Here is a 72,089-nt window from a genome sequence, read left to right as displayed (position 1 = left end):
GGGAGTCAGTGAACGGTCATGAGTCGAGTCAGCGATGGAGGTTGAGAGGTGAAGGATGGAACTGTACAAGATTCTGTGACTTCTCTTTTTCCCCCGTGAGATAGGGAACCGAGAGACTACTCTGGGCCCCATTAGGGAGTAACACACAGCTGCACCAAGTTTAAAGTCACAGCTAGAAACATCTGGAGGGCAATTTGTTCCCATAGAAAGTACCAAGATGCAGACCCATAGAGAGAGGAAGAGGAAGAAGTCCAGGAATTCTTTGATCAACAGACTGAGGAGCTGTGAGACACTTGGCTGCCCATCAGTGTCATGAAGCAGCAGGAAAGGCATGTTCTCAGAGGGTTGACAACAGCACCTAGGTGGTCTCACATGAGACCCTATGCTCTAAGCCACTGTGCAGATTATCTCATTGGGACAGAATCAGGCCCCACAATGAGGTTTGCTACTCTGGCTCTCTGTCTCAGTGACTACATTATGGCTAACCCAAGGAGACTTTCTTGAGGCCAATAAAATCTTATGAAATACCACAGAGGAAGCTGTTCAAAGCCTGAGGTCTGAAGCTGCTCTGGACTCGATCTGTTGGACAGAATGACAGTCCCGATGATAACCCTTCACCGAATGGTGAGTTTTTATGATTGCTGTCCTCCCTGCAAGGTGGAGGACTCCACTACTGTTCTTGCTAAGAGATCCTGTACCAGCAGCTGTGCTGATTTAGGGCCATTAGATGCCCAGGATAAAGACAGCAGTCCATAAACCAGGCAAAGTCTCTGCAATCCAAAACAAAACAAGGCCCAGGATGGGAAAAACTAATCCCCTCCAAAGGGACCCAATCATGAAGCAAAGTGAATATGTCTATTAAACACGGATTTGCAAAGAAGAGATGGACGGGATGATTACTGAAGAAACTCAGTGCCGATATCGGGCTATGGTGTGCCCTACAAATGAAGTCAGTTGTTCACACGGATGAAACTCTATATGCCTCTGTGGGACCAGATTCCTTCATGGAGATCAATCTCCCTCTAACAGAGGATCTAGAAGGTCAGGTGGCTGCCTCAGAGTAAATTGCGCCCTCAGAACCTCTATTGCCTGACCCTGCACTTCTGTATTCTGATTTGAAATCCTTTAAAGAGAAGGGGCACTGGGGAGGAGTGAGGTTTCTTAATTCCCAGGATGAGTCAAAGGCCTTATACCCTATATAAGAACCACACATTTAATTAACCAGATTTGAAGCAAAGTAAAATGGGAAATGTAAGCACTGGGCAGGGTGGTTTGGACCCCTGCTACACCACTATTTTGCTGCTCCCCAGGCTGAATGTGCCATTGGCATTGACATTTACGTGCTTGTTCTGTGAATGCTGATGATGGCCAAGGGAGATTTTCCTGGCCTGGAAGAGCTGCTTGTGGAGAGGTGATGGGGGAGGCAAGCACAACAGGTCTCCACGTGGCTTTTGGTTCTCTGGCATGTTTAAAAAATTACAGTTTAGAATTCCAGGAAAAGAAAAAGAAACCACAGCCCGAATCAAGGATTTAAATGCAACAGGACTAATGAAAAATGCAACATCTCCATATAAAAGCCCTGTGTGGCCAGGGAAAAAAGCCAGTGGGATCTGGAGGCTTATGATTGCTGATTGAATTCAGTTGGGACTGCAGTCCTGGTTGTTCCAGCCAATAGGACTGTAAATGAATCAGCTGCCCATGATGACACCTGGTATGCCATCTTTGCACTTTGGTCATGTCTTTTTCTCAATCTCTTTTGCACCTGAAGATCAAGACCCCTCCTCTGGCTGAACCTCCAAAACATGTTTACTGTGCCTGCTGTAGTACTACTTGAATTCTCCTGCTAGATACCAGAATCTCATCAGAATGAGGGACCAGCCACCCAAGCCAAAATCTTGGAAGTAATGTGAGCTAAAACTCAAAAGTGGATCCCAGAGACAGTAAAGAAAACATTTTTTTGTCCTATGGCTCCCCATTATCAGAAGGGGAGCCTGGCACTTAATTGGAATGTTTAGGTATTAGAGACAATAGGTACCTTATCTATTTATGCATTTTGTTGAGTCGTATGTACAAGTTAGTTAGAAAATCTGCCAAATTAGGCTGGAGACCTAAGCTCTTATCAATTCATATGCTTCTCCTGACACCGGAGTGCCTTGGGTTATGCCACGTGTGGCTGTCAAGGCTAAAACTGCTTGGTGAATCCTTCCCATTGCTTAACCCAACCAATGGAATGGTTTTCCAAATCAAGTTTATTAATGAATGATGAATTGGACTAACCTATCCCTTTTAGCTATATGTTTACATGTACAAGTGGGCCACAGGATATCTCCACAGGATATCTGCTATTTGGTTCATCTTTGAACCCCTGCGATGATTGGCAATGACACACTCCTTGGATCACATTCTCTTTGTTGGGCCCCCAGGTAAAGAGGGTATTCTACCTGAGACATACACGGTTTCCTGTTTTCATACATCAGTGTGAGTACTGTTCCCTGGCACCAAAGTCCACATTCTAGAGATAGGTCAGGAACCTATCCTTAAATTTAGCAATCATAATCAATGGAATGGAACAAACCATAGATGATCAGAAGGTCAGTCTGAACTCCCTGATGGTTCATGGATCATTCATTGGCCTTAGACTGCATTCTGGCTGCACAGGGATGGTTTGTATGTTTGTTAGCTGCTCTTGTTATGTTTGGATTAATTCCAACAGTATGGTGGCACAATCCATGCATATCATAAGAAAGGAAGCTAGATGGTTTTTGGAATAAGAACTATTAGTGCTCTCTGGCATCAAGCTGAATAGCATCAACTATTCAGTTGATGCTGGGACCCTGGAAAGAGTGCATGGTTCAGGTCAATACTACAGATTGACCTCATCCTGTGGATGGGATTCTGTTGCTAATAACTGTAATCCAGTATTGATTAAAATAAATGGAACAGATATGGTTCTAGCCCTCGTCAGTATCTAATCCACATTGCTGATTGTCTGATCATATGAAAATTAAAGTTCAGCTAAGAATATGCTGGGATGACAGGTAGTTTATTGAGAGAGGCAGGTCACTGAGCATCCCTGTCCACTGTGGCTGACTGAGATGATCTGCAAAAACTACCTTCTGATCCTGAGTTCTTTCTAGAGCTAGTTATGAACCAGTTAAGAACCTTTACTGACTGACCACATGAGGACCACAGCATGACCCCTTTGTCAGTCTCACTCCTGAGGGAGGGGGATTGGTTTGTTTGCTGCTTTCTACAAAAGATGCTGAGCCCTTAGCTCTGAGCCCCTCAGATGCAGTGCAACCCACTCTATGTGCAGCAACAATCTGGATCCCTTGTGTCACTCCATGAGACTTGGGCACAGGAGAACTGGTGTTCCCATGCTGATGCTCCTGCTGCTTGCTGTGCTGTCAGTAATAAACTGTTTTCTCCAGTGCATTGAGTCACATTGTCTATTTTTAGCACCCATAGAGTTATGACAAGCTGACCTGCTTGCTTGCTGAGATATCTCCTTTGAAGTCTTGGAACTCCCTGCCATTTTCTAAGGCTGGGCTTCTTTCCTGGCAATAAGCACAATACAGTTAAGCATTTTAGTGGATTTGACATTTGACATTAGACACCACACTTAGATACATACATCAGACACACGGATATAATACAATTCTCTACCATCAGTTTTCTATTTTTGCCAATAATTTTTTAAACTATTTTTTCCAGGAAGTCAACTAGCATATCCCCTTGGGCTACTTTTTGGCCTATTTTAAAAAATAAAATTTTGAAAAGCTTTTAAGGTTCAAACTGAAGCTATTTAAGGCACTTTTAATCTCTATCCATACAAAGATTGGTGTATGTTTCCTGCAGTTTTGGAACTGGAGGGAATTTAAGAGATTATCCTTTTCAACTCGATAAATCTATGGAAGGAAACGGAAGCCCTGAGAGATGGAGTGAAATGCCTAAGTGTCCTGGACGTGGAAAACTGGTCTGTTATTTTTATTTTGCAGCCACTTTCCTCCACTTCCATCTTCTCTCTTCTATTTGTGATGCCATGCAAGTTGCAATTGGGCAGTAACAGACTTGGGTTCTTTTGAAGCTGATCAGGGTTTCAGCCAGTAATAGGCTTCAAAATCTCATTCACTACAGAAACCATAAAATTAGAGCCACACAAAAAGCCTTTGGAGTTGATGACTCATAGGCAAAGGTCTCCATGTACCTAAGTAATTGGAAATTCATATCTTCTTGCAAGCGCCACTGCCTGAATCAGTCCTATTGGGCTCTAGAGTATAATGGTTCCAACACCCGTAAAGGACAGGAGGAATAATCTGGCAGTTCAAAGGATGCAGACTTCATCTGCCTTGTGCTTCCTCCTGCTTCTAATATGGACTTATTTTGTTCAGCATAATGAATCTTTTCTCCCATAAAAGATAGCAATGGTGGTTACTTTTGTTTTTGACTAAGTGAAGCCAACCGCCAGAGTCTGAATGGAGTAATCTACCCAGAAATGAGTTCTAATTCTTGGGCCGCCAAAAGAGGCTGGGAGAATCCTGCTTGTGAAGAGACCCATTAAGCAGCTACTGGCATGGGATGTCCAGCTCACACAGATGGTCACCAGCAGGGCTGGCACCAGAACCCAGCCTCTCTGGCTTCAAAGCTTTCTTTCCTTCACGAGAAAATCTTATAAAACAAACCTTTGGTATTTTCTCGTAGCTGAGCATAGATAACTTTTAAAAGAAATCTATATTCTGCAAAGGTATTTCATTCAGAACAAAACACGTGTCAATCTGTCAATTATAATGCTTATTCTTAGCAATGTATAGTTGAGTTCAATGAGAACATATCCCAAAGCTACACAGACTTTTTTTCTGCAATTATAACCAGAAAGCAGAAAGCTTCAAAACAAATCAAAGCAAAAATGAAAACCCAAACAAAACACAATCTGCTCTATTTTCAGAGATATGACGTTTTAATATTTTGTTTGTATTCTGAAGTATTTAGACCACATTTTTTAAATGAGTGATAATAAGACTTTAGTGATCAATTTTAGGATTTTGGTTAATTCCTGGAATTATGAGACACTGCTGTTTATTCCAGTGAAAAATTGAATTTTGAATGAATTCATGGCTAACTGGGACTAATGATCTACAGTGGGCGTTCCAAAACTGTTTAGTGAAACCTTCATTCTGCAAGATGGTATTAGCAGTCCTTTGAAAACTCGAGCCTGTCCTCAGATAAATTTAAGAACTTTGGCTTAAAAAATGAAATTTATATGTATGCAGCACACACACACACACACACACACACACACACACACACACACACACACACACACACACACACCACACACACACACAGGCTTTTCAGGGACTTTAAAAAATGCTAATACACAGTATCAATCCCCATTACAAAAATAAGATAGGCAACATTTTCTAACATTTGTCTATAGGGCTTTTTTTTTCATGGACCAAACTACTACTATTACTAACATTTCATTGTAGTAATGTTCTGCAAGAACCTGGTAGAACTGAAAACCATATTCAGAGAGTCATTTCCTTTGATTCCCTAATCATCAAATCTTAACACCTGTATTCTCTCAACATCCCATCTACATAGGCAAAATGCTGATGTCTGAACATCAAAGATTTCCAGTAACAAGGAAATCTGAGTCTAAAAGCTTAGAAAATTCTTTCTAAACTGAAGTTGTATACATTAAATAGGTCCATCTTTTTGTATGTCAATTATACCTCAATAAAGTGTTTTTTTTTTTTTAGAGAAAATTCTTCCTTTGGTTGTACTGAAATTCTCCTTTCCCTGTAATTTCTACCCATTAGCTTTAATTAGTGAGGTTATGTTGAATAAGTTCAATTACCTATTCACATTCCTTTAAGTATGTGAAGACAACCTCTCTGAGTCTTCTATTTAAATTTCCCAGGGTAATTCTGCAGTTACTTCAAATTCCTTCACCGTCTTGGTTGCTCATCTGTGAACACAATCTAATGTACTTATTTCATTCTTGAAGTGTGTTGTTTATTAGATTGAGGTAACATTTTTTTGGTTCTAGACTCCAGAATTCTGTTGACGTGATCTGTAATTGTAACAATTTAGATGGCCTATATCGTACAGTTGTTTTGTGAAATAAAATCTCCATGGCTTTTTTTCATGTGTTATCATGCACATTCTGTTTCTATAGTTGAATTTTTGGACTAAATTTTTTTTCTCTTGTAACTGCTATATTTTTAGTTTTGGCTTATTCTTGTAGCACGTTTGGTTTCTTACCCTGTTGTCCAGGTTATTCAGCATTTCTTCATTGATTGGGGGACTCTTAAGAGTGGAGTCAGTTACACGTTTTTAAACCTACCTTACCATTATATCCAGATCATAGTTTAAAATAGTATACTATTACAGAAATTAACAAGAGCTCATCAAACCTATTATTACAACGCTATTGATATTGGATTTCCCTGATTTCCCTGTCTAGTACTTCTCTAAGAAAGTAAAATTTGCTTTTTCATAGCTAATCTTATCCTGCCTTTTCAAGGTTGCGTGCTTACTTTCTAAGTGCTCTCAAAATACATTTTAATAATCTGATGCAGGTTCTGAAAACAATCTGTACCAAGCTAAATATTCTGTGGTTTTTAGTTCTACGATGTTTCCATTAAACGTGGGACTCTGTTTCTTTATCCTGTTTTCCCAGGACTCTTCCTATTCTTTCTTGCTTCAGAAAATGTGATTTGTTTTTCATTAATTATGTTTCACCCACAGTTCTCTAATGTTTTACAGTTGCCAGGAGATGTGACCTCATTTAGAGCCTCCCAGAGTTCTCTAACAATATCTTCACCGTTATTGACCTTTAATTCTTTCTTAATAATGCTTCGGGCTGAAGATCATTTTCTCTGAAAGAGAAGCTTGAAATAACATAAGAGTTGAGGGACTGCACTTTCCCCTAGTCTTCCATTAATATTAAGTCTTTTTCTTTGCAACTGGTTAGCAGTGCAGAAGAAAGCTTTCATTTGAGAAATCAGTGTGATGTTTTAGAGAAGGATTAGACCTAAAGTCAGGACACCTGGTGCCTAGTTCCAACTCTCTTTGGCACTACTTTAAGGACATCACAGGTAATTTGGACCTTTATGTTTCTTCATTTACTAAACACAGTTGATCTGGTTAGATCAGTAGTTCTCAACAATTGGCAATGTCTGGGGACATTTTGGCTGTCACAACTGGAGATGGATGGGGGCTACTGGCATTTAGTGGGTAGAAGAGAAGAGGCCAGGGGTGTTAGTAACCATCCTATAGTGCATATTTCCCCACAACAAAGAATTATTTGGTGCTAGTGTCAAGGCTGAGAAGTCTTGGGTTAGACCACCTTATGATTTCTTTTGGCACATTATTTTATCCCTTTTATATTTTCTTGGCAAGACATTTAATTCAGTTTTGGGGGAAAATGAAAGGGAGGAAATGAAAACAGTAAAGCCTCAAGGAGTGTTCAGAGTAATAATATTAGCCAGTTGCCTGACACTCTGCATGCATAATCATACGTCATGCTTACATCAAACCTAAGCAGTAGCTACTGTCGATATCACCATTCTTCCAGATGAGGAAATTGAAACCCGGAAAGTTTCAGACACTTTCCCAAGGACATTCATCTGGTCACTGGAAGGATCTAGGTAAATAGTTGAGCCACTTAAATTCTTAGGATTTTATGTTATACCTGCTATTCTTATATAACTATAAAAGTTCCTGCTGAACTTTTAAATTAAATTTACATATACTAGAGTTTCTACAAAAATATAATTTTGTGATTTTTTTCTTTAGTTACAAAAATTTTCTTAAACTCTATTTGAAAACTAGGTATGTAGAAAGACTTCACTAGCCTCTTTTAAATTTAGAGAAAAAGGCTCCAATTAAAAAAATATACCTTGGGCCGAGCCCGTGGCACCCTTGGGAGAATGCAGCGCTGGGAGCGCAGCGATGCTCCCGCCGCGGATTCGGATCCTATATAGGAATGGCCGGTGCGCTCACTGGCTGAGTGCCGGTCACGAAAAAGACAAAAAAAAAAAAAAAAATACCTTCTTGGCCTATAATTTCTCCATTTATGGGAAGGGGAGGTTTGGACAAGATGATCTGCAATGCACTTTTTCAGTTCCAATATTCTAACAATTGTGAATATTTTGCATCTGCTTGATAAATCCAGTTGTATCATTGAGATTTATATGTTGACGTTTACTTATAATATAACTATTTGAAAGTCTATTTGTTCCATTGAATTTCTAAAGCAACCAGAAAATTTTTCACTTGTTAAAGTATATGCTAGCCATACTACAAGTCCCATTTACGGCATTTTAAAATCCTATGGAAGAGTGACTTGTTTCCCTTACATTTCCAAAGAGTTGATCAAAGAGAGCATTTTTTTTGAAAGTTAATACTTTGAAAAGAAGTGCCCATTTCATCACAATATGAAAACGTTTGTTTCTTGTGCTTTAAGGGGCATAAATAGATCATCAGGGGCTACCCACTTTATATATATAATCTCCTAAATATATCTTTTTCTTAATTTTTATGAAGATTCAATAAAAAGTAGAAATAACCTAGGTAGAGCTTGATGGATTTTGTGGATTTCCAATATTCTTGAGATTTTTGGTGTCTGTATGGAAAATAGGGTAGTAGGAAGAAGAGAGCTGATTTCAGACACAAAATATGCTTTGCCTGTGACCTCTTTTCCTTCCTTCCTTCCCCATAAATACTATGCTTCACATAGACAAATGACCCCAATTATTTTTCTCCATATTCATCTTTGGACTGAGAGCACCATTGTTTCAAATTGTGATGAAACTTTCAGCTTATGTTTGTTTGATATCTGACAATTATATGGAGTCAATATATCAGGCCAATTATTTATCTGCATGTGTTCCTAATAAGTTCAGGTGTTGTGGAAAGAAGAATTGGTTCATTTCCTTTGATTCATAAATAGTACAGCAACAAGCACTACATTAAATTCATACTTATCTCCCACGCAGGGAGGGTTAATAATTGTGGGTATTTATTCCTCTAGCAATACCACTGGCAGTGAGGAGGACCAGTGCACATGGGGTCTTGAGACCTGGCCTGATGACTTTTTGACATATATCATGAAAACTATTTACAACTTGAGAGAGTACTATTTGAATTATTCAGCACTTGGAATGAATCCTGTTTTCTGACCTCCCCTACTCAGCCATGTATATATTTATAAGATTTTATTGCAGTAAAAAGCAGAAGTCATAGACAATATGGCTCTAATATTTATTTTCATCATGAAAAGTTTTATTCATTTTAAAGCCAGGAACTCTACTATAAACAAACAAACAAAAAATTTCTGAGTGTGAAGGGAGAAATCAGACAAAAGTTGTGGCTCTAGGTTCTTGATTTCCGGGGTAATAATAATTAGAGAGGGAAAAGTATTGGTAAGACATATATTATTCTAAAAATTTGTAGTTCTCACAATGTCTTCCTTGAAATAATTTTTATCAAATTGTAGCAATTTGAAAATATTTATAGCAACCCACCCAAAGGTACAGTGGTCAAAATGACATTGAAAAGTTAATGGCTGGTTTGTAATAGGCTATATTTATTCAAATGGTCATTTTGTTTAGTATGAGGGAAAAGCATGTAAAAGCAAAAAAAAAAAAATGCTATGAAACTGCATTTCTAATAAAGGTAGAATTAAAAAGAAATGTATTGTAGAAAGTTTAAAGAGAAAAATATCCACCTTATATATTTAGCCCCCAAAGCAAAGTGAGATAGAAGATAAAGACTGACATGCTCCAAAACACTAAATCTCAGTAAGTGAGAATATTTTTATAATAGATAGCTATAAAATAGCAACTCACCACTTAAGCTTTGCCAAATAAGGTGACAACTCATTTTAGTTTAGTTTTTTAAAGAAAAATATGTTGCTGTATTTTATCAGTTAGTTACATTAATTGGAATAATAAGCAGAAGAGAATGCTTGCGTGGATTATATTGGTTAATCCAATCTTTAAAATTAAATGTCCCTAAAACATCAGAGATCAGAGATCACTCTGAGAAGAGTAGAAAATGGATTTAGGAATAGTAGGACACATAGATTAAGAGCCTGGGTTATAAGATTAGGTTTAACTGGAGTCAGTCATCAGCCATTACTTTTTAACTATGACCTTGGGCAATTTACTTCCTTAATCATTATTTTCCTCAACTCTAGAGATTATAATTTATACCTTATAAAATTAAATAAGATATTAAATAAGATATCCTGCCTCAAATACAAATTGATAAATAAATGTTATTATTAGTATTCTTAAGGCTAACTATTTTCTGGGAATAAACATATTCCCAATTAAACAATACTTTCCCCTCCCAGATTATAGCTAATTTATAAAAACATAACAAATTCTTCTGCTTTTTATGAGATATTATTCATTTCAAACTTAGATATATTATAATTCCAGAATCCGTAAAGAGGCACACGTATGTCATGTACACACACACACACATGCACACGCGTGCACACACACACACACACACACAAAACTGGAACCATTTTCTTTTTAAACCTTAGAAGTGAAAAAATAGCCATTTTGATTTAATTCACAAAATATGCATTAGTGTGGTCCAGTGCTATCATTTTGTGAGCTGTTCTCATTTGCGGCTTTTGTCGTGGCATTTAAATCATTTCCTTCCCAAATGAGCTCTCTGCAGATGTCCTGTAAAAAACTGAGGTCCAGTTTTTGTGAGTGATGTAGTTGATTTAAAAAAAAAAAATTAGGCTTCTGCTTTTAGTTTAGCATGGGATAATATAGTTTTATAGTTGATTAAAATGCAAAGCATCTCCTAAGTTTTTGACCTGCTACTTTGATTAAAATGTCAAGAATGTGCTTTAAAATGTAATCAGAGGGTTTAGAAATGAACTTGCCATACTAATGAAAAGGAATTAGCGGGACATACTGTAATGTTAGCTTTATCGCTGTAATATTACTTTGTCTTGTAAGACTCATTGGTAGATATATTAGAAAGCTAAAGCTTTTTTATTACTGTTATTTACACATATTTATGTTGACTGTCAGTATTTGTGTACAGTACGTGATGATCAAATCAATGTTATTAGCATGCTCGTTATTACAAATAGTAGTTACATTTTGTCCCTTATCCAATTACTCCTTATCCCCCCTCCCCCTCCCCCTTTCTCACCTCTAGTAACTATAGGTCTGTTCTCTCCTTCTGAAAGTTCAACGTTTTATTATGGTCTTTCTTTGTTTTAATTATATTAGTAAAACATATGGTTCATCTGGTGAAAAAATTCATATTAATCAGCTTGACTGAAATGGTAGTGTTTGGAGATGAATTTATAGTTTAAATCAGTTTTTAGTTCAGTGTTTTGTTCCAAATGCAGATTCCTGGACCCTGTCCTCATACAACGAATCATAATTTCTTAAGAGGAGTTTATAAGAACTTACATTTTCTGGAACTCATAATAAAGTTTGAGAATCTCTGACTGAGACCATATAATAATAATTAAATGCAAAGTAACATTGCATGGGGAGGCAGAGGAAAGTTTTTGATATTAGAAGCCCAGGGAACTTGTCTAGATTCTGCCTCTGACTGGTTTTTTGATCTTGTATAATCATTTAACCCTCCTGAGCATTTATTTTCTCATGTTGACCCATCAGGGTTGTTACAGAAAGCAGACATGAGTGTACATGAAAGCATTTTAAAATCTGTAATCTGTCATACAAATGTAAGATAGCATTATTATTATGGTTGTAGTTAGTACCAACCATTTAAATAGTAATCTAACTGCTCTAATAGAGTTGTTTCTTTTCCCATATGATATTAAACATTTTAAAAATCACCTAGGTGTCAAAATTGAAAATGCATTGTAGAAAATGACTGAGGTGAAAACCAGCCAGGAAAGGCAGTTTAGCAATGGCTAACATTTCAGGTCTGTGTTGGACCCAAATTAATCTGAGTAATGGGGAAGCGTTCTGAAGCAAGTGGGAGTTCAGTAAGACAATAGCGGGGTAGTACATGTGCAGAGAAATGAAATTGTACTGATAGCAGATGGAAAATGAATTTCTATGCCTGAGTCTACCTAATAAAGATCTAGAAGCTGTAAAGACAACAAGCTGAACATAAATCAGGTGTGAATGTTACAGCTGGAGCAGTAGGCTGAGCCCTGGAATGCACAAAAGAGCCCAGAGATCATCCTTTTTTTTTTCTCTTTTTCATGCTCAGCTAGGGCAAGACCTCTTTAGGGCACCAAATCCAGCTCCTGGTCTCCTCATCAAAAGTGCTCATTAAAAATAAAATTAGAAGACAAGCACAAATCTAACCAATTTTTTGAAAAGCGTTAACTTTTTGATCAGTAGCCTAAAGGCTGGGCAAGAGAAAATAAAGAAGCCCTACTGTGACTATTTTCCAGTTATTGAAAGGTGACCCTGAAGTAATGTCAGAGAATTATGTAATCATTTAGGTCGTCAGTTGGTTGCATAAGAAAAGAGTTGTTCCCAACACCCTCCACACCTCCTGAAATATAATGAGCCCTCCCATCACTCAGTCATCCAACAGATATTTTTGGGGTCCTTTTAAATGTGCTGGTTGCTGTGCTATGTAGATTCTGGAGGTATAAGAAGGAGCAGGATGGATGTGGTTCCTGCCCCTGGGAACTGATGGCCTTCCTGTCCCACACAGCATGTGCCTGCTATAGATTGTCAGCAAAATGGCCACAGATATTTCCCTTCCTGTATCCACATTCCTTTGCATTGTGACTGCAGATCAACAGGAGACAGAGTCTATTTCCCCATCCCTTGAGTCTAGGTTGACATGGTGACTTTATTTGACCTATAAAAGCATGGAAGTGACTTTGTGCCAGTTCCAACCCTCAGCCTCAAGAAGCTTTGCTGTCTTTTCCCTCTGTCAGCATCTGGGACCTCTGTGAGAGCAAGCCTGGGCTAAGGCTCTGGAGGATACAGCCCTGTGGAGCAAGCCATCCTCTTCAGGCCGTCCCCCGTCAGCCGGCTACGCTGGTGGCAGACCAGAGAGTGAGCCCAGCTGGGACCATAAGAACAGCATAGTCGAACCCAGCCCAAATTACTGATCCAAAGAATTGCAAACCACATGAATGGTTGCTGCAAGCCACTAAATTTTTGAATGATCTGTTATGCAGCAAACGCAGACTGAGCAGCCCTTAACTATGTAGGTATGACTCAAAGTTTATTTCGGGCATAGAATTTTCTCATATGGCTGATCAAATTACCTTGAAAACTGCCAAATCTCCACTTCATTTTACGCTGTCTGGACATGGACTCTGACTGTTGTCAGAATACGGACACCCTGGGACGGTTTGATATTGGATCTCTGATCTTCAGAATATGAAGTTGACTAATGTGCTTGAAATGTGACATATATAGTATAATATGTTTCTTGGAGAACATATAAATATGTAGGCAAAACATACACATTTACAACCAGTGCAAACTTCAAAGAAGCAATTGAAAAGTTAATGCAAATCCAATCAGCTTTGTTTTCTAACATGATGGCTGATGATATAAAGAACAAAAACAAAACAAAATGAAAAACAACCACCAAACCAAACAGGTTCTGATTTTGTACAACTAATCAAATATATCCTATAGACACAGCCATAAATTCTCTAATTTCTCCTCAAATCATTTTTTCATTATGATATATTTCTGAAAATATCACCAGAGGTTTATATATTCTTCCAGTTGTCTGTGTGTAATTGCCTCAATTCTAATGATGACCCATCAGTAGAGATTAGTGAATCTTTGATTTATCTTATGTCAGAGTGGTGTCTTTCCTCTTTTCCTGGCAGCCTCTCTTTGCTGTCCAGTTCTCCTTGCTGGGCACTTTGGGAAAGCAGCCAATTCCAGGGCTAATGTGTTTCTGCTGTTATCTGACACTCACGCTGCTTTATAGAGGCAGCAATGAAGATAAGTCCTAAGTGATGTATTTTTACAGCAAACCTTTTAGTTACTTAGAACAGAACTCCTCCAATTCGCTTCCTTCCCCTCTATTTGCTGTGCAAGAACCATACTAATGTGAAAATGCTGGATTTGGAAACGCTCCCAGCAGACAGACTCGTGTTTCCATGAAGTGGGGTGAGTGCAGGATGGCTGAGAGGGTCAGACGTGATAAGAGACCCCAGCAGTGGTCCAGGGTATGCTGTCAAACAGCTATGCCCTAAAGAGCCTGGAAGGAGAGGAAAGGGGCAGGTAAGCACAGAAGGAGAAAGAGTCAATACGTTATAATGGACATCGTTTTGCTCCAGTGGAAATATTTCACCCCAGTGCAATGTTAACCTTGGCTCAGTTGCATTCTTTAATATGTTCTCCTCAGGTTGATGAGAATCTATTTCATTCCTTTCCCTCTTTAAATTACTCCCAAGATTTTGATAGCCACTGAAAAGGAGAGCTGCTTAGTAAAAGGAGGAGGTTTAGAGGTCTTGATGTGGAAAATAAATTAGAGAAAAGAAGAAGAGTAGAAAACCATTTCTTCCTGGCTTTCATTTCTAAAATGGAATTAGAAGTGAGACATAATAAGTTTATAATTTCCCTTTGGCTGGAAGTGGGTCTGCCGTCATTACCTCATGCTCTCTCGGGGGTGTGAGTGCCTGTGTTCATTTCAGCATTATTTAATGCCAGGGCTATGAATGTCCCCTATGAGAAATCCATCTGGGCCATACTACATTAGTCCTGTGGTCAATTAGAAAGGGTGAGGCTGGGCTGGGCTGGGTGGCAGTCGTGGGATGAGGAGGGGACAGAGAGAGATGGAGCATGGTGAAGGGACAGCAAGAGGAAGCAGCTGCACTCTGTGGTTGGCCAGGGCTTCCCTCTGACTCCTCCTGTTCATCTTTATGGAGACACCTGTCCCCACAGTCCTGCCGCCCTGACTCTAGGAACTTTATCCAAGTGCTGACCCAAGAATTTACTTCACAGCAAGTTTGAATTTGAGTTCTGTGTTGTAAAACAATACAGACTATGATTTTTTGATGTTGGTACTATTATTTGAAAATTCACTTGCTTAAATTAATATTAATAATTAAGTCTTATGTTTGACTGCTTTTATAGGTCAGATGTCAAATTTTGCAAAGCAGTGGCTTAACAAGGTCATACTAACTCGGAGACAGAGTTCGCTCTTTCCCTCTTATTGATTTCTCATGTGATTTTAATATTGTGTGTAAATCTTGAATCTTTTGCATAGGTCCCCATCTGTATTCTTCTGGGCATAGGAACAGATCTAAAAGACAATCACTCTTCATGATATTATCCCCAATTGGTATAATGACCATTATGAGATTATTCAATTCTAATAATTAGTTAAACCATTTGATATTTGCTCTAGAGTTTGGTTATCAAAGTTTATAAACCAGAGGCTTAGCAAAGGTAAGAAATTGACATTTAAAAAAATCTTTTCTCCTTGGCTGTGACATCGATTTGCTGGGAATAACTTATACCCATGACCACAGTGGGCCAGGTGCTGACACTTTATCTTTAACCACAGAGTCAGAGCAGGATTGGCTTTTGAGAAGTGATAGAGATTTTGGTGTGATATTCATAAAGTACCTAACATTTCCTAGATCAAGATCTTTCCATAATATGCTGAAGTCATTAATTTTGTATAGAAGAAAAGGCCCTGAAGACAGTGATTTTTAACAGCTTTACAGGTTTCGGGTTGGCATATCTTTTTACCTAAATGGTCGTGTAGTCATATGTAGACAGCTCCGTTTATATAACAAAGTTCTTCTCTGTGACCGCAATTTGCTCCCCTAGACCCTCCATTATAATGAACCTCAATCCCCTGCTTACTGATCCCCTTCTAATGGGTTAAAATCCTAGATTGGTATAAAACTCTATGATTTTTATGTCAGGCCAAGTCGGCACACCTAATTCGAGAAATTGCATACCTGATGGTTAGTTCTATCCACTGTGTTGGCCGTGGAGGGGTGGTCTCTAGTGTTCTGACGAATTCGAGTGGAGTTCTGCTGCTCAATGGTGGAGGAAGTTGGAATACAGAACTCTCTGAAACATCGTTTGAAGTTCTCATCCAGAAAGGCATAAAGGACTGGATTCAGGCAGCTGTTTGTGTAACCTAGAGCAATGCAGAAGTGCCAGGACACAGTCTGGAAAGTAGTTTCTGGGATCGTGATCAAGGCTTTAATGATGACATAAATGTGAATGGGGGTCCAGCAGACAATGAACACAGCCACAACCACCAGCACCATCCTGGTGATTCTTCGCAAGTTCCTGTCCTTTTCTTTGGAGCCGGAGAGCATGCGGACACTCTTGAGGCGTAAGATCATCAGTCCATAGCATACTGTAATGATGAGGACAGGCATGACAAAGGCAAAGATGAAAACACAGATCTTCAGCAGGTTTTCCCAATACCATGCTGGGTGAGAGAATGTTAATGTACAATCTATGGAACCTAGAAGAAAAGAAGTTTAGGGAAAAGTTTGCAGCAACATTTAATTATATCATCAGGTATTATTATTGCCTATTTGCTTGCTAACTTAGAGCCTGGACCAGAGCTAACTTAAGACTATTACTACACAAGCCAATAAGACAAAATTTAAATAAATTGTGAAGAAATGCACCTCCCTACTGATTTTCAGAGAAAGTTACTTTTTATTTAATTTTTTCTAACTTTCCTGTTTTGCAGTACATTTTGATCAAATTAAGCTTTTGTTCAATGAACAATTATGGACTTCTCGCCTTGAGCTGGACCCTCTAGGGGTCTATGTTGATATAAAAAATACAATCATTGTTCGAAGGAGGTTCCAAATAATGGGTATTTTCATATCACTTTTTGATGGGTAGTTCATTATTCTGATATTAGATCTAGAAAGATAAATGTGTCATGAAGGCTGCCATGTGAAATTTAAAACAAACCTTAAAGTAATACTGTTTGGGTTTAGGCTCTAATTACTCTTGGGAGAGCTATGTCCTTATTTACACACCATTTTGATGAAGGAAGTACAGAGAAATCAGGAGCAAATAGATATAGTCTCTTTAAAATGTTTAGTGGGCTTAAAATAACAGAAAAAAATTCCTATTTCAAAATATTCAAAGGTATTTTTCTAGAAAGAATAACTAAAATTGCAATTTGACTAAGACATTGGACCCTCCATAAATTCTACTTGGCTCATGACATCACCAACATATTGAACTATAAGCCCTCCATCCCTCAGGCCTGTAAGATCACTCACCATGCCTGTATTTTGTTGTTGCCATGAACATTACAGGCAAACCAATGGCTGAAGAGAGGATCCAATTGCAGACATTGACAATTTTGGCATTTCGGGGAGTACGGAAATCCAGGGCCTTGACGGGATGGCAGACTGCAATGTAGCGATCAACACTCATGGTGCAGAGGGTGAAAATGCTGGTGAACATGTTATAGTAATCTATGGAGATCACGATTTTGCAAAGGATGGTTCCAAACGGCCATGTTCCCATTAGGTAATTGACACTCTGGAAGGGCAGGGTACTGGTTGCTAAGGCATCTGCCAGAGCAAGGTTGAAAATATAGATGTTAGTGGCAGTCTTCATTTTGGTGTATCTAGGAAATAAAGGAAGAGCAGTGAGAGAGTCAGTAAAAGACACCAAGATGAAATACAAGTAAGCTTCCATTAATAAAATTATGTAGACTAGTGGAAAGCATTTGAGATGAGATACAGAACTCTTTTCCAGTACTAGCTTGGCTATTTACAATGATGTGCCTATGGGCTAAATTCATAATTTCTGTATCTATCAGTTTTCTTACCTGTAAAGTGATTATAAGAGCAACCATGCTGATTTTGAGGGTTTTTTTTTTTTTTTTTTTTTTTTTTTTTATGTGCCAGTCACCGTGATAGGTGTAATAGATACAGGGAGATATCAGTCAAATAGCAGATGCAGAGACTGGATAATAATTATAAATATATAAAATAAAATTTTAGCTATATACATATAGTTTAAATTATCAAACACTATAATAGTGCAAGAGTAAATATATATGCATGTCTACATATGCACATGCATGTACGAACACATAGACTATTATGGGGGCATAGAGATGAGGTGTCTAACAGAGCATAAGGCAAAGGAAGTAGGGGGACAAAGATATGGAGGGCATCCTAGAAATGCAGATGCCCAAGTTTAATCTAAAAGTATATGTGAAAGTATGAGTTAGGCAGTTGGTAGGATTAAGTCATTTCAGGCAGAGAGAGAACAGAAAGAAACCCAACAAGGGCGTAGAGTCGAAATGGCACAAAGTGTGTGCTTGGCACTGCTAAAGGGTAAAATTCTACCAGGGAATGGCAATGGTTATAATAGGGGAGAAAACGAGAGGCCAGTACACGGAGGAACTTGTACGCCATGGTGAGAAGATCAGACTTTATTCAATCCATGATGGGGAATCTAAGAGTTTAGTTTTAAAAAACTTCTAATAGTTTTATTGAGGTATGTATGATGAATGACACATAATTAAGGTGTACAATTTGATAAGTCTAGACATATGCATATACCTGTAAAACCATCACCATAATCAAGATCAGCGATTGGCAAATTCTGGCCTGTAGACCCATTTGGGCCACTGCCTATTTTTGTGAAGTTTTATTGGAGCACAGCCACATCTTTTCATTTACATCTTATCTGTAGGTGTTTTGATGCTATAATGGTAGAGTTGTGTAGTTGCAACAGAGATCCTATGGCCTGCAAAGCCTAAAATATTTGCTATCTTGCCGTTCACAGAAAAAAAACACCAACTTAGATGAAGATAGTTAACATATCAGTTACCCCCAAAAGTTTCCTTGTGCAGGTCTATAATCTTTCCCTCTTGCCCTTCCTTACTTCAACCCCCACACCCCCACTGTTCCCCAGGCAATCACTAATTTGATTTACTTTCTGTCCTTATAGATTGGTTTGTATTTTCTAAAATTTTATACAAATAGGATAAGTCAGTATATGTATTCTTTTTTTGTAAACTTCTTTCACTCAGAGTAATTATTTTGAGATTCATCCATATGGTTGCATGTGTCGAAAATTCATTCCTTTTTGTTGCCAAGTAGTATTGCATTGTATAGTTATGGCCACTCTTTGTTTATGTGTTCACCTATTAATGGAAATTGAGTTGCATACAGTTTTTGACTACTACAAATTGACTGTTATGAACATTTATGTGTAAGTCTTTTTATGAACATATCCTTTTCTTTCTCCTGGGTAAGCATCTAGGAGTGTTATATGTCTTCAGCATCTGCAAAAATTAGAATTAACAAGTAGAAGAGATAAGCAGGTACACTTACAGTAATACATTACATCTGATACTGGAAGTATATCTTGCAAATATTGAACATCTATTGTCTTTCTGTTTCTCATATATTTACCCTAATTTAGTAATAGTACCTCATTTTCATTCTGGGGAACCTCTCATTTCCCATTCGCAGTCCATGTGCTTTGCAAAGGGTTTGATTACTAGTTGAGGGCATAAAGATGTTAACTGATTGGGGCCACAGTGAATGGCCAGGTATGGTGTCATGTTTCAACTAGAGCCAATGAGATTTTTTTAGGGACTTCTGGAGAAATGATTTATTTGATTTCCCACAGGACCCAAACCTGAGAGGATGTGTGGTATGTAGTTGCTGGGAGAGCCTGTCTCAAAATGGAGCCAAACCAGAAGGTGTGGATTTCTAAGAGTGAGAGAGAATCCATAACTGAATCCAAGTCTCCTTTCAACATTTTATCTACATGGTGCAATCAATCTCTTAAACTTCAGCTTGTGTTTACTGTTTTTCAATCACATGAGGTTAAGAGTCGAACTCATTCAGTCCAAAATGGTTGTTGGTTGGAGGAAATGGTATTATAGACCCATTTATGTAGGGCCTTAATTCAGTGTTGCAGGAAAGTGTTTTGGTTTTAGTAAACACCAGGAAGCTAATTTCATGAATTTCCTTCGGGACAACAGGTTGGAATTGTCTAGTGAGTGCTAAAATTCTGATTCCTGATTCTAGTATGCAATCCTTGCAAAGGTTGCATTACAGCCAGAAAGGCTCCCCATTTTCATATTTTGGGGCTTTTTTGACCTGCTTTAGAAGGTTTACTTTTTAAAAGGATTTTAAAAGGAAAAGATAGAGAAAACCATTTAATCTGAAGAGATAAACCACTGTGATTTCAGCGAGGACTCTAAACATGGCAAACCTAAAAAGATAATTTAGGCAAAGTACAAGAAACAAGCACAAACCAAAATTAAAACCGAGTTAAAGCTTTTTGAATAACTAACCTAGATACTCAAGAAGTTTTAAATTGTTGATGTTGTTTATAAGCAGAAGTTTCTCCCTTAAAGCAGAAAAACAGCTTTTGCTAGGTACACCACTGATTACAGTTATGCATGGTCTGAAAGGCGCATTTGATAGCATTAGTCACTCTCCTACCCAGCAGACCTCACATTTCACCTCTTATCTTTAATAGAGTGTTTTATGTTAAATAATTGGGTTCTTTACAGTCAGTTTTCTGACTCATACTTCTAACCTTTTCTTCAGGCTTATCTTAGCACTAAATATTTATAATCATTTTCTCCCCTGGAATGCAGTGTTTATGAAAAAAAATTAGGTTAGTGTCATACATCACAAAAAGAAAAGTGAGGTAATACATGTGTTAACTAGCTTGATTTATTTATTCCATAATGCATATATATTACAAAATATAATGTCATGTACACAATAACTATATAATTTTACCTGTCAACTTAAAAAAAAACAAAAATAATTTAAAAAGTGAGTATCTATCAAAACTATTTCAATGGGCATTTTACAGGAATAGTATTGTTTAATTTTTCTCAGTTTGTCCAAAGAGTCTTCCTCTAAAGATAGCCAGCATTCTTATCCCAATTACTCATGCTTTGAATACCAGCAACATATCATAAGACATTCAGCAATTTCCTAAATATGTGAAAGAGACTTATTCAAGACTAATGATTTGGGAATTCTAATTGCCTCCAGCACATACCCAGAGGCTTTAATCTGAAGAGGTAATCTGATGAGAAAAAGGGAAATGTAACCCAGCAAGCACAAGCTTTCATTCTGATGTGGTGGTATGAATGTTGCCCCAGCAAAGTCAAATGAATGATTAGGGTTGCACGGTAAGCCATGCACAGGTGTGTACAAACCAGAGTTACCAAAGGAGCCAAGTTGCTGAGCTAGAGGATTGTCTTAGTTGTTCAGACCCCATCTGAGTGGGTCTGAGTAGAACTCCTGGGTATTAAATCACAACCCTTTCTTATCCTTTGTGCCTATTGCTTATTACTGTGCCATAAATGTGTTTAGAGGCAAAGTGGGCCAAGTGAGCTGGGGGAGAAAGTGAACTGACATGTCCTTAGGGTGTCTCATCTGGACTCACAGGCCCTCCTGACATTGACTGTCACTGAATTGGGTCTTCTGTATGCAGTGCCTAAGCTATTTTTTCTAATTTTCCCATTGAAATTTTTGTAGTTGGTATTTCTTTAAATTTGTTCCAGGAAATTAAGTAGCATGAATCTGAATGAATTACCACGCAGTTCTTTTTTTTTTTTTTTTTTTAATTGTGTCAGTCTCAGAACCTTCAATGTTTGAGCCAGTATAGTGATTTTACAGAGCTTCTGGAAGAGGCATCATGAAGGCCATTTTGTTGGTGGCTCTCCTATTTTCCTATGTTGTATACATATCTTTTGTTTGCAATTGTCCTTCCTTTTGTATGGTTGTAAAATAATTCCTCATTATCTTTAGACCCATGCTTCATGTCATTTCCCCAACTATTACTGCTAACCAAAACTTCATTGGTTTTGACCAACTTGTGCTAAATGAAGCCATGCTGAATAAATTACTCATGTACACCTGTAAATGCTTTACAGATTTGTTTCGTTTTGTTTTTAAGTTAATTATTTGAATTGTGATGACCCTATCTCAATCCAGAAATAAAACTGACAAAGAGAGCCTAAAAAGAGGAAGACCACATTTTAGAATCCATCTTGTTAGTTTTATACTATGTTATTCCCTTCACATTGTTCAACGATCTTTTTTAGGAGTTCACAAATAGCACAACAGCATCCCTATGGGGATGTGCAGTCTTCCTCCTCATTTTGGGCTTTTTCTGCCTTTTCATGTTTCTACCAAATGGAGTGAAGAGGAAAGATATCTAATTCAGTGAAGAGTCAATGAGCCACTTTTGTATGTTCAGTACTGTGCTTGGAAAAGTACATGTCTTGCATTTGTTGTGACATAGAAATCCACATTTTAATGGAGAAAAGAAAAAAAAAAAAAACAACCTCCCTAGAGTGTTATCTTCTGTTTTTCGTGATTAATTGGATAAATCCAATGAAATAAAGGCACATGTCCTATATCTTATGCTATTTAGGCAAGGATAGCGTTCAAGTGAGTACCTACCAGAATTTTTCCATTATTATCCATTCTATTCTTATATACCAGGTGTGTGTGCAAGTGTGTGTGCACGTGTGTGTGTGTGTGCACGTTTGTCTGTGGGGGGGAGGTGTTCTTAAATAACAAACAGAACCAAAACTAGAGATTATGCTCTCTCTCATTTGTTATTAACATAGAAAGAGACCATATATTAGTATTTTACATTCTGTTATGTTCCCCCTTAGCTCACTAAAGGAGGAAACAGGGGATTTTTCACTTTGCTATATAATGTTCTAGAACATTTCATTACATTTTTGTCAAAGTGATGTTATGTGACTAAATTTCCAATGAGCTAATACTAGAGAAGAGAGAGACCTCAGACCTCTGAGCCCCGCAGACAGGACAGTGACAGGTGCTTGCTAGCCTGCCTCAAAAGAGAAGACAGAGTGAGGCTTCCAGGAAATTAAACAAAGAGGCACCTCCTTGCAGAGGTCGACTGCCTGCTTCCATCTCTGTGTCACTGGAGTGGGGTGATCATCAGAGTCTTTCTGGTTGAGTGTCACTCTGTCTTTATCCACATCCCCTTTCCTTTTTTGTTCTATCCTTAACTTCTCTCTTTTCTTCCTCCTCTGTGTCCCCTTAATGAGAAAAATATATTCCAGACAGAGCAAGGGGAAGTTTTGTTTCCTTGGCACAATGATGAGCTTTATACACAGAAAATGTGAAATTAATAACTAATTATATTTTTAGTTTTGCATTTGGGGCTAGGAAAAATCAGAGTAAAATTTGTATCTCTTAATAATTGTATGGAATCTAAGGGCTTATATGTCTGTAACACTAACTCTCCTGCTAATCTCATCATTTCATTCTCTTTGGGTTTCTATTTGCCCATTTTTTCCATTATTTCTCTTATTTTATTGTATGCATTTTTGCAAGGCTCTTCTGATCTTCTTTTTGAAATTGGAGGCTGGAGTGAAGGATGGAAAGAGAACATGGCCACATGTCAATGCACAACCCCTCTGGGCATAGGAAAGGAAATGAAAGGAAAGACACTTCCGTTATGGCCAAGAGACCCATTGTTTTTGGATTATGCTTTTTGGAAGGGCCTATTTCCTGCTTTATTTGATTTCTAAAAGTTTTACTTTAGGGCATGAATAGCACATACCTCATAAGAGGTTTATATGAAAAATCACATTTTGCTTCTTTAGTTTCTGTATTCTGTGATAAATAACATTTATGTGTTATAGAAAAATATGACTATGCTATATTTTCTGATATATAAACCATTATAATTGGATAAAATATTCTTATCTGTGACTTAAGGTTTTCAAATATACAGAATATTTATTTTTTTGGATCAAATGACTTTGAAAACAGCATTGGCACATCCATCTCAGGAACTAGAGCTTTATGGTTCATAGACAACAATGTTTTGCTTTTATTCTAAAGACCTGGTTTTTAGAACATAGAAATAACTCAGCTTTCAAATTTGGGACTTCTAAGAGCAAAGGAAATTTTTTATATTTTAGGATCTGAAAGTTTTGTACATAAAAAAATAATCAAGTATGCATTACCAGCAACTTCAAATAATGGTATATTTTTCGATACTTCTTTATTATTGAAGAAACAATAAAAAGACAACTTTGAAATATAATAAGGCAATTATACCAATATCAATCTTAGAAAACACTTTTTGTAATTTGTATAAATATTTAGAGGGCACAGACTATCAGTACAATTTTTTCTATCGCACTTAGTACAACAAATATAAGGCTTCATATACACTTCTGGTGATGATGTTGTACATATAAACACTCATATTACATGTAAAATATGAATGGTAACATGAATTGAAAAGTAAAGAGAAATAACAGAGAAAAATTACCCATTTTGCACAGAACCCAGCACAAGATGGGACCAGCAAATGCTTGTTAAATGGAATTGAATAAACGAATAGAGCTTGGGTTATTTTATTATGGTAAGGTAAAACAAATCTTACATGGGGAATCAGCAGTAAACTTTGAGTAGAAATGAAGAAGGAACATTCCTTTTTGCCTTGCCAATTCATTGTCAAGTTAAAAATAACTTTGGTCATAGAAGGTCATAGAATGATGGAAAGATTCGAAAGAGACTTTTGAGACCACATTTTCTAAATCACCTTGCTTTATGGTGAAGAACCAGAGGCACAGAGAGGTACAAGATTAAGCCTTTCCCTCCCTGTTCCCCAGGCTTCATCTAAAACAAAAATGTGCCTTCTATTCTGTCCTGTGAGCCACGTATATTTCTGCAACTGCACTGCTCATAATGTTGCAGACAGTTTGCCCCAGCACCACTCTGCTGCTATCTAGCTAAATCAAGGTAGGCACGCAAAACTTTGTTATCTTCTTTTCAAAGATAGTTGTGGTGAGAGTATCTTGGAAATTTTGAGACATGACACTGAGTGCTGTAACAGAATCACAGTTGCTAAGTTTTTTCCATATCTTTTGCTTTGTTCTCTTACAATCCACTGTTTGAACCTATCAGTTCTCTTTGGTTGACTCACAACCTCTCTCTCTCCAGTTTTGTGATGACATTTCTATTCTCTTTTGAACATTTGCACCTGCTTGTCCTCTTGGCTTCTCGAAGGCAGTGCTTCTCAAAGTGCACTTGTTCCTTCTCTTAACCACCACCATCACCACAATCGGGAGCAGCAAAGTAGTCAGTAACATAATTTAAGAAGATACAGTAAATGGAGAATTAAGAGAATTAGGAAGATGGATCTACAAGACTTAACTACTTTTTAGAAGTAGGGAGAACAGGAGGAAGGGTGTAATATGACTCCAAAATTTCTAGCATGGAAGAATGGACAGATAGTAATATCATTATCTGACAGAGAAGGAAGAGAGAAAAGGCAGATTTGGTGTTGATAGAAAAGTTCAGTTTTGAATGTATTTTGTTGTGGGTCAAAGGAGACATGTCCATTAAGCAGTTGGATATATGTCTGCAGTTTAGTTGGAACAATTCATTTATAGATCATTAGACTCTAGGTGGTAATTCTAATCATGCAAATGGGTGAGACTGTTTGTGCTATCATGCAGAATGCGAAGAAGATAAAGACACAGAAGAACAAAGTTCCAGAAAAAGACAGAGAGGGAGAGAGATATTGAGAGAGAGAGAGAGAGACAGAGAAAGGTGTTATTTTATTTTATTATAGTCAGATAAAACAGTAAAACAGGCTGCATCAGAAACATGGGAGTGGGAGAGAAACCAGATTTGAAATGCCAGAGCTAGGAGCTAGTCTGTGGAAGCGTTTTCTGATCATTAGACATACATTTTTGTAGCTGGAGGATTTGTTTTTTTATCAATACCCTATCAAAACAGTTCTTTTCTATCATGACTACATTTGGTTATACTAAATAGCGTAAAATGTAGCTATTCATGGAGTATAACTTTTGATGGCAATTGTTTGAAATAGAACTTAAAATTTTTGCATTTGAAAGCATAAGTCTGTTGCAGTGCTATAGCCATGAGTATTTCTATGTGTAAAATCACATATTTTATGCATCCTAATGTATTGGATCACATTTTATGATACACATTTTCCTGATCAATCTCACAGCTCATATAAAAAAGAAATGATAGAAATGTTTCCAAATTTGATATCATAAAAATGAACATGACAATTTCAGAATCAATTTGTAAAACTGAAAGAATTTTTCTAAAATATCAGTAAAATTAAATAAATTTTGATCAATTATACTAGAGAAAAAAACTAATTATTTTTCTCTTTTCCTATAGAAAATGATAATCCACAATTGCTATTAAAAGATGAGGCATTTAAAATTCAAAATGAGGCAGCCTAGAATTTAGGATAGTATTATAGAGATATGGCAGGGAATTAACTAACAAAATATTATTTTTTTCTGGATTTTATGATGTTTGTGGTATTCATCAGCTTTTAAAACTTTTTGAAAATGTTTTTCAATCTAATTATTTTCTTCAATTTCTTATTTTTATTTGTAATTTTGTATCTTTTTTCAAAAGAGTGCTCCACTGTTCATGAGTCTTGAGCCCTGCCCCACATACTCTGAGCCCACCGCTGCCCACATCTCAGCTCTGGCTTGCAGGACTGTTTTTGGATTTATTTATTTATTTATTTATTTTTTTAATTTTATTTTGTCGATATACATTGTAGCTGATTATTGCTCCCCATCACCAAAACCTCCCTCCCTTCTCCCTCCCCCCCTCCCCCCCAACAATGTCCTTTCTGTTTGCTTGTTGTATCAACTTCAAATAGTTGTGGTTGTTATATCTTCTTCCCCCCCCCCCGGTTTGTGTGTGTGTGTGTGTATGTGTGTGTGTGAATTTATATATTAATTTTTAGCTCCTTCCAATAAGTGAGAACATGTGGTATTTCTCTTTCTGTGCCTGACTTGTTTCACTTAATATAATTCTCTCAAGGTCCATCCATGTTGTTGCAAATGGCAGTATTTCATTCGTTTTTATAGCTGAGTAGTATTCCATTATGTAGATGTACCACATTTTCCGTATCCACTCATCTGATGATGGGCATTTGGGCTGGTTCCAACTCTTGGCTATTGTAAAGAGTGCTGCGATGAACATTGGGGAACAGGTATACCTTCGACTTGATGATTTCCATTCCTCTGGGTATATTCCCAACAGTGGGATGGCTGGGTCGTATGGTAGATCTATTTGCAATTGTTTAAGGAACCTCCATACCATTTTCCATAGAGGCTGCACCATTTTGCAGTCCCACCAACAATGTATGAGAGTTCCTTTTTCTCCGCAGCCTCGCCAGCATTTATCGTTCATAGTCTTTTGGATTTTAGCCATCCTAACTGGGGTTAGATGGTATCTCAATGTGGTTTTGATTTGCATTTCCCGGATGCTGAGTGATGTTGAGCATTTTTTCATATGTCTGTTGGCCATTTGGATATCTTCCTTAGAGAAATGCCTACTTAGCTCTTTTGCCCATTTTTTAATTGGGTTGCTTGTTTTCTTCTTGTAAAGTTGTTTGAGTTCCTTATATATTCTGGATATTAATCCTTTGTCAGATGTATATTTTGCAAATATTTTCTCCCACTCTGTTGGTTGTCTTTTAACTCTTTTAATTGTTTCTTTTGCTGTGCAGAAGCTTTTTAGTTTGATATAATCCCATTTGTTTATTTTTCCTTTGGTTGCCCGTGCTTTTGGGGTCGTATTCATGAAGTCTGTGCCCAGTCCTTTTTCCTGAAGTGTTTCTCCTATGTTTTCTTTAAGAAGTTTTCTTGTCTCAGGGTGTATATTTAAATCCTTAATCCATTTTGAGTTGATTTTAGTATACGGTGAGAGGTATGGATCTAGTTTCATTCTCCTGCATATCGATATCCAGTTATCCCAGCACCACTTGCTGAAGAGGCAGTCCCTTCCCCAGTGAATAGGCTTGGTGCCTTTGTCAAAGATCAGATGGCAGTAAGTGTGTGGGTTGATTTCTGGATTCTCTATTCTATTCCATTGGTCAGTGTGTCTGTTTTTATGCCAGTACCATACTGTCTTGGTTATTATAGCTTTGTAGTATAGCTTAAAGTCAGGTAGTGTTATGCCTCCAGCTTTATTTTTTTTGCTGAGCATTGCTTTGGCTATGCATGGTCTTTTATTGTTCCATATAAATGTCTGAATAGTTTTTTCCATTTCTGAGAAAAATGTCTTTGGAATTTTGATGGGGATTGCATTCAACTTGTATATCACTTTGGGTAGTATGGACATTTTCACTATGTTGATTCTTCCAATCCAAGAGCATGGAATATCTTTCCATCTTCTTGTATCCTCTCTAATTTCTCTCAGCAGTGGTTTGTAGTTCTCATTATAGAGATTTTTCACCTCCTTGGTTAACTCAATTCCTAAGTATTTTATTTTTTTGGTGGCTATTGTAAATGGGCAGGCTTTCTTGATTTCTCCTTCTGCATGTTCACTATTGGAGAAAAGAAATGCTACTGATTTTTGTGTGTTGATTTTGTATCCTGCTACTGTGCTGAAATCATTTATCAATTCCAACAGTTTTTTTGTAGAGGTTTTAGGCTGTTCGATGTATAGGATCATGTCATCTGCAAACAGGGACAGTTTGACTTCATCTTTTCCAATCTGGATGCCCTTTATTTCCTTCTCTTCTCTGATTGCTCTGGCTAGTACTTCCAACACTATGTTGAATAGGAGTGGTGAGAGTGGGCATCCTTGTCTAGTGCCTGTTCTTAAAGGAAAAGCTTTCAGCTTTTCCCCATTCAGGATGATATTGGCAGTGGGTTTGGCATATATGGCTTTAATTATGTTGAGATACTTTCCCTCTATACCTAACTTATAGAGGGTCTTTGTCATGAATGAGTGCTGAACTTTATCAAATGCTTTTTCAGCATCTATAGAGATGATCATATGGTCCTTGTGTTTGAGTTTATTAATATGGTGTATCACATTTATTGATTTGCGTATGTTGAACCAACCTTGCATCCCTGGGATGAATCCCACTTGATCGTGATGAATAATTTTTCATATGTGTTGCTGTATTCTGTTTGCTAGTATTTTAGTGAGGATTTTTGCATCTATATTCATCAAGGATATCGGCCTGTAGTTTTCTTTTTTGGTTATATCTTTACCTGGTTTTGGTATCAGGATGATGTTTGCTTCATAGAATGAGTTTGGGAGATTTGCGTCTGTTTCAATCTTTTGGAATAGTTTGTAAAGAATCGGTGTCAATTCCTGTTTGAATGTTTGGTAAAATTCTGCTGTGAATCCATCTGGTCCTGGGCTTTTCTTTGTTGGGAGCCTTCTGATAACAGCTTCAATCTCCTTTATTGTTATTGGTCTGTTCAAATTTTCTACGTCTTCACGGTTCAGTTTTGGGAGCTTGTGTGTGTCCAGAAATTTATCCATTTTCTCCAGATTTTCAAATTTGTTGGCATATAGTTGTTTATAGTAGTCTCGAATGATTCCTTGTATTTCAGATGAATCAGTTGTAATATCGCCTTTTTCATTTCTAATTTTTGTTATTTGAGTCTTCTCTCTTCTTTTTTTTGTTAGCCATGCTAATGGTTTGTCAATTTTATTTATCTTTTCAAAAAACCAACTTTTTGATTCGTTGATCTTTTGAATTGTTTTTTGGTTTTCAATTTCATTCAGTTCTGCTCTGATCTTAATGATTTCTTTCCGTCTGCTAACTTTAGGATTGGATTGTTCTTGTTTTTCTAGTTCTTTAAGGTGAACTGTTAGGTTGTTCACTTGCCATCTTTCCATTCTTCTGAAGTGAGCATTTAATGCAATAAATTTTCCCCTCAATACTGCTTTTGCAGTATCCCACAGGTTTTGGTATGATGTATCATTGTTTTCATTAGTTTCAATAAACTTTTTGATTTCCTGCTTGATTTCTTCTTGGACCCATATGTCATTAAGTAGAATGCTGTTTAATTTCCATGTGTTTGTATAGTTTCCAGAGTTTTGTTTGTTATTAATTTCTAGTTTTAATCCATTGTGGTCTGAGAAGATACATGGGATAATTCCAATTTTTTTGAATTTATTGAGACTTGATTTGTGACCTAATATGTGATCTATCCTGGAGAATGATCCATGTGCTGATGAGAAGAATGAATATTCTGAGGTTGTTGGGTGGAATGTTCTGTAGATATCTGCCAATTCCAATTGGTCTAGAGTCTTGTTTAGATCTTGTGTTTCTCTACTGATTCTTTGTCTAGATGATCTGTCTAATATTGACAGTGGAGTGTTCAGGTCCCCTGCTATTATGGTATTAGTGTCTATTTCCTTCTTTAGGTCTAATAGAGTTTGTTTTATAAATCTGGCTGCTCCAACATTGGGTGCGTACATATTTATGATTGTTATGTCTTCTTGATGGATCAGTCCTTTTATCATTAAGTAGTGTCCCTCATTGTCTCTTTTTATGGTTTTTAGTTTAAAGTCTATTTTGTCAGATATAAGAATAGCCACTCCAGCTCGTTTTTCTTTTCTGTTTGCATGGTAAATCTTTTTCCATCCTTTCACTCTTAGTCTGTGTGAATCTTTATGGGTGAGGTGGGTCTCTTGTAGGCAGCATATAGTTGGGTCCTGCTTTTTGATCCAGTCAGCCAGTCTGTGTCTTTTAATTGGGGAATTTAAGCCTTTAACATTAAGAGTTGTTATTGAAAGGTGTTGATTTATTCCTAGCATTTTATTGGTTGTTTGGTTGTCTTAGGTGTCTTTTGTTCCTTGCTTTCTGATTTACTGTTTGGTTTCTTTGTTTGTTGGTTCCTTAGGTTGTAGATAGTGTTTTTGTTAGCTTGTTTTCTCTTCATGAATGCCATTTTCATTGTACTAGCGGGTTTAGATTTTTCTTGGGTTTTTATGGCAGTGGTAGTTATTTTTCAGGAACCAAACCCAGTACTCCCTTGAGGATTTCTTGTAAGGGTGGTCTTGTGGTAGTGAACTCCCGCAGTTTTTGTTTGTCTGAGAAATATACTATTTGCCCCTCATTTCGGAAGGATAGCCTTGCAGGGTAGAGTATTCTTGGCTGGCAACCTTTGTCTTTTAGTATTTTGAAAATATCATCCCATTCCTTTCTAGCTTTTAGGGTTTGTGATGAAAAGTCTGATGTTAACCTGATTGGGGCTCCCTTATAGGTGATTTGACGCTTCTCTCTTGCAGCTTTTAAGATTCTCTCTTTGTCTCTGAGTTTTGCCAATTTGACTATGACATGTCTTGGAGAAGGCCTTTTTGGGTTGAATACGTTTGGAGATCGTTGAGCTTCCTGGATCTGAAGATCTGTGATTTTTCCTATACCTGGGAAGTTTTCTGCCACTATTTTGTTGAATATGTTTTCAATGGAATCTCCATTTTCCTCCCCTTCTGGAATACCCATGACTCGGATATTTGAGCGCTTGAGGTTGTCTGATATCTCTCTCAGATTTTCTTCCATGTCCTTGATTCTTTTTTCTTTCTTTTTGTCTGCTTGTGTTATTTCAAACAGCCCATCTTCAAGTTCAGAGGTTCTCTCTTCAACTTCGACAAGCCTGCTGGTTAAACTCTCCGTTGTGTTTTTTATTTCGCTGAATAACTTCTTCAGTTCAGCAAGTTCTGCTACATTTTTTTTCAGGACATTGATTTCCTTGTATATTTCCTCTTTCAGATCCTGTATATTTTTCCTCATTTCATCATGATGTCTAGCTGAGTTTTCTTGTATCTCATTCAGTTTCCTTAGAATTATCACTCGAAATTTCTTGTCAGTTATTTCAAGGGCTTCTTGTTCTATAGTATCTAGAGTATGAGATTTATTAACTTTTGGTGGTGTACTTTCTTGATTTTTTGTATTTCTGGTGTCTTTTTTTTGGTGTTTATTCATTGTGGCAGGGGGTTTCACAGTCCACCGGTTTGAGACTAATGACTAACTAGGATGTTGCTGTGGTTGCCAATTTGGTATGGCTCCCGCCGTGACTGCTCAGTTGGCCTCTAGTGTCTTATGTGTGTGGTTGCCTCGGGTCTTGGGCTTCTCCGGGGATCCACCTTTCTGGTCAGCTTGTACTCTGCTGGGCTGGTGGATCACGTACCACAGGGTGTGTGATCTCTGTTGAGCTTTCACTTTCTGTACAGGACTTCTCCCCGTTCCGTGAGCTCTGGCCGAGGCTGTTGGATCATGTAGTGGCGACCCCACCGGGTGTGTGGTTTCTGTCGAGTCTCCGCCTCCCTGGCCGCACGTCTCCCCCCTCTGTGCACACTGTGCTGGGCTGGGGTGTGTCTTCTGCACCCCTCGTCTATCAGCTGGGCCTTCAAGACCCTGCTCAGCACTGCCTCGCCCACGAAGTCTACCAGGTTTCTGCTAGGCACAGATGACCGGTTTCTCTGGGTGCCTTTGTAGCACTGTGTAGACCTTTCTCGGGTCTTGTTCACCTTTGTATCCCCCCGGTATAAACCGAGTCTAGTGCCCGCCTGCAGCCTGCTCTCCGGCAGGTTCAAGCAGACCTGGGAACTCTCCTACCACACTATTCCCAACCAGAAATTCGTTAGGCTTTTTTCCAAACTGGTGGTCGCAGAGATGGTATCTGCCTCCCAGTAACAGGAAGTTTACCGGGCCGGAGTCCAGGGTGTGGTGGAGTGACAGTCGGCCCGCCCGTACTTCCTAGCCCTCCCAACACTGGTCGGGACGCCCCACACCCCCAGCCCCACCAGAGAACCGCGGAGGGAGTGGGAGAGAAGGCCGGCCCGCAGGGTCCGGAAAGCCCCGCGCCAGGCCAAGCAAATGGGCTCAGTGATGGCCGAGCAGGGCGGAGCTGCCCGCTCCTGGGAAAATGGAGGCAGCACCGGGGCAGTGAGTGGCCTGGTGGTGCAGGCGGGAGCCGCGTGGGCATCCACCCCCCGAACAGAGCTGTGCCAGGGATCACTCACAGTGCTGTGCCAGGTCGGGCGCTCGCTCTGTCTCTGGTTTGTTGCCTTCCGTGTTCTCGGCGCTGCCGCCTCGGGCTGTTCAGTCGCGGCGTCGCTCGGGTGCTCCCAGGAATCTTCTTTAATGCCGGCCTGAAACCTTGAATCCTGAATAGGGCAGCTGGCCGCCTTCAGTGCGGCCCCAGCCTCCGGGATCCTGGCTGCATCCACAGCAGCCCTGGCGCCGTGTTCCCTGTTTCGAGACTCGCTTTTGCAGCTAAGAATCAGTTCTTTTCCTGCTCCACACTTCAAAGCTGTTGCCTGTAAATGAGGCAGCCTCTCCTGCCGGGGGCAAAGTGGCGTTGAGCCCCCACGACCGGCCAGCAGCAGCAGTCCTCCCTTAAGAGATGGCCAGAGGAAGGTCCACAAGTTTCCCGGCTGCCTGAGGCCCAGTGGCCACCTTTTCCACCTCAGCTACTCCGCGCCAGCCGCCGCAGCCGCCGCCATCTTGAAACTCTGTTTTTGGATTTAATCACATTTATCTCTTTGGCCTTTCCCTGGATTCCTGCCACAGGTCACACTAATGAGCTCACTTCCCGCCTGTAGCAGGGGTGTCTCTGGATGGCACAAATGTTCTCCACTGCATTACCCTCCCGCATATCATTTCTGGGTCTCCTCCATATATTGCAAGCCTATCTTTGTTCCCTTCTTTGCCTAGCTCCGTCTTGCCACCATTTCTACTCCACTGAAACTACTTAATCAATGCTCTCTGGGGTTCTCTGTGAGGCATCTCATTCCAGAATTCCAGCCAGGTGAGAGGGCACGTCTCTTGCTGTTTTGGATTCACGATTATGTTTTTTATTTATACCCCCATAAAGTGTTTTTCCCTGGAGTAAGGGAGTTAGACAGGCAAATGGTAAGGCGAGGCTCCACACCAAGAGGTGGACCCTTGTTCTGTTTTCCTGTTCCTTCAAACAGTCTTCCTCCAGCCAGAATGTTCTCTTCTCGCCTCTCTGTATGGCAGGAAAATCACAGTTATCACCAGCTTTTGGTATATGGTATAAACTGTATTCTTTCTCTCAGTCTTTTAGGCTGAGATTTTCATTATCAAGTCCAAACTTTTAGAATTCATTCAAAACATTTTCCTTTTTTACCTTCCTAGTTTTGCATTTTAAATATAAAGCCTTAAAAACCCTATAATGGAAACTCATAGTCAAAAATTTGGGTTTCTTTTGTTCTTCTTGGGTTCTTTTGCAGCTTTCTCTTCCTTGGGAATATAAGGCTTAGACTCATAGTCCAGTCTTAAGGGTAAAATAGCTATGGGCTAAAAAGGAATTACTGAAAAGGAATATGTGCATTGGAAATAGTATTGTAGTTTATTATTTTTGCTAAGTGCCTATTAGATATCTGGTGAGGAAATTTAATAGGCAGTTGGAATATGGAGTTTAGGAGGGAGGACAAAGATGGAGGTGTGCTTTTTGGGGCAATTAACATGTGAGTAGTACATAATACACGGGACAGTGGGAGAGCACTTGAAAAAGTATGTATAGGGAAGGGAAGAGGGCCCAGGTTTAAGCTTTAATAAAGGTAGATGAACCAAGAAATAGCCAGAGAATTAAGCAAAAAACCCAGAGTTGGGGTTAAGGAAGCCAAAATAGGAAAGAGTATCATGAAGTCTGTAGTGGCCAAATTTTCTGAATGTTTCAGAGACTGAGCAAAACAATTACAGATAGAAGCCCATTGGCGTTAGCAAGATACATATCATTAATGACCTTGGCAAGTTCCATGGAGTGGTAGGGTTGGATGACAAATAGATATGAGTTAAAAAGTAAATAAGGAGTGAGGATCTGGAGGGAGATCATGTAGAAAACTCTTTTGAGATATTTTGGTACGAAGAGGGACAGAGAAATGCGAGTTTGAGAAAGTTGTTTTTTAAACATAATTTGACATACTAGAGAATATATGTGTGCTATTGAATCATGTTGAAGCAATGAAAAATTGGTGAAATCTTTCCATTGTGAAAAATTTCCCAGGGGAAATAGAGGATAGTAGTCTGAGCAATGTCCTTGAGAAACTGTTTCAGAGCCCATGTGGAATCGTTGGTCACTTCTTCATTATTACTGGCAATAAGATTAAAAATATAGGTACAGACACAGAGTTTGTAGATTTGTTGAGGACTTTTTGCCTGCTTATTTTTTAATTAAAAGTCCTCTCGACCTCATTTTATATCTTGTGGTTTCTATTTCTGCTTTTATTTTCAGCAAAGCTTCTAGAAGGAATCCAGATTCACTGTCTTGCATGCTCTTGGTAGGACTGGAACATGTGGTTAGTATATGGGTTGGAGAGCTGCTGGGTTTTGAGGGAGGTATGAGATTCAGGGCTTAGAGGAGAGGAGCTGGTCTAAAAGGGGGTGATTCTTACAGAGGAGATTTTGGAATCATTGATGATGACTAATTCTACGGTGTGACTATGGAAGGTTGGGCCAAAATTTAGCTAGAATAAAACATCACTAGGGAGCCTAATTCCAATACTCTCTCTCTCACGATGTCTCTTTATCCTTCCACTGGTGTCATCTCTCTAGACTGTGCGGTCTCTTGTGACTACTGCTGCCGTTGCTGCTCCTAATACTCCTTATTATTTTTGTCCTTTGTCTGTGATTGCTTTTCTTTTTTCTTTTCCTTTTCCTCTTCTTTTTCCCTTTCCTGCTTCTCCTCCTCCAGTTAATCCGTTTTGCATTTTAGCTATGTATTTATGGTCTATCCTTTATCAAGTGGTTCTTCAAAAACAAGTATTGTGTCACACTTGGCTTTTTTCTATTGAATTTACAGGTTAATTTTAACTAATTTACAGCACAAGTTATACACTGATTTCAAATAAAACTAAAGACACCTTGAAGCCCCAACTCCAATATCATATGCCCCTCTTCCCCATGCCACTTTTGTGAGTTTGTTTGTTACATTGCCATTATAATTATTATATGAATAAATATGTACTCTTAGAAAATACTACACTTTATTTTCTTGACTCAAATAGTACCATCCTGTGCATATCCATTTTAATACCTGTGGACCTAATGCATTCTTTTTTAACAGCTGTGTAGTAGTATTTTACATGAATATGCCTCATTTTATGTATCCTTTTTGCTGATTGACATTTATGTTGTTCATTTTTTCAATATTGTTAATGCTGCAATGGATGCTGTCCCCCATGCTTATGTGCCAGGCTTTCTCTGGGATGGCATTCGTAGATCATAGGAGATGAACACTTTCTGTTTAGAGAGGGTCGCCCAAATTACCCTGCAAGGTATCTGTACTCCCACTTGGAGCATATGACAGTTTCTGGTTCCTACAACCTCTCAATATTTGATGTTAAAAAACTTTAAGTATTTACCAATCTTATGAGTGATATGTACCATGCCATTATTGTTTTAATTAACAGTCTGATTACTCTAGAGACTAAAAATATTTTCATGTATTTCTTGGCCAAGTGTACTGCTTTTTTCTATTCATTTTCATGTTTTGATCTTTTTTGTTGGATTATCTTTCTCTTATTGATTTGTAAGAGATTAAAATATATACCGCAAACATTTCCTCTAAGACTGCTACAGTTTATTTAACTTTAATTGTGGTAGGTTTTTACCCCTTAGAAGTATTAAATTAAACTTCCTATGGTGTGCGTGTGTGTGTGTGTGTGTGCATGTTTTTCACAAAGGCCTTCCTTATTCTGAGGTTATTAAAAATATTACTGAAATTTTCTTTTAACAATTTAAAAATACGGATTTTTTTTACAGTATATTTTTAAACTTGATTTTGTAAAAATGGTACGTGTTTACTGTAAAAATAAATCAGACAATACAGAAAAGTCCAAAGAACAAAATAAAAATAAACTGAAATCCTACCACCTGGAGATAGCATTTCAGCCAACATCCTTGCAAACATCTCCTTATATATGAGAAGAAGAAAAATTATCATGAATACTTTCTACACACCTGGTATCGCACTAAGTAATTTATAAAGGCTGGGAGGGTCACTTTATTATCCCCATTTTACAGATGAGAAAAGGAAGGCTCAGAGAGAACAGCTCCCTTTCCCCAAATTGTAAAGCCAGTGAGTGACAGGCTGGGATTGCCCAAGGTCTGCTCACTGTTCTACACTGCCTCCCTCTACCAGACATGGAATTCCTCAGAGGCTGGGTTGAGTCTTATGACTCTTTCAAGCTCAGTGCAGAGTAGGCACCCCAAAATGTTAAAAAAAAATTTATTGTGCTTTGTACTCAGAGAACTTCTCCAGTTCAAAGTCTCATCACTTTCTTTAGTTATGGCGAATTTGGGGCTATTATTTTTTCAAATATTGCCTCTTTTCCATTCCTCTTTTCTTTATTTTAATAGATACATGTTAGCTTTTCTGTGTCTCTCCTTCCAGTATCTTATTTGTTTCTTCATACTCTTCATTTTATCTCATTTACTACATTCTTCCAGCTCATTAATATGCTCTTTTCCTTCCCTTCTTCTGTTTTTCAGCTCACCCATAGAATTTTGAGTGCCAAAAATTATGGTTGTTATTTTCAGGATTTCCAATTTGTTTAATTAACAAACACTTATGTGTCAGATATTGTTCAGAATGCTTTACAAATGTTACATCATTTAATCCTCATACCAATACGAGGTAGGTACCATGACTATCTCCATTTTACAGATGGGTTAAGTAATTTGCCCTAGAGGCATCCAACAAGCAATTGCTGAGGCCAGGATTGATTAGATCTAGGATGTTTGGGCCCTTAGCTGCTATGCTTTGCTTGTTAATAACAACATCTTCTTATTTTCTAATTGCTTCTTCCTATTATCTCTTTAAAGACATTAAATATGACTAATTTTAAAGACCTCGTGTGATTGCTTTTTAATTCTGTTTCTTTAAGTGTAAATTCTTCTGTTTGTTGTGCTCTGACCTCTACCCCCCTGTCTCTTTCATGGTAGTTACTTATCGAACATAGAATGATTATTGATTTTGAGATAAGCCTTCCAGTTAATATTCCTTGGTAGACTATTCACTGCCCCTGCATGTGCAGTGTGACTGGGGCAGGGGTTGGGATCAGCTCCTAAGCCTCTTGCACCATACAGTTTTCAATAGGAATGGAGGATAAGATGGGCTTAGGTAGACATAATACCCTGGTGGCTAGTCATCTGATTTTGACTGCCCTCTAATCTTCCAGAGAATTGCTAGTCTCCTGGATACAGCCTGTTGTCTCTGCCCTAAGCACTGCACCAGTTTTACAATGGACACTGTTGCTTTTGTTTATCCTATAGACTGGAAGATGCATAAAATTCAACTAACATGACTGCTACCACTGTGGAAATTCATCTTATTATGGAATAATGTTAGGGTCGCCTTTACAACCTGAGTCTTATATTGTGTGTTGTCATCCCAGGTGTTCTCTCTAGGTTTTAGTTCATCTGGATTGGGAGAACCTCTTTTCTTCTCAATTCATGTTTTATGAATAAAGTCATCTATGACTCTAACAGTCTAGATCTCAGTTCCATCATTCACTCCTTTCAAAAGAAAGAGGAGTGACTTATCTAGTTTATATGTTTATGGTAAAGAATTACTTTGTATAGCTTTGCTCCTTCGCCTTTCTCTTTTTGAGATTCAGCTACCTGAATGAAGCACATGTTCTGTCTTATTACTCTACATTCTAAATTTTAAAGGGTTTGGCATCTATGTGGGGAGGTCACCAGCGATCCAGGCTTGCAACTAGATGGGTTAGTGTGTTTCATTTTGGCCTTAGAATTAGAAAGCCATTGTTACTTCAGAACTGTCACACCCACCAGAAAAATATTTATTGGTAGTAAAGCTGATACTTCTCCATCTGCTAATTCATTTTGCCTTATCTCTCAATTGGTCAGACACTGTCAGGGAAAACAAAGGTAACTTTAATAGGTCCTTTTGAACTTCCACATTGTCTAGTAAAATTTTTTCTATCACATTTTAAAAAAAATTTAGGTATGGCTGTCCATTAATTTAATGCTTTAATTCATGTTTTTTAAATAATTTGTAAGTTGTTCTGGAATTTGGGGGCCAGGCATGGAGTCTTGTGCTTGTTCTCAATCGACTGTCTTGGAAATGAAGGATTGTATTCACTTTAAACAATGTTTGGTTTGAGTATTGAATGCACAAGGCAAATCTTGTGTATTAGTGATTTTGAGAATAAATTTTAACCTTTTCATGCTTGTGCATGAAATCTTAGTGCTATGTAGAATATATGATGATTATAGAAGTGTTATCTGTTTTGTCTATTAGTCTATAAGCTTCTGGAGTACAGGGACCACTTTCAATTTGCCCTCTACTGCCTGCATTGCTGTGCCTGAGAAACATGATGAATTCTGACCCTACTGCCCACACTCATATCTCTCTCTAATTAGGACTGCACTGATCATCTCGTATTCTTAAGAGATTTTCCTCCCATAGGAATAAACCATACCTTCCCATCCCAGGTTATCTTACTACTCCCTCACCGATTCTCATTTTTTATCCCTTCTTTATTGCCAGAGGAGAAGGTATGGTATATAGTAGTAGTGAGGTTGAGGAATAGAGAGAAAGCCCCAGACAGCTTTCAGGGAGCGAGCCTAGTTGTTAACAATCAGCCTGTGGTTTTCTTTTGTGGAACAAAATGCCATCAATATCAACATCCGATGAGGACTTTCCTCAACCATGATGCAACAAGATAAAACCAAATTGACTTCATAACCAAGTCTACAACAGAGATAAAATCAAATTCATCAGCAACCATAAAAATGCCAAACATCTCCCTCTCTGGGTTAACCCTAAGTACTCACTGCTTCAATTTATCCAATTACCTTTCAAGTTATCAAATTATCAAACTTATCAAATTACCCTTGCTTTGGGACAGCACCTTGTCTAGGTAGATCTTTGCTTCCTTGAATCCTCTCCCAAATCACCAGACATGAACTAAAATCTCTGTGGTGTTCTGTCTCCCTTGCTGCAGCAAACTCTAAACCTAATTTTTTTTTTTTGACTAGAGGCACATTCCTGGTGGTTTTTGGCTGGTGAGCATTGATTGTAGAGTGTACCTGAAGATAGCAATGAGGTTCAGAAGGTAGTGTCAGAGCCAGCAGCCTAAGAAAAATCAGTAATCAAAGGGAAACAGGAATTTTCCAGTGATGTCCACAGTGGTGTACAGGCCCCTCAAGAGGCATTGTAGCTGTAGCAGCTGCTGCACCACAGGAATCTTGTTATATGTACTCACCCAATGTCTGTCTGTAGTGGGGAAAACCCATTCCAGCTGGACCTGGGGGGTTATAACAGCTCGTATTGAATACCATCTCACATCTTTTCAGAGATGCTCTTGTCTTTCAGAGTCCATGACCATGACTGTGCCCTTAGCGAATTCCTCACCTTGCTCTAGATTAATTCTCTTCCCCTCTTATGCATTCTATCCCATCAAGTACTAGTTACCCATGGTCTTTAGGTCTAGAAGTCATCAAAGTGAAGACCTGCTTGCTCAATTGTAATAAACTTGTTTATATTTATAGTGTGTTTTCAATACCTTCTAGAGATATTTTGCATTTTATAATGATTATCCAATGTTACCTTAATTAAAATCTTAAGTATTAGGAGATTAAGTAAGAAAAACCTGCCATTTAAGGTAGAAACATTCATAGAGATTCCTGAATCATAATAATTGTTTACTGTACTATAAGAGTGAAGGCATATCCATTAAAATGCTGTGAATCCAGTGAGTAATTAAAACTACCATGATTTTAAAAATTTCCCCCAACTTAGCTTTTGAATCAAGGTAGATGTACAACACTCCAGAATAGTCTAATAGGAAGAACATTGGGTTTAAGAATTAGGATGTAAAGGTCTGGGTACTGTGTGACTTTAGCCAAGTTACTGAGCCTCAGTTTTCGTAACTATAAAGAGGTGTTTATATTACCACTAACAATGGCCCTTAAAACAAATTAAATGATAACAAAGATAGATGCTGTTATTTGAGCATTATGATTATAGCCAACATTTATTGAGTACTTACTTTGTGCTAGGCATTGTTCTAAGGAGTTTACTTGGATTTTCTTAGTTAAACTTCTTAACAGATTTATGAGATGCATTTTATCACTTCTTTTGTATATGAACAAACTAACATTTGTGGAGGCTAGGTAACTTGCTCGAGAATAACAGTGGCAAAGATTCTGGACAGATGGATGAGTAGGAAGCACGAAGAATCTGTCTCTCCACCTGGATAACAATTACACTACCATAATCTGTTTGATGTAAATATTTTGGAGCTTTGGTATATATTGAAGGCTTGCAACTTTCAGGGGAATATTCGGGCAGTAAACTGGTTAACTGGTCAATTTCAGTTCTTAGCTGGCTAGCAGATACCTATCTCCCACCCCCTGCCCAGTGGCAGACAGTGCCTGATCTCCGGGAAGAGCTTGAATGCAGCTTGTGGGAGCCAGAGTATCAATAAAAACCATGTCCTCCAAATGCCAGGCTTTGAGTTCTGATGGCTAACTGCTGATTCTGATCATGGAGGTGTAGACACAGAGGCATAGACATCCATCATTTCATCCCCCTCATCTTGCAATGTTGAGAACAACTTCTATAGCTGAAGCAATTTCCAGGGTATTTAAAGGGCTAGGTCCTTATTTTTTCCCCCCACTTAATTAATTTTTCTGTTTTGCTCCTTCCAGCCCCACTTTGGGAGCCAGACATTAAAGATTAGGACATTGAAAAGGAACTGCATATACCGGGAATATTAGAAAATCATGACACATGCCCAGGGAAAGGAATAAACTCAGAAAAAGCCTGAGAAGACCTTAAGTTTACACCTCAGTCTAATCCTTGGCACAGAGACAAACTACAACAATCAAAACCAAGCCAAAACAAAAACAAATGACAGCAAACCCTGGGGGAAAGGGAGAATCTGATTTCCAGAGTTACTACAATATCAAATTTAAATGTCCAGTTTTCAACAACAAAAAAAACCACAAGTCATGCAAAAAAACAGGAAATTATGGCTCACTCAGAGAAAAAAAAAAAAAAAAACCCAACAGAAACTTTTGCTAAGAGAGACCAGTTGACAGACATATTAGAAAGGACTTTAAAGCAATTGTGTTAAAGAGGCTCAAAGAACCTCTTTAAAGGAAGATGTAGAGAAGGTCAAGAAAACAATGTGTGAACAAAATGAAAATATCAATAAAGAGACATATGTCCCCCATATGGGACAAAAGACCCCAAATAACCAAAGCAATCCTGAGCAAAAAAAATTACGCTGGAGGCATAACACTACCTGACTTCAAATTATACCCCAAAGCTATTGTAACCAAAACAGCATGGTAGTGGCATAAAAATATACACTCAGACTAGTGGAGCAGAATAGAGAACTAAGACATCACCCCTCAGGCTTACAGTCATCTGATATTGGACAAAGACAACAAAAATCTACATTGAGGAAAAGATTGCCTCTTCAACAAGTGGTGCTAGAAAGCTGGATATCCATATGCAGATGAATGAAACTAGATATGCACCTCTCACCACATACTAAAATCAACTCAAAATGGAATAAAGACTTAAGTATAAGACCTGAAACTGTAAAATTACTAAGAGAAAATATATGTGAAACACTTCAGGAACTAGATTTGGGCTCAGACTTTATGGACATGAGCCTGAAAGCACAAGCAGCAAAAGAAAAAATAAACAACTGGGACTATATCAACCTAAAAAGCTTCTTCACAGCAAAGGAAACAATCAACAGAGTAAAATGACGGCCTACAGAGTGGGAGAAAATTTTTGCTAACTATGCATCTGACAAGGGATTAATATCCAGAATGTACAAGGAACTCAAGCAATTACACAGTCAAAAAACAAATAATCCAATTAAAAAATGGGCAAAGGAGCTGAATAGACATTCTTCAAAGGAAGACATGCAAATGGCCAACAGGCTCATGAGAAAATGCTCAGTATCATTAGTCATCAGGGAAATGCAAATTAAAATTACATTGAGATATCACCTCATCCCAGTTAGACTGGCTATAATCAAAAAGATGGTGAATAACAAATGCTGGCAAGGGTATGGAGAGAAGGGAATGCTCCTGCATTGTTGGTGGGACCATAAATTAGTACAATCACTATGGAAAACAGTATGGAGGTTTCTCAAACAACTACAGATAGATCTTCCATATGATCCAGCAATTCCACTTCTGGGTATATACCCAAAGGAATGGAAATCCTCATGTCAAAGGCATACCTGCAGTCCCATGTTCATGGCAGCTCTGTTTACACTAGCCAAGACATGGAACTAACCTAAATGTCCATTGATGGATGACTGGATAAGGAAAATGTGGTATATATACACCACATTTGGAATGTGTATTCTGCCCTAAAAAAAGAATGTAATTCTCCTATTTGCAACAACATGGATGAGGCTGGAGAAACTTTATGTTGAGTGAAATAAGTAAAGCACAGAGGGATAAATACCACATGTACTCACTCATAAGTGGGACCTAAGAGAAAAAGAAAGAAGAAAAGAAAGACCACAGTGGTGCGTTGAACTTGCAGAGGGAGAGAACATACCTTGGATTACAAAGTGGAGTGGTGGGGAAAGGGGGAGGGGAAGGGAGGTTGAGGATAATTGGGGGACATGGCATACAAATGCAATTTGTAATAATGGGCATGCTGCCAGTATGGATCTGGCCTTCACATCTCGGGAATGAGTGGTGACAATCAGCTTTGTATCTCATGAATATTCATAACCCCCCCAAAAGAAATTCTAGAGCTGAAAACCACAATAGCAAAAATAAAAATTTCACTAGAGGGATTCAAAGGCACATTTGAGTAGGCAGAAGAATCAGTGAACATGAAGATAGGTCAATTGAAAGTATCAAGTTTGAAGAACAGAAAGAAAAAAGAGTGAAGAAAAGCGAACAAAGCCTCAAGGACCTGTGGGAAAGCATCAAACAGACCAGCATATACATTGTGGGAGTCCCATAAGCAAAAAATAGAGAATAAGGGAGGCAGAGATTATTTGAAGAAATAATACCTGAAAACTTCCCAAGTTTGCTGTAATTTATGAATATAAACATTTAAGAACTTAACAGCCCCAAATAGGATAAACTTAAAAAGACCCACATTGAGAAATGTAATCAAATTGTCAAAAGACAAAGACAGAGAGAATCTTAAGAGTGGCAAGAGAGAAGAAACTCATTATGTAAGAGATTTTCAAACACATTACAAGCAGATTTCTCATCAGAAACTTTGGAATCCAGAAGGCAGAGGGTTGGTATATTCAAAGTGCTAAAACAAAACAAAACAAAACAAAACAAAGCAAAAAAAACCCCAAAACAAAACAAAACATTTCATTTAAAAATTCTACATCTGGCAAAACTGCCCTTCAAAAGTGAGTGAGAAATTAAGACATTCTTGAATAAACAAAAGCTGAGGTTGTTTGTTACCACTAGATCTACTCTGAAAGAAATGCTAAAGAGAGTGTTATAGGTTGAAATGAAAGGACAATAGACAATAACTCAAAGCCATACCAGGAAATAAAGACCCCAGTAAAGGTAAACACATAGGCATTTCTAAAAACTAGTATTATTGTAACAATGCTTTGTAACTTCACTTTTTGTTTTCTACATGATTTAAAAGACTGATATGTTAAAAAATTATTAGTCTAAAAGCTACTATTATTGTAACTTTGGTTTGCAACTCCACGTTTTGTTTTCTACATAACTTAAGAGACTAATGCATTAAAGAACAACTATTAGTTAATGTTTTTGAACATGCAATGCATAAATATAAAATTTCATGACATTAATAACTTAAAGGAGTGGGAACAAAGATATAAAAGAGCAGAGTTTTGTGTGTTATTGAAGTTAAGTTGGTTTGTAAAAAAAAGCTTACAAGAGAAAAATGACATTATGTATCAATAGAAGTTTCAATACAGCATGAAGATATAACAATTGTAAATAGTTACTCACCAAACAGACTATAAAATATAATATATATATGTAAAGCAAAAATTAATGTAATTAAAGAGAGAAATAGACAGTCCTAAAACAATACTAGCAGACTTTAATACCCCACTGTGAATAAAGGATAGAACAACCAGACAGAAGATAACAAAGGAAAAAGAAGAGTTGAACAACACAATAAACCAACTAGATTTAACAGATATATATACAGAACACTCTACCCAAAGAGAACAAACAACATATTCCTCTTAAGTACACATGAAAATTTTCCAGGATAGATTATATGTTAGACCACAAATTAATTCTCAATATATTTTAAAAGATAGATATCATACAAAGTATCTTCTCTGACCAAAACAGGATAAAGTAAAAAATGAATAACAGATGGAAAACAGGATATCCACAAATTTGTGAAAATTAAACAACAAATTCTCAAACAAGAAATGTATCAAAGAAGAAATTACCAGGAAATTAGAAAATACTTAGAGATGAATGAAAACTAAAACACAACGTATTGAAACTATGAGATGCAGCAAAAGCAGGGTTAAGGGGAAATTTATAGGTACAAGCATTTACATTAAAAAAAAGAAATATCTTAAATCAACAACCTAACTTTACAACTTAAAAAACTAGGAAGAGAAGAGCAAACAGAAGCTAGCAGAAGGGAGAAAAAATAAAGTTGGAGCAGAGATAAATGAAATAGAGAAAATCAACAAAACTCAAAGTTGGTTTTTTGAAAAGATCATCAAAATTGACAAACCATTAGATTGACTTAGAACAAAAGAGAGAAGAGTCAAATTACTAAAATCAGAAATGAAAGTAGGGATATTACTACCATTCTACAGAAATACAAAGGATTATAAGAGAGTTTTATGAACAATTATATGCCAATAAATTGGGTAACCTGGGTGAAATGGACAAATTCTCAGAAATATAAAACCTACTGTAATAGTCCTCTTAAATTGCCTGATAAAATGCCATACACTTAGTGGCTAAAACAACAGAAATTTGTTTCTCACAGTTCTGGAGGCTGAGAAGTCCAAAACCAAGATGCTGGCTGATTCAGTTCCTGGCAAGGGCTCTGTTTCTGGTTTGTAGGTGGCAGCCTTCTCTGTGTGCTCATGTGGCCCTTTCTGCTTAGCTCACAAGGAGAGAGTCTATCTCTCTCTCTTTCTCTCTCTCTCTCTCTCTCTTCTTCTTCTTATAAGGCCACCAATCCCATTGGGTTAGGGCCTCATCCTTATGACCTCATTTAACCTCTATTACCTCCTAAAGGACCTATCTCCAAATACAGTCATATGGGGGAGGCAGGGTTTCAACATTTGAATTTGTGTTGGGGTGGGGGAGAGAAGGACGTAATTCAGCCCACAGTTCCTAGCAAGACTAAACACCAAGAAATAGAAAATTTGAATAGATCTATAACTAGTAGGAGACTGAATCAGCAATAAAATATCTCCCAGTAAAGAAAAGGCCTGAACCTAATGGCTTTACTGGTCAATTACATCGAACATTTAAAAAACTAAAACCAATTCTTCTCAAAGTTTTTCAAAATATTGAAGAGGAGATAACACTTCCTAACTCATTCCACAGGTCAACATTGCCTTGACATCAAAGCCAGACAAAAACACTATAAGAATAGAAAACTACAGATCAATACACCTTACAAAAATTGATGCAAAAATCCTCCACATAGTACTATCAATCTGAATTCTGCAGAATATTAATAGGATTATACATCAAGATCAAGTGGTATTTATTGTTGGGATGTAAGGATGGTTGAACATATGAAAATCAGTTAATGTAACACATCACATTAACAGAATAAAGGAAAAACCCATGATTATTTAACTTGATGCAGAAAAAGCATTTTAAGAAATTAAACACCTTTTTATGGATAAAACACTCAATACAGTAGGAACGGAAGGAAACTACTTCAGCATATTAAATGCCATGTATGAAAAATCCACAGAGAATATCATACTCAATGGTGAATAGTTGAAAGCGTTTCTTCTAAGATTGGGAATAAGGCAAGAATGTACGCTTTCCCCACTTCTATTTAACATAATAAGAAAGTCCTATCCAGAGCAAATAGGCAAGAGAAAGAAATAACATGCATCCAGTTGGGTGATATGATATTAAATGTAGAAAACCCTAAAGATTACACACACACACACACACACACACACACACACACACACACACACACACACACACACTGTTAGAACTAGTAAACTAATTCAGCAAAGGAGCAGGATACAAATTCAAAACACAACTATCAGTTGCATTTCTATACACTAACAAAGAATTATCTAAAAAAGAAATTAGAAAAACAGTTCCATTTATGATAGCATAAAAAAAGAATAAAACACTTAAACATTAACCAAGTAGATAAAATACTTGTACAATAAAAAACTACAAAACATTGCTGAAGGAAAATACAAGATGATATAAACAAACAGAAAGACATCCCATGTTTATAGACTGGAGACTTAATATTGTTAAGATGTCAGTGCTACTCAAAGTGATCTATGGATTCCATGAAACCCTTATTCAAATCCAAATGAAATTTTTGCAGAAATATACAAATTTCTCCTAAAATTCATGTGGAATCTCAAGGAGGCAGAATAGTCAGAGCAATCTTGAAAAAGAACAAAGCTGGAGGGCTCACACTTCCTGATTTAAAAACTTACTTCCGAACTAATAAAAAAAAAAAAATGTCGTACTGGCATGAAGACAGACACACAGACCAATTAAATAGAATATAGAGCCCAGAAATAAACCCTTGCATATGTGGCATAGCACTGTGGGAAACAGTATGGCAGTTCCTCAGAAAATTAAAAATAGGATTACCATATGATCCTGACTGACATTACACTTCTGGTTATATACCCCGAAGAATTGAAAAGCAGGGTCTCCAAGAGGTATTTGTATACCTATGTTCACAGCAACATTATTTGCAATTGCTAAAACGTGGAAGTAACCTGAGTCCATCAATGGAAAAATGAATAAGCAAAATGTGGTACATAAACACAATGGAATATCATTCAGCTTTTAAAAGGAGAAAATTCTGACATATGCTACAACACAGGTGAACCTTGAGGACATTATACTAACTGAAATAAGCCAGTTACTAAAAGATAAATACTGTATGATTTCACTTATATGAGGTACCTAGATTAGTTCAAATTATAGAGACAGAAAATAAAATGGTGACTATTGGGGCTGGGGAGAGAAAAGAGTGAGGAATTATTTTTTAATGGGAATAGAGTTTCAGTTTTGCAAGATGAAATGAGTTCTGGAAAGGATGATGGTGATGATTGCACAAAGATATGAAAGTACTTAAGACCACTGAATTGTACACTTCACAATGGTTCAGAAAATAAATTTTATGTTTTGTGTATTTTATCACAATAAAAAATGAATTAGAAGAAATAAAAGTATAACAATGCCTAAGGCAGAATTTAATTCCGTATCTGTTTGGTATAAATTTTATGCTCTGCACTACGCCATCGCACTGCTACAATATATGCACAATGAAACATAAACTATCTGTATAATAAATAATCAGTTTCATAAAGAACAGTGAGGTTTAGAAACTTTTCTACCTAACATTTGTGCAAGCTGATGCTCACAAAACTACTAGCAGTTGCCAAGACAACTACAATTTTTGTCTCTATTTTAAAGAGAAGAAAACTGAAGTTTAGAACAATTTTCAAAGATGAAAGTGTTTAGCATTGTTCATTTGAAATACCTGGGTGTTTGTTGCTATACAAGCGAAACATCTGGATAATTAAGATTTGTTTTATTTGTGGTTTTTGTGTGTGTGTTGTCCTGGAGCTATGATCATTTGCAGCGTTTAATAATAGCACAACCTGTTAGAGAGAACTATATATCAGGAAACTGTGTAGGAAGTTAAAATCGAAATGAGAACGTCCTCATATCTCCTAAATTTTTACAAAAGAGAGATTTAATTAAGATCCATGAAGACTTAATTTCAAATTTCACTTGTCAAAGCTGTTGATGAGCATTCCCTATTTATCCTTTTCTGTATGTCATAGTACCTGCTGATATCTAAATATTTTGGTGTGTAATTGATTCTTGCAACAGTAACTTTCCAAAATCTTTTAGGATCAATTGAAGGGAAAGTAAAGGTAATGCAATTAGTTTCTGCAGATCTTGATTTATATGAAATTGTGTATTTATGACAAAGGTTTTCCATTTAAGAATTAGACAATCCTTTGTAACTTAACTATCATGCTGACCTGGGATTTTTCTAGGAAACAGAAAGCAGCTTATTGAGATTTTTTTCTGAGTATTTTTGGGCAAAGATTTTTTGGAAGGTATTTTCCTTCCCCTGTGGAGAATTCAATAGCATTTGTTAGAAGAAAATACGATTCATGAATAAACCAGTAATTTGGCAAAGCAAATAAGTTCCATTAGTTTTTAAAGCCTAAAATTTTAGTCCAATGGTGCAATAAGGGTTATTAAATCAATATAGAGTTGTCTTGCAGCTAGGAATAGACTCACTTGGCACTAACAACATTTTTAATCACAAATTAAAGTATGTAACTCTATTTTTAATAGGAAAATTCCAAACATAACCTTGAGATATATTTTAGTGAAAAAGCTCTCTAATGCAATATTTTACTGCCTTTCAGGATCACCTGCTACTTTTGACATTTTCTCTTATTTTATTTATTTTCATATCATTAACTGTGTGTTTTCTTCATTATACCATTGCACATTCATTTAAAAATATCTGAATACTGAACTCTATAAAAATGAAAATACGAATCACCATTAACTTAACATGTACAGGCAAACTCTGAGAACATTCTGGTATATTTAATACTCTGACTTTGTGACCAAAGTTATACATTTCACAACTTGTCCTAGCTAAAGATAAAATTTTTATTGGACTTTATGTGTGGAATAAAGCATCTTAAGAATTATGGACATGGTTTTAATTTTCATAGAATACATATTTTCATAATTACTTTTGTTTACTGTAAAATCTTCTTAGTGTCAACATTGAGTCCATATACAATTACTTAACATCTCTTCTTTTTTCTTCTATTTTATTTTATTTTTTGAATTTAAAGTAAATTGATAAGGAACAAATTTAACACATAAAGATTAACATCCTTAACATATAAAGAACTCTTAAAAATGAATTAGAAAAATCTTAACAGAAATTTGGTGAAGCACATGAGCAGACAAGTCACACACCCAAAAGAAACACAAGTGGCTAATAAATACATTCTACAATTTTCATAGAATTGGAAACTAAAACAGAAAAATAACAATTTTCATTTCTCAAACTGCAAAAATATGATACTGTATAATACTGGTGCTATGAGAAAAACTATGTCAAAATCTTCTAGTGTAAGTGTAAATTAGTAAAACTTTTTTGATGAACAGACTGGATTCATAAATAGAAGTCTTTAAATGTTCATATACTTTCAACCAATTGTCCTACTTTTTGAAACTGTAAGCAAATAATGAAAGAAAATATATACATTTTTAAATGTGGAAGGAATTTATGTAAAGGTAAATGTTTGAGAATAAACTGAATGTCCAACAATATGAGAATGGCTAAATAAATTATTGACCTCCATAAAATGTAATGTGATGCAATTATTAAAACCATAATTTTGAAGAGTATTTAAGATGAATTTTCAAGATGCAATACTAAATGAAAAAGCAGAATGAAAAACTACAAATAACAAGGTATGTTTAAACTCCAGATATACCTCCAAAAAATGACTAAAATTTTTTTAATATGTATTTTTTTTTTTTTTGCTAAAAGGGAAATTTATTTAATATAAGTGCATACACTAATAAAAAAGAAAGATCTCAGACCAACAATCACCTTTGCACCTTAGGAAAATGAGAAATGAAGAGCAAACTAAGCCCAGACCTAGCAAAGGAAGTAAATAATAAAAATTAGAGCATAGATAAAAATAATAGAAAATAGAATAGAAAAAAATAGAAAAAATCAATGAAAACAAAAGTCGATACTTTGATGAGATCCACCAAAATGACAAACCTTTACCTAGATGGACTAAGAAAAAATAGAGAAGACTTAAAGAAATAAAATCAGAAATGAAAGAGGGGTCATTAACAACCAAATTTACAGAAATCAAAAGGGTTATAAGAGAATACTGTGAATAATTGTTGGTCAACAAATTAGATCATCTAGATGAAATGAATAAATTCCCAGAAACATACCACCTACAAAGACTGAATTATTAATAAAAACTAGAAAGTTTGAACAGTACTATAGCTGGTAATATGAGTGATTATCATTTTTCAGTTTCCTGATGCAGGACTGCACTGAGGATTTCTTTCAGGGCTGGTCATGTGGTGGTGAACTCCAGAATTTTTGTTTGTCTGGAAAATACGCTATTTTTCTCTCGTACCTGAAGAATACAACTGCCAAGTACAGTATTCTTTGCTGGCAGTATTTTTTCTTTTAGTGTTTTTGAATATACCATCCCATTTTCTTCTGGCCTGTAGAGTTTCTGGTGAGAAGTCTGCTGTTAGTCTGAGAGGAGCTCCCTTATAGGTAACTTGATGCTTTTCTCTTGCTTCTTTTAAGATTCTCTCTTCATCTTTGAGCTTGGCTAGTTTGACGATAATGTGTCTTGGAGAGGATATTTTTGGGTTGAATCTGTTTGGGGATTGTTGAGCCTCCTGGATCTGAAGGTCTGTGTCTCTCCGTACACCTGGGAAGATTTCAATTATTATTTTGTTGAATAAGTTTTCCATGCCTTTTCCTTTCTCCCCCACTTCTGGCACACCTATGATTCAAATGTTTGCACACTTAAGCTAGTCTGCTAGCTCTCTTAGATTTTCTTCATTTAAGAAAAATTCTTTTTCCTTTTTTTGTCTGCCTGGGTTATTTCAAGAAGACTGTCTTCACGATCAGAAATTATTTCTTCTGGGGCCGAGCCCGTGGCGCACTTGGGAGAGTGTGGCGCTGGGAGCGCAGCGACGCTCCCGCCGCGGGTTCGGATCCTATATAGGAATGGCCGGTGCACTCACTGACTGAGTGCCGGTCACGAAAAAGACAAAAAAAAAAAAAAAAAAAAAAAAAGAAATTATTTCTTCTACTTGGTCTAGCCTGCTGTTTAAGCTCTCAGTCGTGTTTTTTTTTTTATTTTGTTGAGTGAATCTTTCAGTTCCATGAGTTCTACTACATTCTTTTTTAAGGTATGGATCTCTTTGCAAATTTCCTCCTTCATATCCTGGGTTGTTTTTCTCATTTCATGATGTTGTCTACCTGAGTTTTCTCATATCTCAGTGAGTTTCCTTAAGATTGTGGTTCAGAAGTCCTTTTCAGTCATTTCAAGGGTTTCCTGCTCAATAGGGTCTGGTACTTGAAAATAACTGTATTCTTTTGGTGGTGTCATATTTTCTTGGATTTTCGTATTTCTAGTATTTCTACATTGATGTCTGGTTATCTGGTAGACCAGTTGCTTCTTCTATTACTCTGGAGCTGGTTTGAGGAGAGAGACATCCTCTTCTTTTTCTGGTCTCTGCTGGTGACATGCTTTGTGTCAGAGCAGTCAAGTGTCTGGTAGTCACCTGAATGGTGACTGAGGCTACTGTTGTGGCATCAAGCCACTTTTGCAGCAGCTATGGCTGTGGTGGTACATCTGCGTAGAAGTTTTTTTTTTTTTTTCTTTCCATGCTCCTTGCCTGCTTCTGGGTGAGGTACGCTGCCCTCGGCTCCTGCCTAGGGCCTCCAGGCCTGCTCTGGTGCCTACTGGCTTCTGGGCAGAGGGGGTGGCTGCCTTCATCCTAACATCTTTTCTTATTTTTACTTCTGCCAGGCATGTGGTAAGCACTGGATCTCAACTGAGACACATCCCTTCTGCCTTGTAGGGGGACTTCAGCATGGTGAGAGACAAGAACCAAGTGATTTCAAAAAGGCATGTTAGCTATTATGGCAAGGTAGGAGGTGATATGGAAAGGTTGAGTGGAGTACCTGACCTGCATTTTGGTGGCAGGAAAGTTGAAATTATTCAAAATTTGCTTATTTACATGAAAAGCGCTTATGAGAATTTTTAATTTGCTTCTTGAGGTCATATGCCTGGCCCATTCTGCTCAGAATTTTGGCTCTGATGGTGGCAGGAAGTTTAGGGTGGACCTCAAATTTGCCTATCTGTTGTTGTTTTCCAGCAACAAATGAAAACGTAGTTTCTCTAATTAGTCTGTCATGTGTCTGCTTTCCAGAAACAAACATAAACCTCTGCTAAATATATATAAATTCACAAATTTTAGTACCCGTTTTAGTGATAATGAGATATTAGTAAATTTTATTGCTAGTATATTTTCTGCTCTGTGAAGTAAGACTTCCTTTTGTTGACCTAAACTTTGTACTTTTAAATGTTTGTGAAATAATTGGTTCCTTGTAGAAACTAGAAATTTTCTTTAGTCTCCTAGTGTAACCTCCTTGAGTAATTCATCTCTAACATAAATTTGCATTCCTTAGTCACATTATCTTGTAACTTTTTTTCTTCCCACTTCCTGGGGAAGAATCCCAGACCTATTATTCTGTTGTTATGGCTATTGCCACCTCATCTTTCTTCCAGGGAGGCATAAATCCCCTGATTTTTCAGGGGGAAAACATATCTCATCTAAGAACTCTTTTCTCAATGTTTGTCAGCTTTCAGTTTATCCTATTGATGCAATAAAACAGAATTCCATTACTTAAAATCTCTCCAGATACCTCATTTTCTCCAATCTGCTTCTAAGGTGTAGAATGTGGAATGAACTGAAGTACTCTATGAGAAGAATTTGATGTGGGAGTCGAATAGGCTGGGTTTCCATACTTTTCACCAGTGACCCCATCAGCCATTTGAGAAGAAAAAAAAAAAAAAAAAGTTATGGGTAAGAGCCATGAGTGAGAAAGGAGGATTTCTAGCACTTTTGGTATCTGTTTACTTTATTTCGGTTCTCTGGAGTAACACTGACATGCCTGGTTACTTTCACTTGGCAGTAATTCCAACTAACTTGCCCCTAGCCTGTCCATCTGGTGTTTTTCTCACCGAGGAAGGGAGACAAGGGCATGCAGTAAAAGGCTTTTATTTGAATTTAATTAGGTGGTTGCTTTAACAAAATCCTTGGGTAAAATTCTACCTCCTCCTCTAGATTGATTCTTGTTACTTTCTTCCAGACTTAATTCTTCTTCCAGATTCAATCTTTTCTCAGTCTCTACTATATCTTAATAGCCTCTCTCCCATTTGGATGCCTTGGGACAATTAAGTAGGAGAGGGAATTTTACTACTGGAAATTCCAATTTTCTTTCAATCATTAACTCCAGAAGAACAATGTTCTAAAAGCTGTTATTTCACAAACAAGAAATAAGACAACGAAACACAAAGAACTGAGTTAAATGTGGAAATGTAGCATTAACATAACATTATAATCAATCCAGGGTACTGAAGCAGTTCAGCTACCCTATGTCCCATGACCATTTGTTCCTCTGTTGGGTTTTGGAATACAAGAGTGAAAAAAAAAAAAAAAAAGAAAGATAGAGTCTCTGTCCTCAAGGAGCTTCATTCTCCAAATTGGAAATTCTCTTTTGCCAATGTAAAAAGGGGTCACTGATGTAAATAGAAATATGAAAATGTCATGGTGCTCGGGTCAATAACAGGTGCAGAAAACCTGACTAGATCAACAGCTCCTCAGCACTGAGCCTGGCACAGTGGCTGTCTCCCCATCAGTTTATTGACATATTAGCATCCACTGGTCACAGCATAAAAAGTGATGCTGTTGGGGATAAAGTATGAGAGAACCTTTGGATCACAACTGAACTTTTGTAATTAGAAATTTCACAAATAATAAATGGATTCTATTTTTCCTGACTGAAAGGCAGACTCAATTAGACACCTAGATTCAGTTTACCCAAAGACAAAAGGTTATTTCAAAATGTCACAGCCTAATATGAAGAAAAAACTCCAGATTTAGACGTGTAAGGAGATAAATTTCTTATTTTCTTCGTTCCCACTTCAATGAGGCAGAGCCTGTCAATGAAAGAAAAATGATGAACAGGCTGTAAATTAGGGCACATTCTGGGAAGTAAGATACAGAAATGAAGACAGTCCTCTTAGCCATCTAAATGAACCTTCAATAACTGGCTTGAAAATCTCTCCTTGAGGAAATAAATATAATAGTTTTGAATAGCTTAAGTTTCATGGTCACATAGATCTTGATTTATATCTTAGTTCCATCATTTATGAGCTGGACAAATTTGAGCTTATTACTTAAATTTTCTGAATTCTATTTTCCCCATCTACAAAGGTTGGAAAATACTAGCACCTTTCTTAAATGGTTGGTATAGGGATGAACAGTTTTTAAAAATTAGTGTATTTAAGAATTGTTAGTATGGAGTCTGATATATGGTAACTCTAAATAAATGTTAGCTATGATGATGATGAGGATGATAATGATGCTTTTTGTGGGTTTCCAATTTAGTGAGGCAGACACTATTCTTTAAGACACATTGCTAGGGACCACATGTTCTGCTCTGTTCATGTTTATTTGTCTTTACAATATGGGCCCAGGTTAACTGTTTATGTTCATTAAAATTTTGCTTTTGTTTCAATTTTACTAATATTGTTTCTAGAAGTTTCTAGATGTTTCTCATGTGTGCTAAAGATGATTGATGTATCCTGATCTCTGATTGTTCTGAAAACACAGCTGTTTTCAAAGATTTGGGCCAATTATCTTTCTAGAAATGTTTTAGTTTGTTAAATTCCATGCATTGGTCTACCCCAACTAGAATCCTAACCAATATATTATGCTTTGAATATCAACTCAATGTCAAACGACTATGTGAACAGAACATGGCAGCTACACCAAAGCATGGTTTTTATCATTGTACTATACTAGAGTTAGAATAATTTTTTTGATAGAGTAGAAGACATACCTTATATAGAATATGTTTTAAAGGGTGCTTAAAAACAAGGGTGTGTAGAGGACCTGTTAATTCCTTCACATGCTACTGAGTTTCTAAATTGTTGAGAATATAATGCTCTATTGTGGAGATGATCATGAGTGTGGTTTATTTGTTTTAAGGTATGCTTGTGGCACTGACTAATATACCAACGTCTTTTGTGAAGATGTGATATATTTGTTTACATGCAGGAAATTTCTCCTTTGTTCAAAATAGTAATCCTTTTAAAAAAGATGGCATCAATTTCTTCTTCAATACTTATATTCTAAATCTCACAAAGCCGATAAAAATAATTTTAAAAACGAGGAGTTTCAATTTTGACTTCTAGCTTGATCTTTCTCCTGCCTGTGTTCATGCGACATGGTATTCATAAGTAGACTGGTTATTGTTTCAATACAATGACACACTAATGAGTGTCCTAAAGGAATGATTCTTGAGATTTGTTCTTATGAATCCCATTCATTCAGGACTTTACTATTCTGTTGCAATGTCCTTACTATTTGTAAAATGTTCACAATATCTACTTTGAGAAAAATACTTGTAAATCATGGTTTATAGTATTCTCTTTCATTATTTTATAAAAATTAACCAAAGCCTTTTCCACTCATTATTTCTATCTTGTCTCAGAGACATAAAAAGTACCTTTAGTGAAATTTGGGAAAAGGAATAAAGACTTAAATCAGGAGTTATCCCATTGATAGGTTTAATGATAGGGGAAGATGAACTACAGCAATTGATTGGAATGACCCTTGAGATGAGTGTTTTTCTGATAGTGTGGTTGAAAGAACACAAGATTGGTTACTATAGTCCTATCCGTGGCATTTGTTAACTGGTAAAATGGTTTAATTTTCTTTTCCCCTAGACTATACCTTTGGGAAGAGGTAGGACTGTGTTTATTTTGCTCGCTAGTATATCTGGAACTTTTAAGGGAGTCCTTTATACATAGTTAGCGCTTAACAATGTAGCAAATATGATTCATCTTCATTAAAATTAGTCTAGTTAACAATTTCTTCCTTGTCTATACTCACAACAATTTTATGACAATCAAATTACTCAATATAAAAAATTTAAAGTTCTATAAAAATCTAAGGCATTATCTTTTAGTCACTAGATAAATGTTTTGTTTATTGTACAAAGAAGTTGAAAAAGCTTCCTTTGTCATCAAAAGGAAAGACCATTTGAGGGATCTCAATTAATGCCGTCTGCTTTTAATATGATCACTTATTTTAGTGGCTTTGGATTATGAACATCGTCAGAAGCATGCTCATATTTAATTTCAACCCATGTGGTTTCCTTTCTACAGCTGGTGGGGGCCGAGTAAGTATAAAATTATAATGTCTATAATAATTTCCCTTGTTCTTCTTGGCAGGCACAATCAGGTTCTGATGTTCAGGTTATACTGCCAGTAACATTTTTCAATTAACATTTAATACTCCCCCACAAAAAGCTCAACCTCTCACTAGTGCTGAACCCAGGTTTTCAGTGAAAAAATGCTCAGAAACACAGAAGGCCTTCTTTTCATTGATCTCTATGTTCCCCACAGCTTCTGTACTTGAAAAGTCTTAGATCTCAGAGGCACTGTAAGTCTCAAGGATGTTATTCTCTGCTAAACCCCGTGCTTGCTTTATCTATTCAGTTTACTGCCCTGATTTAGGAAGTTGACAGACATTGCTTTGCATGTCCTGGAAAATTCCATTATGAAGGTGTTTGGAATAGACAGACACATCGACTCATGAATTGTCATTAATGCATTCTTCAGAAAGAGCTCCATCTTTTGACCAATTTTACTGTGATTAGAAAATCAGAGTCAACAGGGGTCAGAATGACTCTTCACAGAGATGGAATTTTAAATGCCTAAATTTCCAAAGCTAGTTAGTGTTCAGAGAGTGCCATTGTTATAAGTCATTTCTTCTGATTCAAATGCACAACGCTGCTGGCTGAAAGAGATCTTCACATGCAGTCAGCATTTAGACTTAAGTTTTGCTTTAGATTCTTCTATTGTAACATCAATTTCAATGTGAAAGATTTAAGTAACAAAAGTAGCTATTTTGTCCAAAAAATAATTGGTTTGCTTCTTTTTTTTTAACCCACTGAATTTGTTAGACAGTATAAAGAGACTTATCAGTAGGGAACCAAATAAGCTGCAGTTTCTTGTCTTTAGAATTCTCTTCACATCATCTCAATGACTAACAATATAGCTTTGGAGTGACCCAGGGCATTGGGGAGGAGTTGACAGGAATGAAGTGAATGACAGCAAACATAGACACCCATGCAACGCCTTGCTTTGCCTCTGTGGAAATTGTGATTCTAAAAAAGATAAACTGTAATTAAGCATACTATAATGGATAATATTCTTTACCTAAGGGAAGGCACAAGCACTGGGTAAATGTTGCAAGGTTGTAAGCTGATGGTGTGGGTCTAGTGGGAGGGAAGGTGACCTGGGAGCAAATAACGAAACTCTTTACCTTTGTGTAGCACTACGGAGTTTACCGCACATTTTTACATATCCTATCTAATTTGGTCCTAAAACCCATGTAAGTTTGAATATGATTATTATTCCTTTATAAAGGGTTAACTAATGAGATTCAGGTAGGTTGGGTGACTAATGTAACTAATACATGGCAGAGATTAAAACTTTTCTGCTCAATCCAAGTTTACTACTCAATCCTCTCCACTAAGCCTATGCCGTTTGTCAAATTTAGGGAAATTTAAAAAATATCCTGAGCTTGAGCTTTTCTGGAAGGTAATTTCATTTACTTCTTGTTCTATAAACAGCTTCTTCAAGTTCAGAGAAGTAAAACATATGGACAGGTCTTTTAAACCTCCTTGACAAGCAGAATTTAGTTTTCTCATCCATAAAGTGGGTAGGTGGCACCAGACCTGTGCATCTGGATCTTAGAACACCTGTGGAGCATTTGCACCTACATATGCCCAGGAGCTGCCCCCAGAGATTCTGACTGAATTATTCTTAGGTGAGATCTTTTTTTTTTTTTTTTCCCTTAAGTTTCCCAGGTGATTCTAATGTACAACCAGGATTGAGGACCACTGGACTGCAAGATCTGGAAGGCCTCTCTTTCTGGCGTCTAAGTGTGTTGCAAGGATTTATGCAATAGCTATGATGTTCCATGAGTTAACTGGAAGAAAACTCAGATTTTATTATTTATTTTATCCTGTCTGAGCTCTTTGCTAGAAGTTAGATCCAGTTGTCATTTAAGGAGTTTCTGGGAATGATAGAATTTTTCAGTGGACTATATGAGGTACTTTGAAAAGTTTGTGGAAAAATAGAATTAAAAGATAATATGAATCTTTCCATGAACTATTGAAGTACCCTTGTATGTCACCCAATTAAAAGTCTCCTTCAGCCTGACTTTCTTTGCAAACTTCTGCCTGATGGCCATCTGGATAATCTTAAGAATTCCTGTGCAAAAAATTTTCTCTGAGCACAGCTGATCAAAGGAGCAGTCATTTTGACATAGATGGATGGGGAGTGAATTAAAGACATGGAATCAGGTAGGGAGGAGATTTCAGTGAGTCTTTAGGAAATCATTGAACAAAAACTATGCCCAGAAAGGCACGTGATTACAAACATCCTCAGAACACATTGGCCTACCCCAGTGCTTCTTTTTATCCAATTGGACAGTCTGAATTCTAAAATATAAAGAATATTTTTGAGAACTGCAGAAAACAAAATTTAGAAAAATGTGCAATTATATGAGTCAGAAAGAAAGAAAGAAATCCAAGCAATGAGCTTTTATGTTTGAAATGGCACAAGGAGAGATTGACTGAGATGAAGCTGCCACTCACTACCTGGGTGCATGTGGTGGGTGCAGTGTGGCTGGTATGCAGGTACAGGTGTCTTTGAGGACAGATTTTTATTTGCTGAGAAGTTAATATGAATTTGCAGATGACAGTTTCAATTTTTTCTTAAAGCTTCCAAATAATAGAAGATGAAAATACTGTGAGAAAGCCTAGAAAATTGCCCCGATTTAAGATAACCACAAAGCATATCCAATAGAGGAAAATTTTTTGGAAATGCTATCTTGGAAATGCTGTTTTCACTTACTCCTTAATTACTGGCTAAGGGTGATAATGAACATCGCTGACTGTCTGAGCTAAATGAAGGGCTGGGGGTTAGAGATGAAGGCCTGGAGTGAAAGAGAGACAATCCTGTGTGATTGCTATTATACACCAGCTTCAGCATCAGTTCCAGAAAAGCAACATCCTCTGTCATAGCAATCGATGGCAACTGTTCTGGTTTGTGTTGACTTCATATTTGTATTGCTACTTTCTGATGCTGAAAAATAATGCAAGTTGATACTAGATTATTTTAACAAAATGCTTTGTTTCCTTCCATTAAACAACATGTCATCAAATTTTCAAAGAAGGAGATACATTCTTCATTTATGACTGCTGCAAGAATCTACGTTTTATTTAGGATGCTCTGTAGCAGAATTTGGCAAACAACAGCCTGTCCACTACTTCGTTCTATGCTCTTCCAGCTAAGAATGGTTTGACATTTTTTAAATGGTTGAAAAAAATCAAAAGAAAAATATTTTCAAGCATGAGAAAATTATATGGAAATTCAAATTTCAGTGTCCATGTAAAATTATTACTGGAACACAGTCATTTCCATTCCTTTACATTTCATCTATGGCTACTTCTGGGTTACAATAGCAGAGATGAGCAGTTGTGACAGAGATCATCTGGTTGCAAAAACCTAAATATTTTTTTTCTAGCCCTTTATAGAAAAGATTGAGCAAGGTAACCACTCTTCATCCAATGGGTATGAATCATATGTGCATCTAAATGTAGTAAAATCAGGTGAGCTTTTTACCTCGGAATCGATGAGATCCAAATTTACTTTGACTAATGGAAGTATTTCGGTATAAAATAGGTTTTTATGTTCCAGATTGATCCCTAGTTTAATTGTGTATTCTCACCATTCTCAGTGTTGAGGGAGAGGAAGGCTAATTCACAGGTCCGGAGCCATTAAATTGTAGGCAGAGGCCTTTTTAGTTTCTTATTAAAGACTAGAGGATTTTGTGGCTTCAAAATTGCTCAAAAGTTTGTTAAGTATAAATATCAAGTAATTGTTGTGATTGGACAGCTATAACACACTTACTATTTATTAGGTAAAAGTTTTCTTTCTGTATTTTAGAGCTTTACTAAAAGTAGAAACATAGGACTTCAGACAAATGAACTAAATCCTGCATTATAAATATAATCCAGACATTCACATACTTATACTACATAATCCCAATTTTGTTTAAACTTCTATTTTTAGAAATACTTATCAGGAAATCAATTTAATTCTGAACATTTTATTTCAACATGCAGAATGTGTGTTTTTCAATTTGTATGATCTGCCTAGGTATCTGGTGAGAGACTAATAAGTGAATCATATGAGAATTCATTTTGTTTTCAAACTCCTTTGTCTGATTATAATAAATGATAATAAAAACATAAGTCTTGTCTTTATGTCATAAATTTGCTGCCATATTGAACATAGAACATAGCTTCCTGATTTTCTTCTTTTAGTTGTGTTTTTAAAATATTTATTTGAAGAACATTGTATCTACATTTGATACTCATTATTTGAGGATTCTGTATTTGAGAATTGGCCTGTTCACTAAAACTTATTTGTAACTCCAAAATAGTACTGTGGGCTTTTGCAGTCATTTGAGGACTTGTGTGGACATGTGCAGCGCAGCAAAAAATTTGAGTCACTCTAAGACAAACAACTTCAAAGAGTTTGTGGAAAGATTTGTATTATCTCTCAATTCTACTTTTCCGCAAACTTTTTGACATACTCTTCATATGTCCAACTTTCCAGGTGAAGTTAAATGAGGCGTTTTTTGCATTTGTGTTTTTTTTTTTTTGGTGATTTCACTGTTTAAAATGGCCCCAACTGGTAGTACTGAAGTGCTGTCTAATTTCCCTAAGCACAAAAAAGCTGTTGTGTGTCTTATGGAGAAACTACATTGGTTAGGTAGGCTTTGTTCAGGCATGAGTCATAGTGCTGGTGACCATAGTTCAATGCTAATGAATCAACAGTGTGTATTAAATAGGTATCTTTAAACAGAAACACACATAAAACAAGGTTATGTGTTGATTAGTTGATGAAAATGTTGCAACTAGAGGCTCACAGGAACCTAGTCCTGTATTTTCCCTAGAACCAAAGCTTCGGTATTCTAATTCTGTCACAGTGACTTTACAGAGGATAGTTACCACAAACAATGAGAACTGACTGTATGAACTTTTTATTTTTTTTACTTTAAATTTTACACCCTGTATTTCTATCATTAAGAATAACAATCTATTCCCTATTCAAAGTTTGTGGACTTATGTGTATATGCATATGTGTGTGTGTGTATTGGAATTTATGATTTTGCTGATATAAATCCACAGTACAGATCACTTTTTATGATTCAAGTGATAAAAGCTAAATATGCACGAACAGAGCAATGAATTGAGGGAACTGTCTGAATTAAAATTGACATCAGAATAAATGAGGTAAATGTGAATTGCTAACAACTTTGAATTATACAGTATTTTAAAGATCTATGGTCAACACTGAATGTTGAACTTCTTAGCTGACACAGAGAGAGACATAGTTCAAGTCTTCAAGGATTAGCAAGAAACATTTGGTAAGGCTGTGAGAAAATGCACAGATTTTGTACAATAGTAATATACATTTTGGGTTACACTGCAGGGAAGTTGGCTGTACTTTGGGAAGGCTGCAGAGAGGAATGGGTTGAAGTTGGGACTTGAAGAATAAGATTTTTGATAGGAAAAGCAGTAGAGAGATGATAGGGGAGAAATAGAAGAAAAAGTAAAGAAAAAAGTATAGAAGAGAAAAATATGAAGCTTATTGGAAGACAAAGAATGGATCAGGATGGTTTAACGTATTTAAACATTAATCTAAATTGCACTAATACTTTTTAGTAAGTATAAATGATTACTATTTGAAACACTTTAGGATTGCTACTGCTGTAGACCGAGCATGTTCTTCCGAAATTCATATGTTGAAACATAATTTTCAATGTGATGCCATTTGGAGGTGGGACCTTTGTGAGGTGATTAGGTCATGAAGACAGTGCCCTCATAAATGCGATTAGTGTCCTTACGAAAGAGGCCCCAGAGGGCTTCCTTACCCATTCTGCCATGTGAGGACACAGTGAGGAGACAGCTGTCTATGAATCAGGAAGTGGGCCCTCACCAGACACAGAATGTGCTGGCACCTTGATTTTGGACTTCCCACCCTCCAGAACTTTGAGAAATAAATTTCTGTTGTTTGTAAGTCACACAGTCTATGGTATTCTGTTTATAGCAGCCTGAACAGACTAATAACTGATAAGCTAAGCCATGATTGATTTTTTAAAAGAACTTTACTAGACAATATTCTTGCCTGGAGAGAAACTTATATCCAGAACAGAATGATATCTCTCTCTCATAAAAATCCATTGCATATTCCATTATGTGTGTGAGCCCTACCTATTGGTTTACAAAGGTTTGTTTGATTAGATTTGGTGGAACCACTACCTCCCTGCATCCGTTTTTGGAATATGGCAACCAGAATATGACTAATATCTGAAGGCAGATATTAAAGTGATCTCCCTATGCATTAAAGAGAGAATGAAATAGGGGTGGGGGAGAGAGAGTCATGCCCTTCCTCCACTTTTGCCAACTATGCTCTTATGCATGTATGTATTCCTAAGAGAAACATCTCCACTTGGTGGCCTCCTTATTGAAGGGCTTTTGGCGAGGCCTTTCCCAGCCCCCTCTGCTGAGAACTCCTTATCAGGGGTCCACGAAGACTATCTTCTTCACTCTGACTCAGTACTTCCCTACTCCTAGGCTTTCCCTGTCCCTCTTCCAGGCCCTTGAGTCTATAAAACAGTAGGATCCTTTTGTTTGGGGTTCCCTGTGCAGTAAAAAGATGGCCCCGTTTTCCCCTTCCCTCACTGCATTATTTGCTCAAATATGTGACTCTCATGTGGTAGCTTCAGTGGAGGGGGGGGGAAGAAGAAAAATTGGAGGAGTGGACCTTTTCCTGTTTAACTTCTTGCTTTTACTGTCTTAGTAAATAAATAAAAGCTTGACTGTCACTTTCAGTTTGACTTATTGTCTCGACCATAACCCCGAGGACACTTGGCAGCTCAGCTCTTTCTCTCTAACCGAATCCAAAGGATTGTGATGGAATTGAAACCAAGATTACTTAATTTTGTAGAGAAACTACTTTTTTTCTCTAGATAGTGTAGGTGGAAAAGTTATGGAGGAACAGTCATTGAAGTTGCCATAGAAAATCTTAGTACTAGAAGGGACTTGAAGAGTTTTAGTCCTATTTACACACTTTGTGGATGAGCAGAGTGAGGCAGAGAGTGGTTTGAAGTTGAGCCACAATTGACATTTGGGGTCCTGAGCCAAGGCACAGGTTTTCCATGCTGTTCTTCCTTTCTGAATTTATATCTTGGTTCAAACGTCTTCAGCCTGAGGAATTAGTGGGGAAGGAAATAAGGTTGACTGAAGCAAGAAAGGGTGGCTAAGAAGAGAGCTGCTATGGCCATCCCGCTGCAGATGCTTCTTGTATATGATGTTTCTCATGTCTGATGTTTCAGCTCACATCTAAGGACCATGAAATTTTCTTAAGTTTAATTATCACAAGATACTCTTAAGGTTATTGTATATCTTGCGATCAAGGGGGATGAGGGTAGTGGTTTTTGTTTTGCTGCTTCAGATAGTTTATCAGAAGGCACAGGAGGCTTTATTTCCTTTACATATCAGATGCCATACTACTTCCATTACCCTGAGCTCATGAAGAAATCACCTGAACACTGTACACTAGGAGATTGTTGCTCACTCTCTCCCCATTCAGCAAAACTCACTAAAGCCTTTCCCGAATCCTGAGGTGGGAACAAAAATAAAAGGAAAAGCTTAGCATATGAACTCTCTTTGTAGTTCTGAATGCGGCTGCTTGCTAGATTTTTAAAAAGAATTTCTAGTTGTTAAGAAAATTCTATACTCAACGGGTCTATAAGAACTTCATTTACTATGTGCTGACGCATAGTAACCGATTATAAGATAACAGGAATGATATTTTGCAGAGTTAGAGATAAGAGCTTTTGTGAAGGTGAATCATTTTGGAAAGTGACTGCAGAGGACAGGAGTGGGGAACTAGAAGAGTGAAATAGAAAGAGGAAAAGCCAGAACAAGGCATTTTCTTGAGGTGATCACAATGTGGGTGAGACCTTCTAACATGCCTTGCAGTTGGCACCTCAGGATCACGGACCTGAGGAGAGAGGGGAGAAAGAAGAATATTTGTCCACAGGTTTTCGTTTCCCTGGGCAATAGTTGTTCCAGGGGGTGCCGGCTTCCTCACCGGTCTGGCTAGTGCTTGTGTGAGTGACAGGCTAAGTCCTGTGGAGGGCAGTGGAGGAGAGAAGCTCTAGGGCCAGAGGTGATGTGGATACAGCTGAGGGGAAGTACTGCTAAGTTCTATCTGGGCAAAACTGACTGTCATGACAATGGCTGAAATAGAAGGGGGACATGAGGCGGGACACAAGAAGGATCTGAAACAATATGAAAGCCATTGTTTTCAGATGTTGCCTGAAGGAGCCCTAGAAATTCCATGGAGGTACCTTGGGGACAGCAATGGAGGGTGTGATGGGGGCAGGGGGGTGATGGTGGTGCTAAGTTGAGCAAGTGGTCTCGGGCCCCAACACACATTTAGGCCTGGATAGTTTTTTGATCTGTTTCATTTATTGTCTTCCAAGTTCTTGAAATAAGTGTCTATATCTAAAAAGAAGTTTGAAGATTGCAGTTACAAATCATTATTTCAGTTAAATATACATGAAACTTCATAAGACTTAAAGAATTGAAATTTTCATATTTTAAAATTTCATACAACATTCAGTCTTGATATTATCACTTGTGTATTTTAAAATGCTGTATTGTTTTATGTTATGTATCAAAATGACATAGACACAAACTATTTTTTTCCTGCTGACCTTAACGATTCTATTTCAAGTACTACCTGAAATGAAATACCTACAAGAAATAATATTTTCAACTTCTACATGTAAGGTGTCTTACAAGATGTTTGAAATCTCTAAGTAAATGTGAAGGTACTTCAAAAAGTTCATCTTTTAATTCTATTTTTCCGTGAACTTTTTGAAATACCCTCATGTTGTCAGCATTTATCATTAGAATGGTCTTTTGACATAGTAAAAAATCAATTATTTTTATTTCTTTCTTAGAAGTAAAGAAACTATGCTTGGCTTATATTGACTAACTGATTTACTTGTTGCAGCAATAGCTGAAATAATTTTTTTCTGAATATCTAAATATTAATGAGAAGATTAGTTGGTTTGGGAAAACACTTGCAAGTAAATATTTACAAATAATCTTTAGCATATATTTTTCTTAGTGAAATCAGTAAAAAGTATTGAGGAGAGTTAGTGGCCAGAAGATTTGTTCATTTTTATGTTTGTTTTGTTTGACACTTATTTTTTATCATTGACCTGCTGGAACTAGAATGACTTGGGGTAAGTAGTCAAATTACCAAAATATGATACTAATTACAAAAAGGTATAAGAACACGTAAAAAAGACTACATTTTGTTTGTGGAAACACAAATATGTAGCAAAAATTTAAAAATATTCATGTGAATTATCACTATCCAATTCACAATAGTAGCTGTCTTGGTGGAGGAAGGGAGTAGAGAGGAGACTTCAACTATTTCATGTATATATATATATATATATAATGAAAGTATATATATATATATATACATATTTTAATTTTCAAAAGAGAAAAAGTGTTATATAAGTATATATTCCTTATGTTGGAAATAGTTCACAAAATACAAGGTAGTCCATTCTTTCAAGGAAGAAAAGAGAGAGAAAAGTGTGGGAAACTCAATGATAACTCCATGCAAATGACAAAGACACAGCTTTACAACCAAGAAAAGTAACAGCAATTAGGTGTGTTCAAAAGATATAGAGAAAGAGGTATTTCCTACAGAATTAATACTTGCATGGGAAATATCAGTTAACTTTAAATTGTAATAGATTCTAGATGCTCTTCATTGCTAACTGAAAGGCATGTGATTAAATTGGTACGTTTTGATGTAAACTGTTAAGAGAAGATTTTTATTTAGGAGGGGTTTTTCCCCCATTTAAATCCATTCCTCTAATTAGACTATTCTGTGGTCTTAAAAGGAGAAAGTGAACTTTATTACTATTTGAGTTTTCCAAATTATTATCTTTATTTTATGAATATTACTAGTGATCATATTTAGTGACATTCAAATCAATCCAAATATATGTATGTGCATGCATATATGTATATACACATATATGTGTAATATGTACACACATATGTATATCCTTAAATTAGATAGAACATTATTATTCCATATGCTCTCAGCTACCTAAATCTGAGTAAGCTAAAAAACTTATACTTCTGTTTCAAGGAGGCATGACTGATCATCTTGTAATTTAAACATGAATTAAATATTTAGTATACAGAGCAAGTAGCAAGTAAGTATAAGCTGATAAAACTTTTTCTAAAATCAAAATGCATTCTAAGAAAGTGGCAATACCATCTTGTGTATGTTTGAACGCTCTTCTCTGCTAAATACTCATATTGAGAATTTGTCTAACCAAATTAAGAAATAATCTTAAAAATGAAGGCAGTATTATCTGGCACTCTTCATTGGAACTTTACTGGAAGGACAATCTAAAATTTTCTGGTCCTCCACATTTTTCAACAGTGTCTGCACATATGATGTTTACATGAACAAATTGTTTTGGGAAAAAAAAACTCACAAAATTAACATGCCTGAGACCATATCAGTTTTTACAGTTATGGTTAATTCTATTCTTTGGTTAAGTATTTTCAACGATAAGTGAAACATCACTGCTGGCTTTAACTTTGTGTGTTATTTTTATTTATTTCATTTTCTTTAAGATTCTTGACAATAACATAATGTCATCCTACTTTAAATGATTGCTACTTTTTGTCATATTTTATAATCACATATTTCAAAATCTTTGTGGTAATTTTTATGACATTATTATTATCCTACAAACATATTTTCCTTTAAAACACAAACATTTCAGGTGATGGTTACTGATAATATTTCTATCATTTAACATCTGGATTTTAAATCTTTAGATCATATGAAAGATTCTCATTTCCTCCCTTATATTTCTTAAAATAGCTCTGTGTAAGAGTCTAACTTAAATTATACTATTTAATAATGTTATTAATAAAGATATGATGATGATGGCATTAGGAAACACAGAACAGAAAAACATTAATTGTGGCATCTGTATTACCAGTTATTTTTATTGTTGTTGTCATAGCCATATAAGTCTCACGATTCACTAAATGTATTTAGACATTCTAATAAATATTACCTTAATCCGGTCAGAAAACTGTAACTACTTGATCATTCAATAGTGTTTGTCGAATTTTGAATAGCAGAAAAAGGGAGAATTTCTCCTCCATACTTTAGTAGATGCAGCATTATACCCATCTTTTTAGCAGAGGCAATAATATTTCTGAACTGATCATTTTCTAGTTAAAAAATCACAGCCTGGAGACAGTCAGTTAAACACTCAGCTAAACAGACATACTTTCTTCAGTCCCCAGATACATTCCCCATCACTTCATCTGTCACTGAACTTCCTGTTTTCTTGTTTCACGTTCCCATTGCCAGAGGATTATCTGACCTTGGAATTAAACACCTGATCTACCACAGGTGGGCATTTGAGTGACCTTTCAAACAGTACTGAATGTTGTCAGAACTTTTAGTACAGAGAATAAAGTATAATATCATGTTCTCAGTGAAATGCAATGTCGCCATCTTTCTCCAATTCAAGAAGAGGTCAGAGGTAATGTTTTAAAACAAATTCATCCAACCAGCCACCTCTTTACACTGGGTAAGTCCAATCTGCCTATTTCACAGCTGATTGCTGCTTTGTTGGCTCTATCTTTATAGAAAAGCATAAACCAAAGAGGAGAAAAATGAGGATAAAAAATGCCAAGGAGAAGCAATAAAAGGGAATAAAAAAGATTATGTTTCAGATGGCAGGATTTCTAGACGCCTTGGTCATTTCTGTTTCATGTTTTTTTTTTTTTCCCCAAGGATTGCATACATAAATTTGGGGTAACTTGTTATTTCTATTTCTTGTTATTTCTACTCCTAATTAAATCCATTCTATCAATCTAAGAGTTGAATTAACTCAAATCATGATTTGGCACCCTAATAAAGCAGAAAATTACATTAGGTACGAGAGATTCAATGGTATTGAACTAATGAGTTATCTGTTCTTGGAAAAAACATTTGTACTTTCTGTGCCTCAGTTTACTCAACTAGTATAGATAATCTCTAGTGTCTCTTCTAGCCCTATCAGTTTGTGAGTCAATGAATTTTTCTTTTTTTTAGGAAAAAATGAGAAACATTTTTCCTTCACTAGGCAGGCCTTTAATTATGCTTTTTATTGTCATAACTGCAGAATGAGCCTTTAAAAAAATCTTCAGTATGAATCTTTGAATTGAATTACATAAAATAAATGTTTTTAGAACAAATTCTTCCATTGACTCCCTTTCTGCATTTTTCCTTCCATTGTTAGTCTTTCTCCCAATAGGTGGTGCTCTATTCTCAGAGACACTACTTATCTAATTCTTCATCGAAAGATCAGGGTAATTAGTTTTAATCTTTAACAATCATTAATTAAAAAATCAGACATATAAGTAGAAAGAACCGAATGCAAGCAATTTTCAGCACCTGACTGATAAAAACGTAATAGGAAGGATTATTAAATAATTCAAGAGCTCCATTGAAACCTGCAATACTTGCTGAATAGGCAAAGCAAATGTAACTAAATATGAAAATGTCACGTTCACTACACACATATAATCCCTGGTGGGGAGAAAAACTCAAATCAGGAGCCATTTTACAGTGTTAAAATATTTGTTTACTTTAACAAAAGTGAATATATAGTATTCCACATTTACATGTAGTATTTGAAAATGTACATCAGCACCAACACAATTAACATCAATTTCAGTTAATATTGCGGGCTTGCACACTTTGCCAAATAAAACTGGAACATCTGGGTAAGCAGAAAGTGAACCACAGACTCTTTTAAAATAATTTATTGGATAAAGACACTTTTTTTTTTTTTTTTCCAGAGCACCCATTACAACTTCCTATGTAACAGTTTCTACTGCAGAATTATGCTGCTTTTGGTCACTCCTAACTGGTTCTCACTTTTGGAAGCATTGAACAGTCATGCCCCACAGTTCTCCTGAACCACCCTACATACTGCAGATGCAATTTGTGACTTCCCAGGCAGATCTGCAGCTGCCAACTGCAAACTGGTCTAGACAACACAACTGTCGTGTTTGTTACAACCAAGTAACACTACTACTGTGGAGAGATACCAAGACTTCCTCTAGCTAGTGTGGCCTCAGGATAGAAGGTAGAGTGGGATAAACGCTGCTAAGCAAGGAAGAGAAGGGGCGGGGCCGTGGCACAGCAGGAGTAGGAAAGTTGCCAGGATTCATTTCTAAAAAAACTGAGGAGACTTGGCCCACCAATTAGGGAAAAGTAACAAGCATTTCTTCCCCATATCCACAACTCACTGTGTCCATAGCTCCTGCAAAGGGACGGGCTGTAGAACTCTGTGCCAAGTGCCCTCTTGGCTCTGTCTAAGGGAGAGCTCTAAGAACATTTTTTTTTTCTTTGCCAAACCTCTATGGTTTTTACCAAAGCAACTTCTATGTTCCTGAAATTTTGGATTCTGTCTTTATCAATGGAGGAAAAACTAGAAAATAAGGTTTTAGCGCACAAACAGCAAGCACTCTATCCGAGGTCACCCCCCCCCAAGTCCCCTCTGTTTACCTCGCGTCTCTCATCCTCCCGCCAAACGCTTAGCTTGGTGTCCCGTTGTCCCCTTCTTAGCCGCCGGACTCTCCGCTTGGAGCCCTGGCGCCTTCCTTACCTGACAATCACGTACATGACCAGGAAGTTTCCGAAGAGACCCACCACGCACACGACGGAGTAGAGGGCCATGATGGTGATGGCCGTGATCAGGGAAGGACTGCCGGTCGGGGGACACAGGCTGTCGCTCCCGCCCAGCTCGGTGCGGTTCGGACCGCATGGGTCGGACAGGTTGCCATCTGAGTGGGACAAGTTGGCCCAAGAACCGGAGCTAGGTGCTGGGGAGCAACTCCAAGAGTGCGCCAAGGGATCGGTGCAATTGCTGGCGTTTGTGGGGACCGCACCGCTGTCCATGGTGCTGACGGCCGGCTGGAGACCAGGCTGTCCGGGAACCGAGGGCGCTGGGACTTGGGTTGCACGCGCCACGGCCGCTTCCTCTCCTCGCTGCCACGGTCCCTGCTATTTCTTACAGGGACCAACCCTGGCGAAGCCAGAGAAGGACGTCAGGCAGAAGGGAAGAAGTAAGCATCTGACATGATCCTGTGCTCGTAGCCCCCTCCCACTTAAGTAGCATGCAGAGGGTGGGAAGGGGAGGGAAGGCTGTGCAGGACCGCGAGGCTGGAGGGAGGGAGGGAGAGAAGGGCTGGATTTTGCGCAAAGCGATCCAAGGAGTCGGTCTCTCCTCACTGGGTCCTCTTCTGGGCAAACATACCTAAGGAGGGGCGGAACACGAAAGGGAGTTGGAGAAAAGGGATGAGGGGACAGAACGAGTGAGTTTTTGGCAGCAGCAAAGCCTAAGAAAGGGGGCTGACATCACTCCGTTTTTCCAGCCCTGTGTTCTCTTTATAATCTGACGGGAAAAGCATTGACCGGATGCAACCCTGACAATCCTTGCACCCCAACGCTCCTCCATTCCCACTGCCTACTGTGATTATGGGGCAGGGGACACACAACGCTTTTTGTAGTCTTCTTTGCCCCAGGTTTCCACACTCGAGAATAGGTAATCATGATTTTCAAAGGTCCAGCCCTGCAAACCTGTCTGAAACAAGAGAGATCCTTTTTCTTTCTGAAAAAGAAATGAGAAACAAACTTTTGTGCAGGAAACCTGTCCCCTTTACTTCCCATTTCCCCAATTTCTCTTAGAGTAGAAGTTGTATTTCTATCTGATTTTGTTCTGTTGGGGAAGAGGCACAAGAACCTATATATATGAGGGGGTTGTTGTAACCAGGAAAGTCAATTAAAGATACTGTTGACCCTCCACATCCTAAATCTCATAGATCCGGTTGCAATTATATATCCTTTTTATCTTCATACTTCCTAGATAGGCACATGCTCTGAGAAGAAGGGTGTTAAAACCAAATAAAATTTGCATTGTTCCAGTGTTTTTCCTAGTGTAGAAATTCCAGGAGGAACTACACAGATG

General features: G+C 37.2%; 1 protein-coding gene across 1 annotated transcript; it reads right to left on the bottom strand.

The window, feature by feature from the left end:
- Positions 1 to 15,907: 15,907 nt before the first annotated feature.
- Positions 15,908 to 71,020, bottom strand: OPRM1 (opioid receptor mu 1). Its single transcript, XM_063098377.1, has 3 exons — positions 70,728 to 71,020; positions 17,231 to 17,583; positions 15,908 to 16,449 (listed from the first exon to the last, which is right to left on the bottom strand). The coding sequence occupies exons 1-3, from the start codon at positions 71,018 to 71,020 to the stop codon at positions 15,908 to 15,910; spliced, it is 1,188 nt and encodes a 395-aa protein (XP_062954447.1).
- Between the last annotated feature and the right edge of the window lie 1,069 nt (positions 71,021 to 72,089).

This window comes from Cynocephalus volans, chromosome 5 (assembly GCF_027409185.1).
Source record: "Cynocephalus volans isolate mCynVol1 chromosome 5, mCynVol1.pri, whole genome shotgun sequence".
In the NCBI taxonomy this organism is placed as follows: domain Eukaryota; kingdom Metazoa; phylum Chordata; class Mammalia; order Dermoptera; family Cynocephalidae; genus Cynocephalus; species Cynocephalus volans.
Note: the sequence above shows the minus strand (reverse complement) of the source record. Positions and strands in the feature narration are given on the sequence as shown.

Coding starts and splice junctions, on each gene's coding strand:
- OPRM1 (XM_063098377.1), bottom strand. CDS start 71,020: ATGGACAGCGGTGCGGTCCCCACAAACGCCAGCAATTGCACCGATCCC. Junction 17,584..70,727: donor GTCATGTACGTGATTGTCAG/GTAAGGAAGGCG, acceptor TTTATTTCCTAG/ATACACCAAAATGAAGACTG. Junction 16,450..17,230: donor AACAACAAAATACAGGCATG/GTGAGTGATCTT, acceptor CTTTTCTTCTAG/GTTCCATAGATTGTACATTA.